Source organism: Nerophis lumbriciformis, linkage group LG18 (assembly GCF_033978685.3).
Source record: "Nerophis lumbriciformis linkage group LG18, RoL_Nlum_v2.1, whole genome shotgun sequence".
NCBI lineage: Eukaryota > Metazoa > Chordata > Actinopteri > Syngnathiformes > Syngnathidae > Nerophis > Nerophis lumbriciformis.
Window position 1 is genome coordinate 781,722 of NC_084565.2, and position 72,089 is coordinate 853,810.

A 72,089-nucleotide genomic window follows, 5' to 3' on the forward strand; every position below is an offset into this window, starting at 1 on the left:
CTGTAAGTATTGTACTTATTAAGCAGCAGAAGTTTAGTTGAAATGTGCATCTTAGTTGTTGTTTTCATCAACATATTTGGAGACGTTGAAATCGTTATGTAAAATGCTAATGCTAATGCTAATGCATGTCAAAAGCAAAGCATATTAGCATCAAGCTAGCACATTTTGGAAAAGCGGAGCCTTGCTTTACTTGCGTTACTTACGTTCTCTCATTTATGACATTTAGTTGCAATTGCAGTTGCAAGTCCACAAAGTTAGATGGCAGTAGTGTATAGTTTATGGTGGTTTTTGTTGCACCCTACAAAGTGTTAATACTGTAAGTACTGGACTGTTTGACTGTGACGTGCATCTTAGTTGTAGTTTTCATGAACACATTTGGAGGTGTTGAAATCCCTGTGTAAAATCGCTAATGCTAATCAGTAGCATGTCAATGTATATTAGCATCAAGCTAGCACATTTTTGTAAAATTGGAGCCTTGCTTTACTTACGTTACTTACGTTCTCTCATTTATGACATTTAGTTGCAATTGCAGTTGCAAGTCCACAAAGTTAGATGGCAGTAGTGTATAGTTTATGGTGGTTTTTGTTGCACCCTACAAAGTGTTAATACTATAAGTATTGGACTGTTTGACTGTGACGTGCATCTTAGTTGTAGTTTTCATGAACACATTTGGAGACGTTGAAATCGCCATGTAAAATCGCTAATGCTAATCGGTAGCATGTCAACAGCAAAGCCAATGTATATTAGCATCAAGCTATTTTGGTAAAGCGCAGCCTTGCTTTACTTACTTTTTTGAGTCAACATTTTTCTGTTGAAATTGAAAATGGCGACCTTACGCCAAGGTCGTTTGATGGAGTGATCGCCAAGTGCGGGAAAACCCCCCCCGGCTAAGTTAGCAACCGGGCGTGACGTCACGTGTAACTTAGGTCCGGAAACATGGCAATTGTTGGATTTACGTCAATTCAGATGCTGCCCAAAAAAAGTACAGGTATTCGGTACCATCTCTAAAAATGATACGTTATAGTTCTTACTCTGGCAAACCTTGTTGTGTTTTTGTTTTTCCAGTTTTTCCCCTTTTGAGTTGGAATGATTGTGAACAAATCAATGGATTCATCACGATTCCGAACATTTTCAAGAATCCATTTGTTCGTACGTCAGCAGCCAAGAGAAGCTTTAGTAACAAAGTTGTCCTAAAAAGTGTACACCAAATGATATATTGCCAGAATCCATCTTGGATGACATCATCACCACAAGAATGGGAATCAAATTCAAGCGTGACTTCTTGTCGGATGTCAGGTTCAAACACTGATGACATCTATTAAACAGACCAGAAGCAAGGAATCATGCAGAGACAGAGTTCAATTTAGCTCATGAGGAGACACGTGTTTTGGGCTGTATTCTAGTTACAGATCCAAACTACGTTGTAAAAGTCCAGCCCGCGTGCTTCCTCTATTTATTTGGAAGGTCCCTGTTACATCACTGAAGCTGTCGCTGAGGGAAGGAGGTCATCTCCACAACTCCAGTTAGACACAATATGTATTGACGCTGGTGATATCGCCTTGTCTCTGCTCTGTCTGCGTCACGGCGGTGTTCGGCCTTCCTGGACACAAACACTAATACCAGACTGGCTTGCAATCTTTTGGAAAGCCAGCTTTGCACAGACAAAGAAAAATACCACTTCAGCACAATTGACAATAACTATAGCAACGGCCCTTAAGCATAAAAGTTGTGTGCTAATATATACATCATTATTCTAACACAGGTTCAAGTCCCGCATGACAAAGTAGTTTGTTTTTGTCTATTTGCTATTTTAGCCAGACTTCCAACCTTGCAGGGATCCTGTCACAAGCTCCAGATCCAAGGCGACGTTCGGAGTCTAATTGGGATGTTTTGTTAAGTCCGATCTTTTTGCGTCGTCGTTCAGGTGACACACAAAATGAGGCACAAGTCTTTACACACGGGTCCACTTCTCCGTGAATTTGTGGCAATGTTCAGGGATTTTGTGCAAACTTCTTCACCAAACCGGAGAAGAATTTCCGCAGTTGTTACTTCGACGTGTTCCGAAGAAAGCAGTCGGCACTCGTCAGTCCTGAAATTCATTCTTTACGCCAGATTTTTGCTCCTCTTGTCCACTTTTTTTCCCGTAAAAGTCCATTTTGGCGGAGAATTATTTATTGATTATTTGTGGGCTCTTGACGAGGTTCTGAACTGTCCAGACTGCACACGCATCTGATTGATATCCACATACCACAGAGGTCTTGGTGGGATTGAAATAACAACAATTAAATCGGAATTCTTCTCTTCCGGTTAACGTGAAAAAATCAGATAAATGTCACACTTGGGCAAAACACATCAAATATCTTTTTGAAATCATATCACTACTTTACTAATTGCTCTTTTAAAACTGTCCTACTGTTTACTTGTGTTGAGTTGAGTTGAGTTGAGTTGAGTTGAGTTGAGTTGAGTTGAGTTGAGTTGAGTTGAGTTGTGTTGTGTTGTGTTGTGTTGTGTTGAGTTGAGTTGAGTTGAGTTGAGTTGAGTTGAGTTGAGTTGTGTTGTGTTGTGTTGTCTTGAGTTGAGTTGAGTTGAGTTGAGTTGTGTTGAGTTGAGTTGAGTTGTGTTGTCTTGAGTTGAGTTGTGTTGTGTTGTGTTGTGTTGTCTTGAGTTGAGTTGAGCTGAGTTGTGTTGTGTTGTGTTGAGTTGAGTTGAGTTGAGTTGAGTTGTGTTGTGTTGTGTTGTGTTGTGTTGTGTTGTGTTGTGTTGAGTTGTGTTTTGTTGTGTTGTCTTGAGTTGAGTTGAGTTGAGTTGTGTTGGGTTGAGTTGAGTTGTGTTGTGTTGTGTTGAGTTGAGTTGAGTTGTGTTGTGTTGTGTTGAGTTGAGTTGAGTTGTGTTGTGTTGTGTTGTCTTGAGTTGAGTTGAGTTGTATTGTGTTGTGTTGAGTTGTGTTGTGTTGTCTTGAGTTGAGTTGAATTGAGTTGTGTTGTCTTGAGTTGAATTGAGTTGAGTTGTGTTGTGTTGTGTTGTGTTGTCTTGAGTTGAGTTGAGTTGAGTTGAGTTGTGTTGTGTTGTGTTGAGTTGAGTTGAGTTGTGTTGTGTTGTGTTGAGTTGAGTTGTGTTGAGTTGAGTTGAGTTGTGCAGTGTTGTGTTGTGTTGAGTTGAGTTGAGTTGAGTTGTGTTGTCTTGAGTTGAGTTGAGTTGAGTTGAGTTGTGTTGTGTTGAGTTGAGTTGAGTTGTGTTGTGTTGAGTTGAGTTGTGCAGTGTTGTGTTGTGTTGTGTTGAGTTGAGTTGTGCAGTGTTGTGTTGTGTTGTGTTGAGTTGTGTTGTGTTGTGTTGAGTTGAGTTGTGTTGTGTTGTCTTGAGTTTAGTTGAGTTGAATTGAGTTGTGTTGTGTTGTCTTGAGTTGAATTGAGTTGAGTTGAGTTGTGTTGTCTTGAGTTGAGTTGAGTTGAGTTGAGTTGAGTTGTGCAGTGTTGTGTTGTGTTGAGTTGAGTTGAGTTGAGTTGAGTTGTGTTGTGTTGTGTTGAGTTGAGTTGAGTTGTGTTGTGTTGTCTTGAGTTGAGCTGAGTTGTGTTGTGTTGTGTTGTGTTGTGTTGTGTTGTCTTGAGTTGAGTTGAGTTGAATTGAGTTGTGTTGTGTTGTCTTGAGTTGAATTGAGTTGAGTTGTGTTGTGTTGTGTTGTCTCGAGTTGAGTTGAGTTGAGTTGAGTTGTGTTGTGTTGAGTTGAGTTGAGTTGAGTTGTGTTGTGTTGTGTTGTGTTGAGTTGAGTTGAGTTGAGTTGTGTTGAGTTGAGTTGAGTTGTGCAGTGTTGTGTTGTGTTGAGTTGAGTTGAGTTGAGTTGAGTTGAGTTGTGTTGTGTTGAGTTGAATTGTGCAGTGTTGTGTTGAATTGAGTTGAGTTGTGTTGTGTTGTGTTGTGTTGAGTTGAGTTGTGTTGCGTTGTCTTGAGTTGAGTTGAGTTGTGTTGTGTTGTGTTGAGTTGTGTTGTCTTGAGTTGAGTTGAGTTGAATTGAGTTGTGTTGTGTTGTCTTGAGTTGAATTGAGTTGTGTTGTGTTGTGTTGTCTTGAGTTGAGTTGAGTTGAGTTGAGTTGTGTTGTGTTGAGTTGAGTTGAGTTGAGTTGTGTTGTGTTGAGTTGAGTTGAGTTGAGTTGAGTTGTGTTGTGTTGAGTTGAGTTGAGTTGTGCAGTGTTGTGTTGTGTTGAGTTGAGTTGAGTTGTGTTGTGTTGTGTTGAGTTGAGTTGAGTTGAGTTGTGTTGAGTTGAGTTGAGTTGTGCAGTGTTGTGTTGAGTTGAGTTGAGTTGAGTTGAGTTGAGTTGAGTTGTGTTGTGTTGAGTTGAATTGTGCAGTGTTGTGTTGAGTTGAGTTGAGTTGTGTTGTGTTGTGTTGTGTTGTGTTGAGTTGAGTTGTGTTGCGTTGTCTTGAGTTGAGTTGAGTTGTGTTGTGTTGTGTTGAGTTGTGTTGTCTTGAGTTGAGTTGAGTTGAATTGAGTTGTGTTGTGTTGTCTTGAGTTGAATTGAGTTGAGTTGTGTTGTGTTGTGTTGTCTTGAGTTGAGTTGAGTTGAGTTGAGTTGTGTTGTGTTGAGTTGAGTTGAGTTGAGTTGTGTTGTGTTGTGTTGTGTTGAGTTGAGTTGAGTTGAGTTGTGTTGTGTTGTGTTGTGTTGAGTTGAGTTGTGCAGTGTTGAGTTGAGTTGTGTTGAGTTGAGTTGAGTTGTGCAGTGTTGTGTTGTGTTGAGTTGAGTTGAGTTGTGTTGTCTTGAGTTGAGTTGAGTTGAGTTGAGTTGAGTTGTGCAGTGTTGTGTTGTGTTGAGTTGAGTTGAGTTGTCTTGTGTTGTGTTGAGTTGAGTTGTGCAGTGTTGTGTTGTGTTGTGTTGTGTTGAGTTGAGTTTATTAAGGGTCTCCATTAGTACTGTAATTGTAAACATGAACTGATCAATTAAGATCCAAATACAAGGTGCTAAACAGTGTGTGCAAAATATGAAATGCTGTGTACTGTGGGCTGTGTTGACTGTGTGTACTAGTGTTGTTCCCATACCAATATTTTGGTACCGGTACCAAAATGTATTTCAATACTTTTTTCTGAATAAAAAGGGAACACAAAAAATGTGATTATTGTCTTTATTGTACAAACCCCATTTCCATATGAGTTGGGAAATTGTGTTAGATGTAAATATAAACGGAATACAATGATTTGCAAATCCTTTTCAAGCCATATTCAGTTGAATATGCTACAAAGACAACATATTTGATGCTCAAACTCATAAACTTTATTTTTTTGTTGCAAATAATCATTAACTTAGAATTTCCTGGCTGCAACACGTGCCAAAGTAGTTGGGAAAGGGCATGTTCACCACTGTGTTACATGGCCTTTCCTTTTAACAACACTCAGTAAAGGTTTGGGAACTGAGGAGACACATTTTTGAAGCTTCTCAGGTGGAATTCTTTCCCATTCTTGCTTGATGTACAGCTTAAGTTGTTCAACAGTCCGGGGGTCTCCCTTCTGCTATTTTAGGCTTCATAATGCGCCACACATTTTCAATGTCTGGACTACAGGCAGGCCAGTCTAGTACCCGCACTCTTTTACTATGAAACCACGTTGATGTAACACGTGGCTTGGCATTGTCTTGCTGAAATAAGCAGGGGCGTCCATGGTAACGTTGCTTGGATGGCAACATATGTTGCTCCAAAAGCTGTATGTACCTTTCAGCATTAATGGTGCCTTCACAGATGTGTAAGTTACCCATGTCTTGGGCACTAATACACCCCCATACCATCACACATGCTGCCTTTTACACTTTCACCCTAGAACAATCCGGATGGTTCTTTTCCTCTTTGGTCCGGAGGACACGACGTCCACAGTTTCCAAAAACAATTTGAAATGTGGACTCGTCAGACCACAGAACACTTTTCCACTTTGTATCAGTCCATCTTAGATGAGCTCAGGCCCAGCGAAGCCGACGGCGTTTCTGGGTGTTGTTGATAAACGGTTTTCGCCTTGCATAGGAGAGTTTTCACTTGCACTTACAGATGTAGCGACCAACTGTAGTTACTGACAGTGGGTTTCTGAAGTGTTCCTGAGCCCATGTGGTGATATCCTTTACACACTGATGTCGCTTGTTGATGCAGTACAGCCTGAGGGATGGAAGGTCACGGGCTTAGCTGCTTACGTGCAGTGATTTCTCCACATTCTCTGAACCCTTTGATGATATTACGGAGCGTAGATGGTGAAATCCCTAAATTCCTTGCAATAGCTGCTTGAGAAAGGTTTTCCTTAAACTGTTCAAGAATTTGGGCATTTGTTGACAAAGTGGTGACCCTCGCCCCATCCTTGTTTGTGAATGACTGAGCATTTCATGGAATCTACTTTTATACCCAATCATGGCACCCACCTGTTCCCAATTAGCCTGTTCACCTGTGGGATGTTCCAAATAAGTGTTTGATGAGCATTCCTCAACTTTATCAGTATTTATTGCCACCTTTCCCAACTTCTTTGTCACGTGTTGCTGGCATCAAATTCTAAAGTTAATGATTATTTGCAACAACAAAAAAATGTTAATCAGTTTGAACATCAAATATGTTGTCTTTGTAGCATATTCAACTGAATATGGCTTGAAAAGGATTTGCAAATCATTGTATTCCGTTTATATTGACATCTAACACAATTTCCCAACTCATATGGAAACGGGGTTTGTAACAACAAATGTTAGTGTACATGAAACATATGTTTATTATTGTCATTTAGTCCTTAAATAAAATAGACAACTTGTCTTTTAGTAGTAAGTAAACAAACAAAGACTCCTAATTAGTCGTATGCAGTAACATATTGTGTCATTCATACACCTATTATTTTGTACACATTATGACGGACAAACTGTAAAAAAACTGATTATTAAACCACTTGTTCATTTACTGTTAATATCTGCTTATTTTCTGTTTGAACATGTTCTATCTACACTTCTGTTCAAATGTAATAATCACTTATTCTTCTCTTTTTTGATACTTGACATTAGTTTTGGATGATACCACACATTTAGGTATGGATGTGATACCAAGTAGTTACAGGATCATACATTGGTCATATTCAAAGTCCTCATGTATCCAGGGACATATTTACTGACTTTATAAACGTAATGTTAACTTTAAAAAAAGGAAAAAAGATTTTGTGATGCTAAAAAATATCGATGTAATCGTCGTAGTATCGACTAGATACACTCTTGTACTTGGTATCATTACAGTGGATGTCAGGTGTAGATCCACTCATGGCATTTGTTTACATTGTGACGGTGGTGAGCTATTGTATCCTCCTACGCTGTGTAGTGAAGCATGTTTAGCTATTCCCTGTCCTCCACTGATAATGATACTTGTGAGAAACGTACTTTATTTGTCGCCATGGAGAACAGGATTAGCGATTTAGAAGTAGCTAAAACAATTCTCACTTACTAAAGTGTCCCATGTGTGACGTCTGTAGGAGTGTTTTCATGCATATTTGTACCTGCTATTGTAATGTAATCAAGCCAGCAATAGCTATTATGCTAACATGCTAGCAGGTTCACGAGTGTGTGTGTTAGTATTATTAACTTACATTATTTTTGTGTTGTTTCACTTTCACTAATTCCTCAGTAAATTCACCAAAACGTCAGCGTGGAGTTATTGAGTCTGTTTAGCTGATTGGAGAGCTAGCTTGAACAGCTAGTGGGTCCATGACCATGACTTCTCTTTTGTTTGATCAGCCATTTTACTGCCTTGTTACAGACACTGTTTGGCAACAATGAAGGTATGTAAATAAACATTATTATGTAAATAAGTCATTTCACAACATATATATATCTGTGACTTATAGTCCGGTGTGACTTAAATACAGAAAAATATTATATTTTTCAATGAAGAATCATTGATTTGGAATTGAAGAGTTGTGGGGTCAAAGATCACATACTATTGATGGCGGTGGCAAAGTCATCAGTGGCGAGGCAGGTATAAACCCAGAGTGGGTAACAGGAAGTTGGCGTCTTACTGCCTACCTTCCACTCGGACGTGGGGTAATGGGAGATGGCGTTTCCCCCCCCCCGGATTACCTTGGCGAAGCGTGAAGGGGCGTGGCACGTGAGGGTAATTATTTGTGCGCTGCCATCAGCACGGATCAATCAGTCAAGACCAGGCCGCTCGCAGCCATGTGCACCACCTCCTGCTGATTGACAGCTTTGGTAATTACACCATTGTACACCCCCCACCCCTCCCCTCCCGACACCAAGTCGCCAAATGTCCAGCGTCACTTCCTGCGCTCTCACGTTCCAGTGGCCCCTCCCCCGTGGGAAGAACAACATCCGTCCTGCCCAAAAGTCACATGACCGCATGGTGGCGACCGTTCGGTCCGAGGCAGGGGAACACACGGGAACACACTGGAATCTTTACAATTAAAAATCGCGATTCATTCAAAAAAAAAGTTTTAAAAATAATTATATATATATATATATATATATATATATATATATTTTTTTTTTTTTTTTTTTTTTTTTACAAAAATAATAATGAAATAATATATTTTAGAATATTTACAAGTAAAAATGGCAATTCATTCAAAAAAAATAAATAAAAAAATAACAAATAACAAATAAAATAAAAAATAAAATAAAAAATATATATATATATATATATATATATACAAACCCCGTTTCCATATGAGTTGGGAAATTGTGTTAGATGTAAATATAAACGGAATACAATGATTTGCAAATCATTGTCAACCCATATTCAGTTGAATATGCTACAAAGACAACATATTTGATGTTCAAACTCATAAACATTTTTTTTTTGTTGCAAATAATCATTAACTTTAGAATTTGATGGCAGCAACACGTGACAAAGAAGTTGGGAAAGGTGGCAATAAATACTGATAAAGTTGAGGAATGCTCATCAAACACTTATTTGGAACATCCCACAGGTGAGCAGGCTAATTGGGAACAGGTGGGTGCCATGATTGGGTATAAAAACAGCTTCCCAAAAAATGCTCAGTCTTTCACAAGAAAGGATGGGGCGAGGTACACCCCTTTGTCCACAACTGCATGAGCAAATAGTCAAACAGTTTAAGAACAACGTTTCTCAAAGTGCAATTGCAAGAAATTTTGGGATTTCAACATCTACGCTCCATAATATCATCAAAAGGTTCAGAGAATGTGGAGAAATCACTCCACGTAAGCGGCATGGTCGGAAACCAACATTGAATGACCGTGACCTTCCATCCCTCAGACGGCACTGTATCAACAAGCGACATCAATCTCTAAAGGATATCACCACATGGGCTCAGGAACACTTCAGAAAACCACTGTCAGTAACTACAGTTGGTCGCTACATCTGTAAGTGCAAGTTAAAGCTCTACTATGCAAAGTGAAAGCCATTTATCAACAACACCCAGAAACGCCGCCGGCTTCTCTGGGCCCGAGATCATCTAAGATGGACTCATGCAAAGTGGAAAAGTGTTCTGTGGTCTGACGAGTCCACATTTCAAATTGTTTTTGGAAATATTCGACATCGTGTCGTCTGGACCAAAGGGGAAGCAAACCATCCAGACTGTTATCGACGCAAAGTGTAAAAGGCAGCATGTGTGATGGTATGGGGGTGCATTAGTGCCCAAGACATGGGCAACTTACACATCTGTGAAGGCACCATTAAATGATAATAAATGATAAATGGGTTGTACTTGTATAGCGCTTTTCTACCTTCAAAGTACTCAAAGCGCTTTGACACTACTTCCACATTTACCCATTCACACACACATTCACACACTGATGGAGGGAGCTGCCATGCAAGGCGCTAACCAGCACCCATCAGGAGCAAGGGTGAAGTGTCTTGCTCAGGACACAACGGACATGACGAGGTTGGTACTAGGTGGGGATTGAACCAGGGACCCTCGGGTCGCGCACGGCCATTCTTCCACTGCGCCACGCCGTCCCAAATTAATGCTGAAAGGTACATACAGGTTTTGGAACAAGTGTGGCTTCGTAAAAAAAGAGTGTGGGTACTTTCCTGGTCCGCCTGCAGTCCAGACCTGTCTCCCATTGAAAATGTGTGGCGCATTATGTAGCGTAAAATTCAACAGCGGAGACCCCGTACTGATGAACGACTGAAGCTCTACATAAAACAAGAATGGGTAAGAATTTCGCTTTCAAAGCTTCAACAATTAGTTTCCTCAGTTCCTAAACGTTTACTGAGTGTTGTTAAAAGGAAAGGTGATGTAACACAGTGGTGAACATGCCCTTTCCCAACTTCTTTGTTGCAGCCATGAAATTCTAAGTTAATTATTATTTGCAAAAAAAATAAAGTTAATGAGTTTGAACATCAAATATGTTGTCTTTGTAGCATATTCAACTGAATATGGCTTGAAAAGGATTTGCAAATCATTGTATTCCGTTTATATTTACATCTAACACAATTTCCCAACTCATATGGAAACTGGGTTTGTATATATATATATATATATATATATGTATATATATATATATATATATATATTAAAACATTTTTTTAGAAAAATAATAATTAAATCATATATTTTAGAATCTTTACAAGTAAAAATGGCAATTCATTAAAAATTAAAAAAAAAATATATATATATATATATATATATATATATATATATATATATATATATATATATATATATATATATATATTTATTTAATTTTATTTTTTTATTTATCTATTTTTAAATAAATGTTCTATTTTTTGGAATAGATTAAGTTAAGTTAAGTTAAAGTACCAATGATTGTCTCACTCACACACTAGGTGTGGCAAAATTATTATCTGCATTTGACCCATCACCCTTGATCACTCCCTGGGAGGTGAGGGGAACAGTGAGCAGCAGCGGTGGCCGCGCCCGGGAATCATTTTTGGTGATTTAACCCCCAATTCCAACCCTTGATGCTGAGTGCCAAGAATCTTTACAAGTAAGGATCACATTCATTCCAAAATCTACTTAATTGCTTAAAAAGGTTTTAAATCGATTTAAAAATTTTCAGAACTGAATTGCCATTTTGTGTTTATTTTTTAAATCGATTTTTGATTTTTTTGGAATCGATCACGAATCTTTACAAGATTCCCGATTCATTCCAAAATGTATTTAAGGGTGTCAAATCTATTTACATTTTTTAAAATCTTTTTAAATCGATTTTGGATTTTTTTTTAATTGATTAAGAATCTTCACAAGCAAAAATCCCGGTTAATTCAAATATATATATATATATATATATATATATATATATATATATATATATATATATATATATATATATATATATATATATATATATATATATATATATTTTAAATACATTTTCTATTTTTTGGAATAGATTAAGAATCTTTAAAAGTAAGAATCGCATTCATTCCAAAATCTATTTAATTCCATCCATCCATTTTCTACCGCTTGTCCCTTTCGGGGTGGCTGGGGTGCTGGAGCCTATCTCAGCTGCATTCGGGTGGAAGGCGGCGTACACCCTGGACAAGTCGCTACCTCATCACAGGGCCAACACAGACAGACAACATTCACACACTAGGGACCATTTAATTGTTTTAAAAAAATGTCATCGATTTTAGATTTTTTGGAATTGATTAAGAATCTTTACAAGTAAAAATCGCAATTCATTGAAAAATCGATTGACATTTTATGTTTATTTTTTAAATCCATTTTAGATATTTTTGGAATCGTTTAAGATTATTTTCAAGAATCGCGATTCATTCCAAAATGTATTTAGGGATGTCATATCTATTTACATTTTTAAAAATGTTTTTAAATCGATTTTGGATTTTTTTGGTATTGATAAAAAATCTTTACAAGTAAAAATCCCGATTAAATAATTTAAAAAAAATATATATATATTTTTTTTATTATTATTTTTTAAAGTATTTAATATATATATATATATATATATATATATATATTTTTTTTTTTTTAATCTATTTTCCATTTTTTGGAATAGATTAAGAATTTTACAAGTAAAAATCCAGATTAATTAAAAAATATATATAAAAAAATGTTTTAAATACATTTTCTTTTTTTTTGGAATAGATTAAGAATCTTTACAAGTAAGAATAGCATTCATTCCAAAATCTATTTAATTGTTTAAACATTTTTTAAATCAATTTTAGATTTTTTAGAACTGATTAAGAATCTTTACAAGTAAAAATCGCAATTAATTCAAAAAACTATTTACATTTTATATTTATTTTTTAAATGGAATGAAATCGATTGACATTTTATGTTTATTTTTTAAATCCATTTTAGATATTTTTGGAATCGTTTAAGATTCTTTTCAAGAATCGCGATTCATTCCAAAATGTATTTAGGGATGTCATATCTATTTACATTTTTAAAAATGTTTTTAAATCGATTTTGGATTTTTTTGGTATTGATAAAAAATCTTTACAAGTAAAAATCCCGATTAAATAATAAAAAATAAAAAATATTTTTTTTTTTTTATTATTATTTAATATATATATATATATATATATATATATATATATATATATATATATATATATATATATATATATATATATATATATATATATATATATATATATATATATATTTATTTTCTTAAATCTATTTTCTATTTTTTGGAATAGATTAAGAATCTTACAAGTAAAAATCCAGATTAATTAAAAAATATATATAAAAAAATGTTTTAAATACATTTTCTTTTTTTGGAATAGATTAAGAATCTTTACAAGTAAGAATCGCATTCATTCCAAAATCTATTTAATTGTTTAAACATTTTTTAAATCAATTTTAGATTTTTTAGGACTGATTAAGAATCTTTACAAGTAAAAATCGCAATTAATTCAAAAAACTATTTACATTTTATATTTATTTTTTAAATGGATTTTTGATTTTTTGGAATCGATTAGGAATCTTTACAAGAATCGCGGTTCATTCGAAAATGCATTTAGGGGTGTCATATTTTTGGAATTGACAAAGAATCTTTACAAGTAAAAATCCTGATTAATGTAAATATATATATATATATATATATATATATATATATATATATATATGTTTAAGTACATTTTCATTTTTTGGAATATATTAAGAATCTTTCGCATCTGAGTGGTTCGCAGCTGAGTGTGAAGCTGAATCCATGGTTCTCGCCCGGAAAAGGGTGGAGTGCCATCTCCGGGTTGGGGAGGAGACCCTGCCCCAAGTGGAGGAGTTCAAGCGCCTCTGAGTCTTGTTCACGAGTGAGGGAAGAGTGGATGGTGAGATCGACAGGCGGATCGGTGTGGCGTCTTCAGTAATGCGGACGCTGTATCGATCCGTTGTGGTGAAGAAGGAGCTGAGCCGGAAGGCAAAGTTCTCGATTTACCGGTCGATCTACGTTCCCATCCTCACCTATGGTCATGAGCTTTGGGTTATGACCGAAAGTACAAGATCACGGGTACAAGCGGCCCAAATGAGTTTCCTCCGCCGGGTGGCGGGGCTCTCCCTTAGAGATAGGGTGAGAAGTTCTGTCATCCGGGGGGAGCTCAAAGTAAAGCCGCTGCTCCTCCACAGGAGGAGCCAGATGAGGTGGTTCGGGCATCTGGTCAGGATGCCACCCGAACGCCTCCCTAGGGAGGTGTTTAGGGCACGTCCGCCACGGGGAAGACCCAGGACACGTTGGGAAGACTATGTCTCCCGGCTGGCCTGGGAACGCCTCGGGATCCCCCGGGAGGAGCTGGACCAAGTGGCTGGGGAGAGGGAAGTCTGGGCTTCTTTGCTTAGGCTGCTGCCCCCGCGAATCGACCTCGGATAAGTGGAAGAAGATGGATGGATGGATGGATGGATGGATTAAGAATCTTTACAAGTAAGAATTGCATTCATTCTAAAATCAATTTAATTGTTTAAAAAATATATAATTATGTTTTAAATACATTTTTGACTTTTTGTGACTGATTAAGAATCTTTACAAGTAAATATTGCAATTTGTTCAAAAATAGATTTACATTTTTTTGTTTATTTTTTAAATTAATGTTTGATTTTTTTTTGGAATCGATTAAGAACCTTTACAAGAATCGCGATTCATTCGAAGAAATTTTTTTTTTTTTTTCAAATCGATTTTAGAGTTTTTTTAATCGATTACGAATCTTTACAAGTAACAATCGTGAGTCATTCAACAATCTATTTAATTAAATCATTTTTTTTTATTGTTTTAGATATTTTTAATCGTTTAAGAATCTTTACAAGAATTGCGATTCATTTAAAAATCGGGGTTTTTTCTTTTATTTGACACCCCTATTAATGACAGTGAATATTTATGGATGTTACTGGTCAAATGTGCACAGTACATATGTATGTACATGTATACATGTACATATGTATGTGCACAGTACATATGTATGTATACATGTACATGTGTATGTATACATACATATACATACATATGTACATGTATACATGTACATATATATGTATGTATGTATACATACATATGTACATGTATACATATGTATGTATACATGTACATATGTATGTATACATGTACATATGTACATGTATGGATGTACATGTGTATGTATGGATGTACATATGTACATGTATACATACATATGTATGTACATATGTATGTATAGATGTACACTAATCACAGTGCACTGACGTAAGTATTTAGTTTTAAATCCAGGAATGTGTTAAAAGTGCAGCAAACATTCACTCATTGGCGTGCTAACATCAACTTAGCATCAACACTTGACTTTATTTGAAAGCAGTCACGTATCCAAAAAGGAGTCGGGGGAAGCAGAGTTGATTCGGTGTCGTCTCATACCAAAACCACTTTTTGTTGACTCAGCAATAGTTGCTTCACTCACGCTGTTAAAATGTTATTTTTATTTTCAGGGTGAGGGGAAAACACAACATTTGATTTGTGTTTTTCTCTTTTTCTGTAAACTGTTGAATAAACACATTTAAAATAATAATAATAATAATAATAATAATAATAACAATACAGCAGGTCAATAAAATATACAAGATGTGTAATTGTTATGTTTATGTCCTTTTTTATGAATGAAAATGACAGTGAAAGGAAATTAATTTAAAAAATAAATAATATATAATAATTACTATTATATGATAATTTAATATTATTAATATATCCATCCATCCATTTTCTACCGCTTGTCCCTTGCAGGGTGGCAGGGGGTGCTGGAGCCTATCCCAGCTGCATTCGGGGGGAGGGCGGGGTACACCCTGGACAAGTCAAATTTATTATTATATAGAACTTGTAATAAAATGATAATAAAAACATGTAATACAGCAAGTTATTTACTGTGATTAATCAAGTGTGATTAATTTAATTAATTTTTTTTGACAGCATTACTTATGAACAAGATGTCATCACTTTACTATGTTCATCATCCAATGAAAACTAACTTCAATAACAATAACAATAACAATTGTTGGATCTGTTTATTATTGTGCTTTGCTGTTTTGAAAAAAAATAACTAAATGTTAAAATTCAATACAAATATTTTTCAAATGGACAATCCGTAAAAATAAAACATAAATAAAACAAACAGAAGTTTTTTTGTTGTTGTTGTTTTTGAGTTTGTATTGGACTTGATTCAATTGGAAATGAGAATAAATCGATATTAATTTCAATCAATAATGTGGTATTTCATGCTTTAGGTTGAAGGAAAATGAAATAAAATAAAAATGACTATGAAAGTTTTCTTATTTCTCTTCTTCCCCAGCAATAACCCAAGTGCATGCTGGGAGCACCTATCCCAGCATGCACTTGGGGTCACCACCTTCCCTTCTTGCACTAAAAAATGCATTCAAAGGCTTTTAAATAAAAAATTTTTTGTATCATCACGTGTGTTGTTTTCTTTCTTTTGTTTTATTTTAGTGATAAAAAAAAAAAAAAGCAGTTTTGGTTGAAAAGCTGGTTGACTTTTTTATTCTTTTCAATTCACTTCAATCGAATACTTCACGCATCAACTTTGTCCTCGGGAGTAATTATACTTTGGTAAAAATAACGTTATTAATTTGCGTGTCTTTTTTTCCTCTCCATGTTCTATTAAATATTGAACGTTTTTATTGTATTATTATTAACGCCGAAAATGAGCATTTGTGTTTCATCGGGCAATTAAAAAGTATTTCCGGAATGTCAATGGAGCAAATGATTAGGACTTGATTGACAGCCGAAATGACGCGACTGTGCGCGTGCACGTGGCCGAGGGTGCGAGGTGACACGCGTTTCCCGCCAAGAGAACAACGGAACGCAAGGATGCAAAATAAAGAAATACATCTAAAACTTAATTATTATTTTGAATTGTACAAAAATGTGTTGTTTAGAGTCTTATTTCAGGTTAAATATTTACTTTACATTTTTACAAAATAAAATGTTATTTCTTCCCTGCAATGAAATGGAGTATATTATATTATATTACATTCGCTCTGTCGCCCCCTTGTGGACAAGCCGAGCGTCGCCGCGGACTCTCCGCTAAATCTTGCTGTCACATTTGAAATGAAACATGAAGTCAATATAAAGTATTCACTTCTGTCATTTGACTACATTTCACCTTATATGACGTCACACTCGGGGTTATGTTTTGTGTGAGGAGCATTTAAATACTAAATAAGAACATATTTACAAACTGAGGGGGGAAAAACAAAAAACATTTATAAAGGAGATTTAACTTCAATCAACAATAATAAAAACAATTGTGAGAATGATAAGAAACGAGCAATTAGAGTATTTTGATGGACGTAAATGCATTTGATCAGCTCGGTGGTGAATTGAAGGCCTTCAGGAGGACGGGGAATAAAATAATGTGTCATGTTTACATTTCTAACATCAGAACATTCTTATGGAAATAATTTCACATCACATTGTTGATTATTTATATGATTGACATTGTTGAGTCCCTTCAGAGTGCACTTGACACCAAAACAGAAGAAAAGCAGGAAAGTGCACTTGGAAATATAAACTTTGAATAATGATCATGACTAACAGGTGACATGAACAATATAAAATAACAGTAATAGCAATATAAAAGAACAGTAACAATATCAAATAACAGTAATATTATAAAATAACAGTAATAACAATATAACAGAACAGTAATAATATAAAATAACAGTAATAACAATATAAAACAACAGTAATATTATAAAATAACAGTAAAAACAATATAACAGAACAGTAATAATATAAAATAACAGTAATAACAATATAAAAGAACAGTAATAATGTAAAAGAACAATAGTAACAATATACAAGAACAGTAACAACAATACACAAATAATAGTAATAACAATATACAATAACAGTAATAACAATACAAAAGAAGAGTAATAACAATATAACAGAACAGTAATAACAAAGAAGAACAGTAACAACGATGTAAAATAACAGTAATAATATACAAGAACAATAATAATAATAATACAAAATAACAGTATTAATAAAATAAAATAACAATACAAAATAACAGTATTAACAAAATAACATAACAGTAATAACACAAAAAACAATATTAACAAAATAAAATAAATAAATAATAATAACAGTAATAAAAATGCACAAGAACAGTAATAACAATATAACAGAACAGTACTAACAATAAAGAAGAACAATCATAACAATATAACAGAACAGTAATAATATAAAAGAACAGTAAGAAGAATGTAAAACAACAGTAATAATATAAAAGAACAGTAAGAATAATATAAAAGAATAATAATAACAATACAAAAGCAGAGTAAATATTAAAAAGGTTTCAGCAAATAAAGTGTGACAGTGAAGTGTTGTTGCAGCTGGACTAATTAGCAGGACGTTCGTCCCGCGTGGACCTGAAGAGAACATCATCAGTCTTTCAATCAGAACATTACAATCATTTCTTACCATCAAAGTTGTTGTTTTACTTCTACTCGTCCTTTAAAAGAAAAGAAAAACTCGTTCTGCCTTTTTTTTTTTTCCTTTCTTTCTTTCTTTTCTTTCTTTCTGCGGCGCGTGAAAGATCAATTATGTTCACGTCAACGTGCGGCCTGACTGCAGCTGGAAGACTTTTCTGCGGCCGACCTGCTCCACGCTGATTGGTTGACACCCCCCCCCCCCACCCCCCCCCCCCCACGCTCAGCCAATGGCGGGGGGAGCAGGTGGAGGGGGGGGGGTATGATGATGATGATGATGATGATGAAGAGGTACAAGGAGTGTTGGGCTGTTTATTACAAAAGGAGAAAATATTAATCCCCCCCCCCCCGCCCCGTGACGTCATCACAGGAAGTGATTGTAGCGCACTTAGCAGCAAAAAGAACGCAGAAGTCCGACGCGCGCGAGTCAGCCTCATGCGCGCCGCGTCGTGCGCAACAAACTTTGGCAGCGCCAAGTTGACGCCGAGCGCAGGAGAGGAAGAAGAAGAGGAGGAAGAAGAGGAAGAAGAAGGAGAAAAAGAAGAAGAGGAAGAAGAAGATGAGCTGAACGTCAACTCGGACTCGTGGATTTAAACTTCCTGCGTGGTTTTATTTGCTTCCTTTCTTCATTTCTCCTCTTTGGCGCGCGGCGCGGACGCGGAGCGCAGAGCGCAGGCGGCGCAATGACGTCCCGCTAACATGGAGGCAAGCAGCGGCTCCAGCTTCGGGATTGACACCATCTTGTCCGGCGCGCCGAGCGCCCTCATGAACGCCGCCGACTTCCGGCTGGCGGACTTCCGCCGGCAGGACACGCCGTCGCCGCCCTGCTCGGACATGGACGCGGCGGGCACCGCGCCCTCGTCGCCCGACGCGCTCTCGGAGCAGGCGGCGGCGGGCGAGGACGCGCAGGCGGCGGCGCGGGACGGCGGCCTCGCGCAACACGCGCAACACGCGCACCTCCTGCACCCGCACCACCGCCACCTGCACGCGCACCTGCACACGCTCCCCCTGGCCGCGGCGGCCGGCGGCGCCCCGCGGAGCGCCACCTCCTCCTTCCTCATCAAGGACATCCTGGGCGACGGCAAGCCGCTCGCCGCCTGCGCGCCTTACAGCACCAGCGTGCCGTCGCCCAAGCCCGAGAGCGCGGCGGCGGCGGCGGCCGACGGCTTCCGGCCCAAGCTGGAGCACGACGAGGCCCGCGGGAAGCTGGAGCGGCGGGACGACCTCCTGCACGGCGACGGCAAGTGCAACGGTAATGGAGCGATTCGGGAGACGATTTTGATACCACGCCTGGATTTATTCAACCCCCCTTTTTCTTCTTTCCTGCAGTCACCCGGACCGACGAAATACACCTAGAAATGTCCACTACAGAGGACATTTATAGCTCTACTTCTTTCATCTAATGTCCTCCGCAGTGGACATTTATAGGTCCACTACAGAGGACATTTAATGAAAGAATTATATAAATGTCCATTACAGAAGACATTTGATTAAAAAATAGACCTCTAAATGTCCACTACAGAGGACATTTAATGAAAGAATTATATAAATGTCCATTACAGAAGACATTTGATTAAGAAAATAGACCTCTAAATGTCCACTACAGAGGACATTTGATTAGAAAATAGACCTCTAAATGTCCACTGCAGTGGACATTTAGAGGTCTATTTTTATTTTTTATCAAATGTCTTCTGTGGTTAGAGTGTCCGCCCTGAGATCGGTAGGTTGTGGGTTCAAACCCCGGCCGAGTCATACCAAAGACTATAAAAATGGGACCCATTACCTCCCTGCTTGGCACTCAGTATCAAGGCTTGGAATTGGGGGTTAAATCACCAAAAAAAAATGATTCCCGGGCGCGGCCACCGCTGCTGCCCACTGCTCCCCTCACCTCCCAGGGGGTGATCAAGGGTGATGGGTCAAATGCAGAGAATAATTTCGCCACACCTAGTGTGTGTGTGACAATCATTGCTACTTTAACTTGAACTTTAATGGACATTTATATAATTCTTTCATCAAATGTCCTCTGTAATGGACATTCATAAGTGTATTTATTTCATTAAATGTCCTCTGTAGTGGACATTTAGAGGTCTATTTTTTAATCAAATGTCTTCTGTAATGGACATTTAAATAATAGACCTCTAAATGTCCACTGCAGAGAACATTTAAAAAAAGAAGTAGACCTAAAAATGTTACTTATAAATGTCCACTACAGAGGACATTTTATAAAATAAATATTCCTGTAAATGTCTACTACAGAGGACATTTGATGAAATAAATAGACCTATAAATGTCCACTACAGAGGACATTTGATGAAAGAAATACACTTATAAATGTCCATTACAGAGGACATTTGATGAAAGAAATATATGCACGTCCATTGCAGAGGACATTGATTAAAAAATAGACCTATAAATGTCCACTACAGAGGACATTTAATGAAAGAAGTAGACCTATAAATGTCCACTACAGAAGACATTTGATGAAATAAATAGTCCTCTAAATGTCCACTACAGAGGACATTTAATGAAAGAAGTAGACCTATAAATGTCCACTACAGAAGACATTTGATGAAATAAATAGTCCTCTAAATGTCCACTACAGAGGACATTTAATGAAAGAAGTAGACCTGTAAATGTCCACTGCAGAGGACATTTGATGAAATAAATAGTCCTCTAAATGTCCACTACAGAGGACATTTGCTAAAAGAAAAAGACATATAAATGTCCACTGCAGAGGACATTAAATGTCCACTGCTGCTTGCACGGCGACGTCAAGTGCAACGGTAATGGATCGATTCGGGAAATGATTGATACCACGCCTGGATTTATTCACCCCCTTTTTTTTTTTTTTTTTTTTTTTTTCCCCCGCCTGATGACTAATGTGGCCGCTCTATGATTGTAGGCAGCAAGGAGAAGGTATTAATAATAATAATAATAATAATGTGGCCGCCCTATGATTGTAGGCAGCAAGGAGGAGGTATTAATAATAATAATGTGGCCGCTCTATGATTGTAGGCAGCAAGGAGAAGGTATTAATAATAATAATAATAATGTGGCCGCTCTATGATTGTAGGCAGCAAGGAGGAGGTATTAATAATAATAATGTGGCCGCTCTATGATTGAAGCAGCAAGGAGGAGATATTAATAATAATAATGTGGCCGCTCTATGATTGTAGGCAGCAAGGAGGAGATATTAATAATAATAATGTGGCCGCTCTATGATTGAAGCAGCAAGGAGGAGATGTGAATGATAATAATAATGTGGCCGCGCTATGATTGTAGGCAGCAAGGAGGAGATATTAATATTAATGTGGCCGCTCTATGATTGTAGGCAGCAAGGAGGACGCGGAGCGGGAGATCTCCAGCAGCCGCGACAGTCCTCCGGTGCGCACCAAGAAGCCGCGCAAGGCGCGCACGGCCTTCACGGACCATCAACTCAACCAGCTGGAGCGAAGCTTCGAGAGACAAAAGTACCTGAGCGTGCAAGACCGCATGGACCTTGCAGCCGCGCTCAACCTCACCGACACGCAGGTCAAGACCTGGTACCAGAACCGACGGTACGGGACTCCCTTTATTTGTTTAGCTTTTCTGCGCCTTTTGTCCCGGCCATAACTCAATAAGTGCAAAGAATCGAATTCGTGCGGTTATGCTAATATATTCCAATCATTCGAATCATTCTTTGAATAAAATCGCATTTTAAAAGTCGCCGGAGGTGAAAATGTGAACGAAAATATCACGCCGTCCATTTTATTCTCGTGATTTAATGCTTAATAAAAACACCGTGATTGTTTAATACATGAGAATAATCAGGATTTTTATTTAATGTTTGACTTTATTTTCCACATTCGTCGTTTTACGTGACATGAATGAAAACGAAAAACTGCACAATAATGCAAGTATTACGTCTATGATGACGTCATTACACATTAATATGCAGCATGATTTCTGCACGTGCGGCTTTTTCAAAACTTTACAATAAAATGTTTTTTTTTTGTTATTTTTTATATTGTAACTTGCTTATGAAAACACATTTAGAGTGGCGGGAAAATAATAAATATATATCTTTAAAAAAGTTAGTAAATATATAAAACTATTAATTAACTGAAACTATTGAAAATGTATAAAATATTTATGGGGGAAAAAGTGAAATATGTCAAATGTTTTGTTCTTTTCTGTTGCTGCTGCATTTATTACATATATTATATGTATATACATGTATATTTATTACATGTATTGTATGTATATGCATGTATATTTATTACATGTATATACATGTATATTTATTACATGTATATACATGTATATTTATTACATGTATTATATGTATACATGTATACACATGTTTAAAATGTATATTTATTACTTGTATTAAACATGTTTTAAATGTAAGAAAAAGCATAAAACTACAAAACATTTCACATGTATTTATGGACAAAAACAGGCGTGTGTTCTTTCGCTGCTGCATGTTGTCATTTATTCAATATTTGCATGAAAAAAAATATATATATAAATATATATGTATGAAAGCATTTATTAAACATTCATTTATCGAAAAAAAAGATGATTTGTAGAAAAACATGTCTTTTTCCCATGGATGCTGCAGGGTGGAATTTATGAAACATTTATAAATATGTAAAACTTTGGGAGAAAAATAAATAAATGTATAAAATGTATAAAACATGTGTTTCTCGAAGAAAGATTAAATATACATAAATATGTTTTTGTACTGCCGCTGCAGGGTGGAATTAATTAAACTTTGGTTTTTAATACAGAGAACTTAGTGTAATGTATAAACATGTATTTCTTGAAAAAAGATCAAACATTTATATATTTTTCTATTGGAATTTATCAACCTTTTTTTTTTAATATATAAAAGTTAGTATATATATAAAATGTATAAACATGTATTTCTTGAAAAAAGATCAAACATTTATATATTTTTCTATTGGAATTTATCAACCTTTTTTTTTAATATATAAAAGTTAGTATATATATAAAATGTATAAACATGTATTTCTTGAAAAAAGATCAAACATTTATATATTTTTCTATTGGAATTTATCAACCTTTTTTTTTTAATATATAAAAGTTAGTATATATATAAAATGTATAAACATGTATTTCTTGAAAAAAGACTAAATATACAAACATGTTCTTTTCTGTTGCTGCTGCAGGGGGGAATTTATATTTTTTTTAAAAAGTAAAAACAATGAAAAAATCAAAATCAAGTGTATAAAATATTTATTTTTGAAAAAGGATGAAATATATATACATAAAAACCATTTTTTTTTCTAATTTGGCGATTTAAAAACGAAAAAAATGACAACATGATGAAGCAAATAATGCTAAAGTGTTTAAAAAGGTTTAAAAAGAATATCATCACTTCTCGGTGGACGTTGTGAGATGGAATGAATGAAGAAGAAAAGTGCGAGAGAAGATGATGACGTGAGCATGAGTTGTGAGGTGTCATTAAGGCGTGTGGTGTCCCGCATGCAGGACCAAGTGGAAGCGTCAGACGGCGGTGGGTCTGGAGCTGCTGGCCGAGGCCGGCAACTACTCGGCCCTGCAGAGAATGTTCCCGTCGCCCTACTTCTACCACCCCAACCTGCTGGGCTCCGTGGACGGCGGCTCGGCGGCGGCGGCGGCGGCGGCGGCGGCCATGTACAGCAGCATGTACCGGACTCCTTCCGCGCCGCACCCGGGCCTGCAGAGGCCGCTGGTGCCGCGGGTGCTCATCCACGGCCTGGGCCCCGGGGGCCAGCCGGCACTCAACCCCATGGCCGGGCCCCCGCGGTAAAGGAGACGCGCCCGGCCGGCCGACCGACCGACCGACCGACGTGAGTAACCGATGCCGGGACACGAGAACTATTTCCCCGCGGAGGAAGAACACACAAACTAAAGACTTTCCGGAAGTGAGAGGAGCTATTTAACACTTCCGGTGTATGATTGTCCGTTTGTTTGTCTTTTGTACAAATCCACTTATTAGCAAATAAACATGAAAGTTTATTATTAGATGGAGAAGAATGAATAAAGAAGTAATGATACGAATGAAAACTCTCTTTTTCTTATTAACATCAGCAAACTTTTACCATTTCTAACCGACATTTGTACAAATATTTCATTTTGTGTTGTCAACAATAATAATCATTATTATTATTATTACGCGCGCTTTTTTATCTGCTGCACGTGCAAATATTCTCAATAATGTCAGACTTTGATGAGATGTTGTTCATAAGAGTAACTACATCATTTAATGAAATATTGATATATATATATACATGTCCACTATAAATATATCCATGTCCACTACAGAGGACATTTGATGAAAGAAATAGAACTATAAATGTCCTCTACAGAGGACATTTGATGAAAGAAATGGACCTATAAATGTCCACTGCAGAGGACATTTGATTAAATGAATATATACATGTCCACTACAGAGGACGTTTGATTAAATGAATATATACATGTCCACTACAGAGAACATTTGATTAAATTAATATATGCATGTCCACTACAGAGGACATTTGTTGAAATAAATATATACATGTCCACTACAGAGGACATTGGATGAAATACATATAAATGTCCACTACAGAGGACATTTGATGAAAGAAATAGACCTGTAAATGTCCACTACAGAGGACATTTGATAAAATAAATATATACATGTCCACTACAGGGGACATTTGACGAAAGAAATAGACCTATAAATGTCCACTACAGAGGACATTTGATGAAATACATATATAAATGTCCACTACAGAGGACATTTGATGAAATAAATATATAAATGTCCACTACAGAGGACATTTAATGAAATACATATACACATGTCCACTACAGAGGACATTTGATTAAATATATATATATATATATATATATATATATGTATATATATATATATATATATATATATATATATATATATATATATATATATATATATATATATATATATACATATATATATATATATATATATACATGTCCACTACAGATGACATTTGATGAAAGAAATATATAAATGTCCACTACAGAGGACATTTGATGAAATAAATGTATAAATGTCCACTACAGAGGACATTTGATAAAATATACCTAGAAATGTCCACTACAGAGGACATTTCATTAAAAAATAGACCTATAAATGTCCACTACAGAGGACATTTGATGAAAGAGGTAGACTTATAAATGTCTTCTGCAGTGGACATTTGATGAACTAAATAGACCTATAAATGTCCACTACCGAGGACATTTGATAAAATAAATATATAAATGTCCACTACAGAGGACATTTGGTAAAATAAATATATAAATGTCCATTACAGGGGACATTTGATAAAAAAAATAGACCTATAAATGTCCACTACAGAGGACATTTGATGAAAAAATAGACCAAAAAAATTAATATATATTTATTCAAATTGTTGGCAATGTGCTTTTTTAGAATCGTCATTTTAAATGGGATACTTTTGGAAGGAGATTCTTCTTCAGATGAGTCAAAAAGTGTTCATCATTTATTTATTTCTTGCTCTCCGCGGGTGGAGTCACCCCCCCCCCCCCATCCGCCCCCCCTCCCGCGTGTCTGCGCGTGATTACCCGCCCGCGAGCCCGCAGAATTAATAGGAGCAGGAGACATATTTATTGATATTTCTACAACCTGCGACGTCAAGTGCGGGATTATTGTGATGAAATGATGGGACGTGCGCGCGCCAAGGAGGAAAAGTGGCAGTGATTTTAAAGTGGGTCACAGTTGAGTGGGAGTGGGAGTGACAGCGTGAGGCTGACTGGCATGTTGGGCTTTTCACACCAAACACTCCGCGCGTCCCCGATATCTGGCCATCATTCCACTTTTATTGCAAAAATAACAAAACACTCAATAATAATAATAATAATAATAATAATAATAATAACAACACTAATAATAATAATAATAATAATATAAACCATTTTATAAGACGTGCTGTTATTTCAAATGATTGTGCAAGCAAATCAGTTTGTGTTGTAAACTTTCATATTTAGACTTTTATAGTGTTGATGTTGCACTTATTTTAGCATTTTAATTGGCAATAAAATACATTAAATATTCACTCGTGTTCAAACGATTATTTTAGTCATCCATTGGTTTGTTCGATTAATCGGACAAAAGTATTGAAAGGAAAATAGGTGAAAAAAAGAAATATGTTTTAAATTTGTATTAAATTGCACTTTTAACATGCGTGCATTCATAAAATGAATACATAATTGTGCAGAAAATATGTCCACCTGTTTCCATGGTGACCTCTTCCATTGAACGATTAATCGAAGCAGCTCAGCAGACATTTAGGCTTTTGTTTTTATTTACCCTAATCGGATTAATCCAATTAATCGATGAAGCGTTGCAGCCGACTGGCTCGTGTGGACTTTTCCATTTCAATTATTCTCATCGTTTCAATTATTCTCATCATTCACATGAACGCTCCAGCGGTGGGAAAATAGTCACTTTCTAAATGTGGAAATTACACTTTTTGGCGGGGACCCCGACACGCAGGGCTGACCCAGAAGCACGTAAAATGTCGATTAATACAATTATATAAAATAATAACACAATCAAATGATACTATATATATATATATATATATATATATATATATATATATATATATATATATATATATATATATATATATATATATATATATATATATATATATATATAAAATAAGGAAAAATATAACAAAACAAAAAACAACATTTTATTACATTTTACTGCAAACATATTTCTAGCCCCCTGCTGCTCCGTCACCGACAAGACTACAATGGCAAATTTTAGGAGTCATTCTCAGCATTAGCGCTGGTCTTCTATATCAAACACACACTGGTCGGCCTTTTTCAGGGCACTTTTTTTTTAATTTACTTATTTATTTTTGAAAAGTTTTGCTTCGTTAAATGTTGTTTTGCACCAAAAACTATTAAAAAAAAATACAGTTTGTGTTATTCGTGTTAGTACAAAACATTCATCGAATTAAATTAAAGTTGAGTGGCTTCATGAATAAAACATATTTAACATATATTTCAATACATAAGGGGGGTTGGGCTCCAAGTAAAATTCTGCTGAGGGCCCCAAGTTAGCCGTTAGGGGCCCTGCCCGTGGGACAATTTAAAAAGTCTTGAAATAACTCAGAGAGAGTTAGTTTGTGTGCGTAAATGTGTTGTGGCGCGTCTTCTGCAATGGACAATTGTGTCACCCGGACCAAAGAAATATACCTATAAATGTCCACTACAGAGGACATTTGATGAAAGGGGTAGACTTATAAATGTCCTCTGCAGTGGACATTTGATGAAAGAAATACACTTATAAATGTCCACTGCAGAGGACATTTGATGAAAGAAATATACAAATGTCCATTACAGAGGACATTTGATGAAAGACATATATAAATGTCCACTACAGAGGACATTTGATGAAATAAATAAATACATGTCCACCACAGAGGACATTTGATTAAAAAATAGACCTAAAAATGTCCACTGCAGAGGACATTTAATGAAAGAAGTAGACCTATACATGTCCACTACAGAGGACATTTGATGAAATAAATATATAAATGTCCACTACAGAGGACATTTGATTAAAAAATAGACCTATAAATGTCGACTGCAGAGGACATTTGATGGCAAAAAATGTACTTATAAATGTCCACTGCAGAGGACATTTGATGACAAAAAATTGACTTATAAATGTCCACTACAGATGACATTTGATAAAAGAAATAGACCTATTAATGTCCACTCCAGAGGACATTTGATTAAATAAATATATAAATGTCCACTGCTGAGGACATTTGATGAAAGAAATATATCAATGTCCACTACAGAGGACATTTAACGAAATAAATATACCTCTAAATGTCCACTACAGAGGACATTTGATAAAATAAATAGAACTATAAATGTCCACTACAGAGGACATTTAATGAAAGAAGTAGACCTACACATGTCCACTACAGAGGATATTTGATGAAATAAATATATACATGTCCACTACAGAGGACATTTAATTAAAATTAGACCTATAAATGTCCACCGCTCGCCTGTGCATCGGCTGGGAACATCTCTACGCTGCTGACCCGTCTCCACTCGGGATGGTGTCCTGCTGGCCCCACTATGGACTGGACTCTTACTATTATGTTGGATCCACTATGGACTGGACTCTCACAATATTATGTCAGACCCACTCGACATCCATTGCTTTCGGTCTCCCCTAGAGGGGGGGGTTACCCACATATGCGGTCCTCTCCAAGGTTTCTCATAGTCATTCACATCGACGTCCCACTGGGGTGAGTTTTTCCTTGCCCGTATGTGGGCTTTGTACCGAGGATGTCGTTGTGGCTTGTGCAGCCCTTTGAGACACTTGTGATTTAGGGCTATATAAATAAAGATTGATTGATTGATTGATTGATTGACTACAGAGGACATTTGATGACAAAAAATTGACTTTTAAATGTCCACTACAGAGGACATTTGATGAAAGAAATAGACCCCTAAATGTCCACTACAGAGGACATTTGATGAAATAAATAGACCTATTAATGTCCACTCCAGAGGACATTTGATTAAATAAATATATAAATGTCCACTGCTGAGGACATTTGATGAAAGAAATATATCAATGTCCACTACAGAGGACATTTAACGAAATAAATATACCTCTAAATGTCCACTACAGAGGACATTTGATAAAATAAATAGAACTATAAATGTCCACTACAGAGGACATTTAATGAAAGAAGTAGACCTACACATGTCCACTACAGAGGACATTTGATGAAATAAATATATACATGTCCACTACAGAGGACATTTAATTAAAATTAGACCTATAAATGTCCACTACAGAGGACATTTGATGACAAAAAATTGACTTTTAAATGTCCACTACAGAGGACATTTGATGAAAGAAATAGACCCCTAAATGTCCACTACAGAGGACATTTGATGAAATAAATAGACCTATTAATGTCCACTCCAGAGGACATTTGATTAAATAAATATATAAATGTCCACTACAGAGGACATTTGATAAAAGAAATAGAACTATAAATGTCCACTGCAGAGGACATTTGATGAAAGAAATAGAACTATAAATGTCCACTACAGAGGACATTTGATGAAAGAAATAGAACTATAAATGTCCACTACAGAGGACATTTGATAAAAGAAATAGAACTATAAATGTCCACTACAGAGGACATTTGATGAAAGGAATGTATCAATGTCCACTACAGAGGACATTTGATAAAAGAAATAGAACTATAAATGTCCACTACAGAGGACATTTGATGAAAGAAATAGAACTATGAATGTCCACTACAGAGGACATTTGATTAAATAAATAGAACTATAAATGTCCACTACAGAGGACATTTGATGAAAGAAATAGAACTATAAATGTCCACTACAGAGGACATTTGATGAATTAAATGTATCAATGTCCACTACAGAGGACATTTGATGAAAGAAATAGAACTATAAATGTCCACTACAGAGGACATTTGATGAATTGAATGTATCAATGTCCATTACAGAGGACATTTGATGAAGTAAATGTATGAATGTCCACTAGAGAGGACTGTCAGGAGGCGACAAGCAGACAAGAGGATGTTGTGTGCAGAAAGATGAGGACAAGGCGGAGGATGGCGTGTAATTTGGGGGGCAGCAGACGGGAAGAAAGAGGATTAGGGTCTGCTGCATGTTCTTGACAACAGATGGCTTGGGAGGGTTCGCTCTGTGCCTGGAGGAACCTTGCGAGGCTCCTTTAATTGCCACTTTTCTCCACTGATGTAACGCCGGGATATCTTTTTCATTACAATAATGAGGTAACACTTGCTCTCCTTGGCCTCTCATTATCACGTCTCCTAAACACACTTGCAGCCCCGCCCGCCTCCCTCCTACCGCCTCGTTACTACCACTACACCGGGGCTCCTCACCCATAGGGCCGGGGTCGGCAGGAATACTCGGCCGTAATGCACTTTCCCACCACTTGTGGCAGTCACGACGAGATCAAAGAAACGGAGGACATTTTTCTCAAGTGCAAAAAATATGACTAAAGTGGTAAAAGCTAAATTTTCATTTGCACTTTAATTTAATTTAGTTTCTTTAAGACAAAATAATAATTATTCTTATAATTTATTATTCATTTAGTAAGAATGTATTTATTTTAACACTGCATACATTTTTGTAAATGTATTTGTCATTCTAAGAGCTTAATGTTGCAGTTTATTTGATTTATTTAAGTAATCAGTCTGACCTAATCCTTGATATTAATCTGTGTGATCAACACACAAAGAATGTAAACTGTAAGTAGGTTAGATATAATTATTCAATATCAATAAATTCAAGAGTAAAATTACTATTTCAGTGTTAATATTTGAGTGGGCCCCAAAGTCAAAACCGTTAAGAATCCCTAGACAGCTAACATTAGAAAAAATATATATAAAGTATACTTAAAAATGTGTCAAATATAAGCAAAATTGCAAAAAAATTAATATATATTTTTCCAAATTGTTGGCAATGTGGCATTTGTAGTATTGTCATTTTAAATCGGATACTTTTCGAGCGAGATTCTTCTTCAGATGAGTCAAAAAGTGTGTTTTCATTTTCAGCCAAAACTATTTTTATGTCTTTAAGAAAACAAAAAACAGAAAACATTATTGCATGAAAATGCAGATTAATCACACATTTTATTTGGATTTTTTTTTTATTGCGACGTCCATTTGACACATAAGAAAAATAGCAAGAAAAATAAAATAAAATGAAAGAAGAAATTGACAATATATAAAATACATTTAAATTTTTTTTAAATATAAGCATATTTACAAAAAAATACAAAAGAAAATGAACAATTTCTTAAGATTTTTTAAAGTCAATTTAAAACTATGCACTCTTGTAATTTACTGCATTTAAATACAAACGTGTTATTAATTTATGGTTTCTCACCCCCACTCTCCAGCGCGACCACAAATTGTATTGTTCATCAATAAAAGTGTAGTAAGTACACCTCTGCATTACATTGTACTCTTATTAAAATTAAATAATCACACACAAAAAGAAATAAATAGATCATTTTGCAACAAACAGTAACTTGTTATTCTAACAGAAATTATTTAGTGTGCATCAATTTTCCTGAAATAAAATTTTTAAAAAAAATCCTTGTTTAAAATATAAATTTTAACCAAGTTTTAAACCATTTGATACTGAAAAATAAAATTAAAAAAATTAAATTGATCAGCAACTTGAACTCAACTTCAACGATAAATGAGGAAGTCAGGATTAATGGCGACAAAGAGCACGGTTTGTTGCAAGGTTTGAAGCATGATACTGATAAAGCATATTCCCACGAGTCACATGACCCCCCCAGGGGCTGGATTAATCTGATTACAAAATAAATTAAAAAAAACTTTGGCAGTGCAATTGGAGATGGACTCAAACAGATGGTGAGCATTAGCATTAGCATACATCAGTCAGACCCGAGCAGTTGAGCACAGATGCAATGATCACATGACAAGACAGCGGCACACTAACTAACTAACTAACTAACTAACTAACTAACTAACTAACTAACTAACTATTTCCACCAGGGCTGAAAAGACCAATAATTGAAGAATTTGCACATTTTTACAAGGCTAAGTTGATTTCAATGTAAATATGTTAATGTATGAAACAACATGTGAAGAAAAATACACTTCTTGTTGTCAATAACAAAACTGTGATGTATTTTAAATAATGATGCCAAACCTCCATCCATCCATTTTCTACCTATCTCAGCCATTGAAAAAAAAAATCCGATTCATTACACTTGTGAATGTGGATTAATCGCGATTAATCACTGACTTGCATATGTTGAAGTAACGTAAAAAAAACCCTGACTCAAATATTTGGACGCGAATACAATTTTATAGTCAGACTGTCATACCAAAACATCCTTTAATTATTTGAGGTAATTAGGTAAATAGCCTGAATAATCTGCGTATGCACATGATGATTATTGGTGATTAATCACATGAAGCCCTAAATTTGACATGGATTTGGATCAAAAAGAATACAAAAATAAGTTGTTGTCATGGCGTTATTAAACAATATTGAGGAGTTAGACCCGAGCAGTCAAACCCAGATACCACCTTAGTTTATTTTTCACATCCAATACAGTTTGATACATTATTAGGATATTTGATATTTGATATTTGAAGAGAACATATTATTATTATTTCATGTGTCATACAGGGTGCCGTGGAAAAAATATCAATATGGCAATGTATCAATACTTTTTCAAACAATATGATTTCGATTTTTAAAGTCTCGGTATCAACTTTTTTTTACGTATTTTTAAACTTTTTGTAACATTTAAAAAAAAAAAAAAAAAAGGAATTTTTTTTAAACGTTTTTTTAAATTTGTTTTTTAAACATTTCTTTTTATCGTTTTAAAAAAAAAATTCAAACAGTGTTACTGATCAACTTACAGTAGCTAAAAACATGACATGTACTTGTTAAATAAAACCTCTGCCTTGTTTTTAATGAATACTTAGGCCTACTGGGTGTGTTAATGTTGTCATTGCATCCACATTATTAGGATATTTAAAGAGAACATATTGTTATTGGTGGAATATTTCATGTGTCATACAGGGTGCCGTAGGAAAAATATCAATATGGCAATGTATCAATACTTTTTCCAACAATATAATGTCAATTTTTAAAGTCTCGGTATCAATTTAAGAAATAGCGCATGGTGGCGGTGAACAAACAGCACGAGAAGTGGAGAGTTAGGATGCAAATAACTTTTAAAAAACTTTTTTTGTAACTTTTTTGTAACTTTTTTGTAACTTTAACGTTTTTAAATGTTTTTTTTTTAACGTTTTTTTTAACGTTTTTGTAATGTTTTTTTTTTGGCCTTTTTTAAGTTGTTTTTTTTTCAAACAGTGTTACTGTTTTTTTTCAAACACAGTGTTACAGTACGAGAAGTGGAGAGTTAGGATGCAAATAACCTTTTAAAAACTTTTAAAGTTTTTTATAACCTTTTTTTTAACCTTGTTTTTTTACTTTTTTTTAACGTTTTGTAAAATGTTTTTTTTAATGTTTTTTTAAACGTTTTTTTTGTACATTTTTTTTAAACTTTTTTTTAAAGTTTTGTAAACATTTTTTAAATGTTTTTTTAAACTTTTTTTGAAACATTTTTAAAACTTTTTTTTAAACATGTTTTTTTAACGTTTTTTTTAACTTTTTTAAAAATGTTTTTTTAATGTTTTGTTTTTTTAAACGCTGTTACTGATCAAACTTACAATAGCTAAAAACATAAGAAATTGTGATGGTGAACAAACAATACAAGAAGTGGCGAATTAAGATGCAAATAACTTTTTAAAAACTTTTAAACGTTTTTTTAACGTTTTTTTAATGTTTTTTTTAAATGTTTTTTAAACTTTTTTTAAACGTTTTTTGTAACGTTTTTTTAAACGTTTTGTAAACATTTTTTAAATTTTTTTTTAAACTTTTTTTTTTAAACATTTTTTAAATTTTTTCTAACATGTTTTTTTGACATTTTTTTTTAGAATGTTTTTTTAACGTTTTTTTTTTTTCAAACACTGTTATTGACCAAACTTACAGTAGCTAAAAACATAAGCAATAGCGCATGGTGACGGTGAACAAACAGTATGAGAAGTGGAGAGTTAGGATGCAAATAACTTTTTAAAAACTTTTTAAAAACTTTTTTTGTAACTTTTTTGTAACTTTTTTGTAACTTTAACGTTTTTAAATGTTTTTAAAAAAAAAATTTTTTTTAACGTTTTTGTAATGTTTTTTTTTTGGCCTTTTTTAAGTTGTTTTTTTTTCAAACAGTGTTACTGTTTTTTTTCCCAAACACAGTGTTACAGTATGAGAAGTGAAGAGTTAGGATGCAAATAACTTATTAAAAACTTTTTAAGGTTTTTTTTTAACCTTTTTTTGACTATTTTTTTTAACTTTTTTTGAACGTTTTGTAAGATGTTTTCTTTTTAATGTTTTTTTAAAGGTTTTTTTAAACTTTTTTAAAAACTTTTTTTTAACGTTTTTTAATGTTTTTTTAACGTTTTGTAAACATTTTTTAAATGTTTTTTTTAAACTTTTTTTTAAACATAAAAAAAAAAACAGGTTTTTTTAACGGTTTTTTTGAACTTTTTTAAAAATGTTTTTTTTAAGTTTTTTTTTTTTCAAACACTGTTACTGATCAAACTTACAGTAGCTAAAAACATAAGAAATGGTGATGTGAACAAACAGTACGAGAAGTGGAGAGTTAGGATGCAAAAAACTTTTTAACGTTTTTTAACGTTTTTTTAACGTTTTTTTGAATGTTTTTTTGAAATGTTTTTGTAATGTTTTTTTTAACTTTTTTTTTAAAGGTTTTTTTGTAACGTTTTTTTAAACATTTTGTAAACATTTTTTAAATGTTTTTTAAACCTTTTTTAAAAACCTTTTTTACATTTTTCCTAACATGTTTTCTTAACATTTTTTTTGACTTTTTTTTTTAGAATGTTTTTTTTTTTCAAACACTGTTACTGACCAAACTTACAGTAGCTAAAAACATAAGCAATAGCGCATGGTGACGGTGAACAAACAGTATGAGAAGTGGAGAGTTTCGATGCAAATAACTTTTTTTTTGAACGTTTTTTAAAATGTTTTTTTAATGTTTTTTTTTAACGTTTTGTAAAAAAAATTTAAATGTTTTTCTAAACTTTTTTTTAAACATTTTTAAAACTTTTTTTCAACATGTTTTTTAACGTTTTTTTTTTACCTTTTTTTAAAAATGTTTTTTTTTTACGTTTTTTAACCTTTTTTTTTTTCAAACAGTGTTACTGATCAAACTTACAGTATCTAAAAACATGACATGTACTTGTTAAATAAAACCTCTGCTGTGTTTTTAATGAATACTTAGGCCTACTGGGTGTGTTAATGTTGTCACTTGGAGGTGTTTTCTAAGTTGCTACTGATCCAGTGTTTATGTCGGGGGGGACTAAAAAAATCGAATCATATCCAAATTGCGATTCTTAGTCATTCCCAAATGGATTCATCATTTTCAAAAATCGATTAAAACATTTTTTTTTTAAAGAAAAAAAAAGACCTTCTCCTTGAAACCAGAAGAAGCTTTTCTAGCCGTATCATTATTCAACTAAATAACACATTGCAACAATCCATTCTGAATCGAATCGTCACAAATCCGAGTCGAGTCGTTCAGTACAGAATCCACACCCCCCAATATTCAAACATGCCACTCCTATTTCAACATGCATTTTTTATTTTTGGAATCTTGCAACATTTATCGTCATGTTGCAATACTGTATCGTTTATCGTCATGTTGCAATACCGTATGGTTTATCGTCACACGTATCGCATCGCCCTCCTAAGACCTGACGACTGATTCATTATTTCACTTTCTCAATACGCCAAAACGGCCGCCGTGACGGCGCTCTGAGGGGTCACAGGTCAAGTTGGGCCTTCGCAGATGATTAATGTGACTTTTTGAGAATGTTCTAGAAAAATGCCCACCAGGTGAAAAAAAGGAAAAAAGTGACCTTTAGGTGGAGGCGAGCGGCTGAGTGATGGCGGCCTAAACGACCTCATCATTTGGGCGAAAGGCAGCCAGTCTGTGTCATGTGACGGGACAGCTGATGGCGGCGAGGCGACGCTCGCTTTCAACTTTGGGCGGGTGGACGGCGGGCAGGACGGGGGCGGGCAGGGCGGGGGAGGGGAGGCTATATAAAAAATAAAAAAAACAAGTCTGTCAGCGGCGATGTCAAAAGCTTCATTTTTCCCTCCGACGGAGCAATTAGAGGTTTCATCACAGCGGCGCCGTGTCAGCCTTCATTAGGACTCAGCCGCCGCTAATTGCTGCCAGGTTAAAGTAACACATCTCCATTTTAAGTGACACTTTCTGCTGCCGTTTGGCGCAGCGCCTTTTGATGACACGCAGGAGGGGGAGTGGTCACTGGACGCGGCGGCCATCTTTGCTTTCCACGCCTTCATGACGTCACGGAGGACACGCCCACACTACCCAGCATGCTTCACCTGCTGGCTTAGGGGACAAACTCCTTCTTGGTGTGGGCCACGTCACAATTATGCGGCCCTCAGAGGGCCACTTTGAATGATGTGGCAGACCATGATCAATTACATAGATAGATCAATAAATAGTACTTTATTGATTCCCTCAGGAACATTACAGTTCCAGCAGCAGTGAGCAGAATTGTGGGCCAACTTAAATGAAATGGTGGGTCACAATGAACAATGTGGCAGCCCGCGTTGAATTATTTGGTGGGCCACAGAAATTATGTGGTTGGCCACATTAAATGATATGGCAAACCATGTTAAATGATATGGTGGGCAACATTAAATGATATGGCAAACCATTTTAAATGACATGACGGGCCACATCAAATGATGTGGTGGGCCACGAAATATGAGGTGACAGACTGCATTACATGATGTGGCAGACCATAATAAATTATATGGTGGGCCACGAAAAATTAAGTTGCAGACCATATTAAATGAAGTGGTGGGCCACTTAAATGATGTGGTGGGCCACGAAAAATGATGTGGTGGGCCACGAAAAATGAGGTGACAGACTGCATTAAATGATGTGGCAGACCATAATAAATTATATGGTGGGCCACATTAAATGATATGGCAAACCATATTAAATGACATGGCGGGCCACATCAAATGATGTGGTGGGCCACGAAAAATGAGGTGACAGACTGCATTAAATGTTGTGGCAGACCATATTAAATGATATAGTAGGCCACGAAAATGATGTGGCAGACCATATTAAATTATATGGTAGGCCACTTAAATGATGTGGTGGCTCACATTAAATGATATGGCAAACCATGTTAAATGATATGGCAGGCCACGAAAAATGATGTGACAGACTACATTAAATGATGTGGCAGACCATAATAAATGATATAGTAGGCCACGAAAATTATGTGGCAGACCATATTAAATGATGTGGTGGGCCACAAATGAGGTGGCAGACTACATTAAATGATATGGTAAACCATGTTAAATGTTATGGCGGGCCACGAAAAATGATGTGGCAGACTACATTAAATGAGGTGGCAGACCATATAAATTATATGGTGGGCCATGAAAAATGAAGTGGCAGACCATATTAAATGATGTGGTGGGCCACAAAAATGAGGTGACAGACTACATTAAATGTTGTGGCAGACCATAATAAATGATATAGTAGGCCACAAAAAATGATGTGGCAGACCATATTAAATGATGTGGTGGGCCACAAAAATGATATGGCAGTCTACATTAAATGATATGGTAAACAATGTTAAATGGCATGGCGGGCCACGAAAAATGATGTTGCAGACTACATTAATTGAGGTGGCAGACCATAATAAATTATATGGTGGGCCACTTAAATGAAGTGGCAGACCATATTAAATGATGTGGTGGGCCACGAAAAATAGGTGACAGACTACATTAAATGATGTGGCAGACCTTGATAAATTACATGGTGGGCCAAATTAAATGAAGTGGTGGGTCACTATGAATCATGTGGCAGCACATATTAAATGAAGTGGTGGGCCACAAAAATGATGTGGCAGACTACATTAAATGATATGGTAAACCATGTTAAATGACATGGCGCGCCATGAAAAATGAGGTGGCAGACTATATTAAATGATGTGGCAGACCATAAAAGACTATATGGTGGGCCAAATTAAATTAAGTGGCAGACCATAATATATTACATGGTGGGACAAATTAAATGAAGTGGTGGGCCACAATGAATCATGTGGCAGTACATATTAAATGATGTGGTGGGACATGATAAATTACATGGTGGGCCAGTTTTAAATGATGTCGTGGGCCACTAAAAAGATGTGGCAGACTACATTAAATGATATGGCAGACCATATTAAATGATGTGGCAGGCCACATTAAATGAGGTGATAGACTATATTAAATTATGTAGTGAGCCACAATAAATGAAGTGGCAGACCATTTAAACGATGTGGTGGGCCACATTTAATGACGTGGGATACCATTTTAAATGATGTGGTGGGCCACTTAAGTGATGTGCCACATTAAATGATGTGGCAGACTACATTAAATTGTATGACAGACCATATTAAATTATGTGGTGGGCCACATTAAATGATGCAGCAGACCATTTTAAAAGATGCAGTGAGCCACAATAAATGAAGTGACAGACCACTTAAATGATGTGGTGGGCCACATTTAATGATGTGGGAAACCATATTAAAAGATGTTGTGGGCCACTTAAATGATGTGGCAAACAACATGAAATGATGCGGTGGGCCAAATTAAACGACCTGGCAGACCACATTGAATGACGTGGCAGGCCACATTGAATAAAGTGGCGGACTACTGCGGTGGGCCTCATTAAATGACATAGACCACATTGAATAAATAATGTGAAGGGCCAAATAAAATGACTTGGCGGACCACTTTCAATGATGTGGCGGACCCCATTAAAAGATCTGTCGGGCCACATTAAATAACGTGGAAGACCACTTTCAATGACGTGGGGGGCCAATTTGAATGACATGGCAAGCCACATTAATTGACGAGGTTATTTCTTCATATAAGAGCATGATGTGGACAAACTCAGAGTCTGTCTGCGTAAAGTCAAATATTTGAGTGAATGATTGCATGTTGACAAGATTGACACTTTTCATCTTCTTCTATCTATGAAATATAAAAATACAGTTTATTTATGAAATATAAAAATCACAAATCCAAATTTAAATGCAATTTTGGAGAGAAAAATGCAAATTCTAGTCAGTCAAACTGGACGTTTTGGTCGGATCCCAGGTTGCAGAGGCTCGTAAAGTGGATTTCACTACCTGAAGAGCAACGATTATGTGAGATTGTCTCCTGACAAGAGGTAGCACTCGACATCAAATATGGTGGATTGAAGACAGCAGGAAATATGAAATGTACTGAGACCAATAGAACATTCTAGTACATCTGTAGCTTCGTTATGGATGGCTGGAAAGGATCTGACTGGGCCAGCGTGACAATCCATCACACATGTCATCCATCACACACAACAAAGATCTTATTAGCACACAAATCATTTCATTCTAACGCCAGCTCCGTTTTTGCAGGACTGATTTATTTGGCCTGTCTGACTTCCTGCAGATTGCAACTCACTTCCTGGCCGCCACACCTCCGCAGCTAGCTGCTAATTGCTAACAGTGTGGTGCCAGGCCGCTGTTGGCTGCCATCCACCAGGAAGACACACCATCTGTACCAGTGACGTGCAGTCAGGGGAGGCAGGTGATGCCCCCGCCTCACCTGCCATCATGGAAAGAAAAATAATGTAAAAAGAAAAAAAAAATGAATTAAATTGTTATATGTTTCCAGTGATTATACTATAAAGTTATTTTCCATTTAACTTCACCAGTGGAGCTTGATCACCCCCTGGGAGGTGAGGGGAGCAGTGGGCAGCAGCGGCGCAGCGCCCGGGAATAATTGTTGGTGATTTAACCCCCAATTCCAAGCCTTGATACTGAGTGCCAAGCAGGGAAGAATGCTGGTATGAGCTTTTAAACATAACCCGTTAACTGCTGCCAATCAAATGGTGAATAAGATACTCTTTAGGGTTCATATGTTTGTAAATGTGACTGTGATGAAGTCAGTGCCTCACCAGCCATCAACCTCACCGCACGTCACTGATCTGTACATACCCGTATATGTTTCATCCACCAAGAAGACACACCATCTGTGGGCCAGTGGAAGCAAAACCAGGAGATTCAAAGTGGCAAAAAGAATCAACCGGAGCCAAGAGTTGGTGCGACCGCTAGCATAGCATCAGACCACACCCATTTTAACATATACACCCTTCTAAGGCGGGCAGCCAAACAAATTCTGTTGCATTGGAAACATCGAGGTCAAGTTGGCATGGTATGGTATGGTATGGTCTTTATTGTCATTGGAAACATCGATGTCAAGTTGGTATGGTATGGTATGGTCTTTATTGTCATTGGAAACATTGACATCAAGTTGGTATGGTATGGTATGGTATGCTCTTTATTGTCATTGGAAACATTGATGTCAAGTTGGTATGGTATGGTATGCTCTTTGTTGTCCTTGGAAACATCGATGTCAAGTTGGTATGGTATGGTATGGTATGGTATGCTCTTTATTGCCATTGGAAACATTGATGTCAAGTTGGTATGGTATGGTATGGTATGATATAGTATGCTCTTTATTGTCATTGGAAATATCGATGTCAAGTTGGGATGGTATGGTATGGTATGCTCTTTATTGTCATTGGAAACATCTACGCCAAGTTGGTATGGCTTGGTATGGTATGATATAGTATGCTCTTTATTGTCATTGGAAATATCAATGTCAAGTTGGTATGATATGGTATGGTCTGGTATGCTCTTTAGTGTCATTGGAAACATCGATGTCAAGTTGGTATGGTATGGTATGGTATGCTCTTTGTTGTCATTGGAAACATCGACGTCATGTTGGTATGGTATGGTATGGTATGGTATCGTATGCTCTTTATTGTCATTGGAAACATTGATGTCAAGTTGGTATGGTATGGTATGGTATGCTCTTTATTGTCATTGGAAACATCGATGTCAAGTTGGTATGGTATGGTATGGTATGCTCTTTGATGTCATTGGAAACATCGATGTCATGTTGGTATGGTATGGTATGGTATGCTCTTTATTGTCATTGGAAACATTGATGTCAAGTTGGTATGGTATGGTATGGTATGCTCTTTATTGTCATTAGAAACATCGATGTCAAGTTGGTATGGTATGGTATGCTCTTTGTTGTCATTGGAAACATCTATGCCAAGTTGGTATGGTATGGTATGGTATGATATAGTATGCTCTTTATTGTCATTGGAAATATCGATGTCAAGTTGGTATGGTATGGATGGTATGGTATGCTCTTTATTGTCATTGGAAACATCTACACCAAGTTGGTATGGTATGGTATGGTATGATATAGTATGCTCTTTATTGTCATTGGAAATATCGATGTCAAGTTGGTATGGTATGGTATGGTATGATATAGTATGCTCTTTATTGTCCTTGGAAACATCGATGTCAAGTTGGTATGGTATGGTATGGTATGCTCTTTATTGTCATTGGAAACATCGACATCAAGTTGGTATGGTATGGTATGCTATGCTCTTTATTGTCATTGGAAATATCTACACCAAGTTGGTATGGTATGGTATGGTATAATATAGTATGCTCTTTATTGTCATTGGAAATATCGATGTCAAGTTGGTATGGTATGGTATGGTATGCTCTTTATTGTCATTGGAAACATCGATATCAAGTTGGTATGGTATGGTATGGTATGCTCTTTATTGTCATTGGAAACACCGATGTCAAGTTGGTATGGTATGGTATGGGACCCATTACCTCCCTGCTTGGCACTCAGCATCAAGGGTTGGAATTGGGGGTTAAATCACCAAAAATTATTCCCAGGCGCGGCACCGCTGCTGCCCACTGCTCCCCTCACCACCCACGGGGTGAACAAGGGGATGGGTCAAATGCAGAGGACAAATTTCACCACACCTAGTGTGTCTGTGACAATCATTGGTCCTTTATGGTATGCTCTTTATTGTCATTGGAAACATCGACGTCAAGTTGGTATGGTATGGTATGGTATGGTATGGTATGGTCTTTATTGTCATTGCACAAATGAGGCGAGTGCTGGCCTCACCATGGTCTGGACTCTCCCATTATGAACTGTATCCACTGGCGTCCAAGTGGACTCACTATATTTTACAGTAAAATTGTGGTGACTGAGTTGCTAGTTTTTTCACGTGCTACTGCTTTTCCAGTTTGTTGTAAAAAGAACAATTTTACAGTCAAGTTTTTGTGACTAAGCTGCCAGTTTTTATTGTAAATAAACAATAGTACTGTTTTACCATTTACTGTAAAATGTTGTAAAAATCCCTGTCAATTTGGCAGTAAAATGTTGGCGACTAAGATGGCAGTTTTTACTGTAAAAAACAGTAGTAAGGTTTATCCGTTTACCAACATTTTTTGTAAAAAAACATTTTGCATTTTACAGTAAAACTCTGGTGACTGAGTTGCTAGTTCTTTCGCGTAAAAACCCCAAAAAACAGTGCTTTTGTTTTTCCATTTACCGTAATATGTTTTAAAAACCATTATATTTTACAGTAAAATGTGGGTGACTGAGTTGCCAGTTTCTGCTGTTATTCCATTTACTGTAACAAAAAAAAACACTTTTACAGTAAAATTCTGGTTATTTCCAGTTTTTACTGTAAAAAAACCCCCAGTGGAACGGTTTTTCCATTTACAGTAAAATGTAAAAAAAACACTATATATTTTACAGTAAAACTCTGCTGACTGAGAAGCCGGTTTTTACTGTAAAAAATACAGTAAACTATATTTAATTTACCGTAAAATGTTGTACAAAAACACTTTATTTTACAGTAAAATTTGGGTGACTGTGTTGCTAGTTTGTGCTGTTAATCCATTTACTGTAACATGTTGTAAAAAGCACAATTTTACAGTCAAATTCTGGTGATCAAGTTGCCAGTTTTTAGTGTAAAAAAAAATGGAACTATTTTTCATTTACCGTGAAATGTTGTAAAAAAGCCATTATATTTTACAGTAAAATTCTGGTGACTGAGTTGCTAGTTTGTGCTGTTTTTCCAGGTACTGTAGTATGCTGTAAAACCCCCCACAAATTTACAGTAAAATTCAGGCGACCAAGTTGCATGCTTTTACTGTAAAAAAAAAAACAGTTTAACTGTTTTTCATTTACTGTAAAATAAAATAAAAACACTGTATATTTTACAGTAAAATTTGGGTGACTGAGTTTCCGGTTTGTGCTGTTTATCCATTTACTGTAACATGTTGTAAAAAACACTATGTTACAGTAAAATTCAGGCGACCAAGGTGCAAGTTTTTACTGTAAAAAAAAAACAGTTGAACTGTTTTACATTTACCATAAAATGAAAAAAAACCCACTGTATATTTTACAGTAACATTTTGGCTTTTGAACTATTTTTAATTTACTGTACAATGCTGTAAAAAGCACTATTTTACAGTATAATTCTGGTGCTCAAGCAGCCAGTTTTTACTGTAAAAAAAACAGTTGAACTGTTTTTCATTTATCGTAAAATGTTGAAAACCCCCACAATATTTTACAGTAAAATTCTGACGACTGAGTTGCTAGTTTGTGCTGTTTTTCCAGGTACTGAAGTATGCTGTAAAAAATTCAGGCGACCGAGTTGCATGTTTTTACTGTAAAAAAAAACAGTTGAACTGTTTTTCATTTACCATAAAATAAAATAAAACCACTATATATTTTACAGTAAAATGTGGGTGAATGAGTTGCCAGTTTGTGCTGTTAATCCATTTACTGTAACATGTTGTAAAAATAACTATTTTACAGTCAAATTCTGATGATCAAGTTGCCAGTTTTTACTGTAAAAAAAAAGTTGTACTATTTTTCATTTACTGTAAAATGTTGTAAAAAAAACCATTATATTTTACAGTAAAATTCTGGCGACTGAGTTGCCAGTTATTACTGTAAAAACAGTTGGAGAATTTCATTCATCGTAAAATGTTGTAAAAACCCCCCCACAATATTTTACAGTAAAATTCTGACGACAGAGTTGGCAGTTTGTGCTGTTTTTCCAGGTACTGTAGTATGCTGTAAAACCCCCCCCACAAATTTATAGTAAAATTCAGGCGACCAAGTTGCATGCTTTTACTGTAAAAAAAAACAGTTTAACTGTTTTTCATTTACTGTAAAATAAAAAAAGAACACTGAATATTTTACAGTAAAATTTGGGTGACTGAGTTGTCGGTTTGTGCTGTTAATCCATTTACTGTAACATGTTGTAAAAAACACTATTTTACAGTAAAATTCTGATGACTGAGCAGCCAGTTTTTACTGTAAAAAAAGAGTTGAACTATTTTTCATTTACCGTGAAATGTTGTAAAAAAAAACCACTATATTTTACAGTATAATTCTGGTGATCAAGCAGACAGTTTTTACTGAAAAAAAAAACAATTGAACTGTTTTTCATTTATCGTAAAATGTTGAAAACCACCACAATATTTTACAGTAAAATTCTGACGACTGAGTTGCTAGTTTGTGCTGTTTTCCAGGTACTGAAGTATGCTGTAAAAAAATTCAGGCGACCGAGTTGCATGTTTTTACTGTAAAAAAAACAGTTGAACTGTTTTTCATGTACCATAAAATAAAATAAAAACACTGTATATTTTACAGTAAAATTTGGGTGAATGAGTTGCCAGTTTGTGCTGTTAATCCATTTACTGTAACATGTTGTAAAAATAACTATTTTACAGTCAAATTCTGATGATCAAGTTGCCAGTTTTTACTGTAAAAAAAAAGTTGTACTATTTTTCATTTACCGTAAAATGTTGTAAAAAAAACATTATATTTTACAGTAAAATTCTTTTGACTGAGTTGCCAGTTATTACTGTAAAAACAGTTGGAGAATTTCATTCATCGTAAAATCTTGTAAAAAAACCCCCACAATATTTTACAGTAAAATTCTGACGACAGAGTTGGCAGTTTGTGCTGTTTTTCCAGGTACTGTAGTATGCTGTAAAAAACCCCCCACAAATTTATAGTAAAATTCAGGCGACCAAGTTGCATGCTTTAACTGTAAAAAACAAAACAGTTTAACTGTTTTTCATTTACTGTAAAATAAAAAAAGAACACTGTATATTTTACAGTAAAATTTGGGTGACTGAGTTGTCGGTTTGTGCTGTTAATCCATTTACTGTAACATGTTGTAAAAAACACTATTTTACAGTAAAATTCTGATGACTGAGCAGCCAGTTTTTACTGTAAAAAAAGAGTTGAACTATTTTTCATTTACCGTGAAATGTTGTAAAAAAAACCCACTATATTTTACAGTATAATTCTGGTGATCAAGCAGACAGTTTTTACTGAAAAAAAAAACAATTGAACTGTTTTTCATTTATCGTAAAATGTTGAAAACCACCACAACATTTTACAGTAAAATTCTGACGACTGAGTTGCTAGTTTGTGCTGTTTTCCAGGTACTGAAGTATGCTGTAAAAAATTCAGGCGACCGAGTTGCATGTTTTTACTGTAAAAAAAACAGTTGAACTGTTTTTCATTTACCATAAAATAAAATAAAAACACTGTATATTTTACAGTAAAATTTGGGTGAATGAGTTGCCAGTTTGTGCTGTTAATCCATTTACTGTAACATGTTGTAAAAATAACTATTTTACAGTCAAATTCTGATGATCAAGTTGCCAGTTTTTACTGTAAAAAAAAAGTTGTACTATTTTTCATTTACCGTAAAATGTTGTAAAAAAAACATTATATTTTACAGTAAAATTCTTTTGACTGAGTTGCCAGTTATTACTGTAAAAACAGTTGGAGAATTTCATTCATCGTAAAATCTTGTAAAAAAAACCCCCACAATATTTTACAGTAAAATTCTGACGACAGAGTTGGCAGTTTGTGCTGTTTTTCCAGGTACTGTAGTATGCTGTAAAAACCCCCCCACAAATTTATAGTAAAATTCAGGCGACCAAGTTGCATGCTTTAACTGTAAAAAAACAAACAGTTTAACTGTTTTTCATTTACTGTAAAATAAAAAAAGAACACTGTATATTTTACAGTAAAATTTGGGTGACTGAGTTGTCGGTTTGTGCTGTTAATCCATTTACTGTAACATGTTGTAAAAAACACTATTTTGCAGTAAAATTCTGATGACTGAGCAGCCAGTTTTTACTGTAAAAAAAGAGTTGAACTATTTTTCATTTACCGTGAAATGTTGTAAAAAAAACCCACTATATTTTACAGTATAATTCTGGTGATCAAGCAGACAGTTTTTACTGAAAAAAAAAACAATTGAACTGTTTTTCATTTATCGTAAAATGTTGAAAACCACCACAACATTTTACAGTAAAATTCTGACGACTGAGTTGCTAGTTTGTGCTGTTTTCCAGGTACTGAAGTATGCTGTAAAAAATTCAGGCGACCGAGTTGCATGTTTTTACTGTAAAAAAAACAGTTGAACTGTTTTTCATTTACCATAAAATAAAATAAAAACACTGTATATTTTACAGTAAAATTTGGGTGAATGAGTTGCCAGTTTGTGCTGTTAATCCATTTACTGTAACATGTTGTAAAAATAACTATTTTACAGTCAAATTCTGATGATCAAGTTGCCAGTTTTTACTGTAAAAAAAAAGTTGTACTATTTTTCATTTACCGTAAAATGTTGTAAAAAAAACATTATATTTTACAGTAAAATTCTTTTGACTGAGTTGCCAGTTATTACTGTAAAAACAGTTGGAGAATTTCATTCATCGTAAAATCTTGTAAAAAAAACCCCCACAATATTTTACAGTAAAATTCTGACGACAGAGTTGGCAGTTTGTGCTGTTTTTCCAGGTACTGTAGTATGCTGTAAAAACCCCCCCACAAATTTATAGTAAAATTCAGGCGACCAAGTTGCATGCTTTAACTGTAAAAAAACAAACAGTTTAACTGTTTTTCATTTACTGTAAAATAAAAAAAGAACACTGTATATTTTACAGTAAAATTTGGGTGACTGAGTTGTCGGTTTGTGCTGTTAATCCATTTACTGTAACATGTTGTAAAAAACACTATTTTACAGTAAAATTCTGATGACTGAGCAGCCAGTTTTTACTGTAAAAAAACAGTTGAACTATTTTAAATTTACTGTACAATTCTGTAAAAAGCACTATTTTACAGTATAATTCTAGTGATCAAGCAGCCAGTTTTTACTGTAAAAAAAGAGTTGAACTATTTTTCATTTACCGTGAAATGTTGTAAAAAACCCACTATATTTTACAGTATAATTCTGGTGATCAAGCAGACAGTTTTTACTGAAAAAAAAAACAATTGAACTGTTTTTCATTTATCGTAAAATGTTGAAAACCACCACAACATTTTACAGTAAAATTCTGACGACTGAGTTGCTAGTTTGTGCTGTTTTTCCAGGTACTGAAGTATGCTGTAAAAAATTCAGGCGACCGAGTTGCATGTTTTTACCATAAAACAAAATAAAAACACTGTATATTTTACAGTAAAATTTGGGTGAATGAGTTGCCAGTTTGTGCTGTTAATCCATTTACTGTAACATCCATCCATTTTCTACCGCTTATTCCCTTTGGGGTCGCGGGGGGCGCTGGAGCCTATCTCAGCTACAATCGGGCGGAAGGCGGGGTACACCCTGGACAAGTCGCCACCTCACCTTTACTGTAACATGTTGTAAAAAAAACAAAATTTTACAGTAAAATTCTGGCGACTAAGCCAGTTTTTACTGTAAAAAAACAGTTGAACTATTTTTAATTTACTGTAAAAAGTTGTAAAAATCACTATTTTACAGTAACATTTTGGTGACAGAGCTGCCAGTTTTGACTGTAAAATCCACATATTTATTACAGCCTTTGTAAAAAATATATATACTTTTTAAAAATATATTTTTCGCTGCCATGAGGAGTTTGACACACCTGCTTTAAAACATTTTCACTTCTGTCACCTAATTTCAAAGTGTCGGATAGGGACTCGAAATCGTGTGGGATCTAAGGTCAAACCATGGGATCAGGACTTCCCTAGACCATGGTAAAACCATGGGATCGGGACTGTTGATCAGGACTTCCCTAGACCATGGTAAAACCATGGGATCAGGACTGTTGATCAGGACTTCCCTAGAGCATGGTAAAACCATGGGATCAGGACTGTTGATCAGGATTTCCCTAGACCATGGTAAAACCATGGGATCAGGACTGTTGATCAGGACTTCCCTAGACCATGGTAAAACCATGGGATCAGGACTGTTGATCAGGATTTCCCTAGACCATGGTAAAACCATGGGATCAGGACTGTTGATCAGGACTTCCCTAGACCATGGTAAATCCATGGGATCAGGACTGTTGATCAGGACTTCCCTAGACCACGGTAAAACCATGGGATCAGGACTGTTGATCAGGATTTCCCTAGACCACGGTTAAACCATGGGATCAGGACTGTTGATCAGGACTTCCCTAGACCATGGTAAAACCATGGGATCAGGACTGTTGATCAGGACTTCCCTAGACCATGGTAAAACCATGGGATCAGGACTGTTGATCAGGACTTCCCTAGACCATGGTAAAACCATGGGATCAGGACTGTTGATCAGGACTTCCCTAGACCATGGTAAAACCATGGGATCAGGACTGTTGATCAGGACTTCCCTAGACCATGGTAAAACCATGGGATCAGGACTGTTGATCAGGACTTCCCTAGACCATGGTAAAACCATGGGATCAGGACTGTTGATCAGGATTTCCCTAGACCATGGTAAAACCATGGGATCAGGACTGTTGATCAGGACTTCCCTAGACCATGGTAAAACCATGGGATCAGGACTGTTGATCAGGACTTCCCTAGACCATGGTAAAACCATGGGATCAGGACTGTTGATCAGGATTTCCCTAGACCATGGTAAAACCATGGGATCAGGACTGTTGATCAGGACTTCCCTAGACCATGGTAAAACCATGGGATCAGGACTGTTGATCAGGACTTCCCTAGACCATGGTAAAACCATGGGATCAGGACTGTTGATCAGGATTTCCCTAGACCATGGTAAAACCATGGGATCAGGACTGTTGATCAGGACTTCCCTAGACCATGGTAAAACCATGGGATTAGATACTGAAGACTTCGTATTTCCGCAGTTCTAACCCGCCCCATTCTCTGGCCTTTAGACCTTCTCCTAACCCGACCACCCGACCAGGGAGAGAAAATGGCAGGCGAGTTAGCGTTAGCGTCGGCGAGAGATGAGCAGTTGTTTACCCTGGCCTTCTCCGAGTGGAACACCTGATCCTTTGCACTGATTGTTTGTTTAACCGCTGCTGGGAACGGAGAATCCCCCAGGTCTGAGTAAGTGTTGATCTAAGGTTGGACTGGAAATAGCCTAATGAGGAACTCTTTGGATAATTAGCCGCGGCTGCGGCGCTGGTGCATAATTTGACTTCTCCGCCAGCGAAGCCGAGGAGGAGGAGGGCGATGATGAAAGCGCCCAGAGATCAGGGTTAATGAAAATTAGCGTGTCAAGTTTGTCTCTACCTCCGTGTTTTTCCCTTTCTCGCCGCTTCTTTTGTTCTTCTGAAGATGCCGGCTTGTTGACGTAACGGAACAATTAGTGGCCTGGTTCATGGCAGGGATACGGTGCTGGCGGGCAGGACGCCGCCTGTAATTAGCGTCTGCTGACGACATCCAACAGGAAATAAAAGTAGGCGTTAGCGGGCCGGGGGGTGTTGGCTTCCGTTTGTTGTAAGAGACCGCCAACGAAAAAAGGGGAAAATCCTTGAAATTTTTTAGCGGTACAAAAGAACGCCATTGTTGGTTTTCACGCACAATTTGACCAACAGTTTGGGGTCATGCAGGTGAGGGTCAAATATTTTGAGAAGTGCAGTTTTTTTGGACTGGAAGATGAAAAAATGTCAATGGAGAATTGAAATTGAAATAAATACTGCAGGTAGACGCCAGATTTCTTCTTGTGCAAAAGGTGCTCCAGCAGGACTTCAAGGAAGAGCTTTCAAGAGTCCGAGGGCTCAGGGGCCGGACATTGGAATGGAAATGTTTCATCGATTCGTTAAATGCAAAGTAAACTTTCACGCTGCACTGTCAATAAGTTCATTATTCTGCCCTCGCTACTCCTTTTCAGCGTGTGCAGCTAGACAGATAGTTAACAGCATGAAGAAACAGAAGCTTTTTTTTGATTGATGTTCCTTCTTTTAAATTATTTCCCTACCTCAGTTTTATTTCTTGACACATCTTTCTTTATTTAGGGTTGTGAGACTTAACATATTAACAATACAAAAGTATAATGCCCAGTGTGTATGTTACATAAATCCTGTATATTGTATATTTTGCATAAATAAAATAGAAGGTTTCGTGTTAATACATCCATAAAATAAACTACATTTGTTTAGCATGTAGAAATGAAATATTTACATCTACATTGCTCACATGTGGCTCACGACAAGCTTTATCGCCCTCTACTGGTCAGATTCAGGACTACATGTATTAAACCAGATTTGATCGGAAGAGTTAAAGAGCTAAAAAAGCTGTTAAAAGTCAGATTGTTGCGATTTATTTAGATTTTTTTGGGTCAATAGTGTTCACAATTGAATCGATACGGTATTAATTCTGGGAATCGATAATTGTACTCAACGGTACCAATTTTCAACAGTTTTGAGTGAGTTAATAAATATTGTTTTCGATGATAAAATCTCATTTTTTTTGCAACATTTAAAAATGAGCTGATTATGATAACTGCTGTTCAGTTGTCATATATTGTTTGAATATTTTTTTTAGGGCTGTCAAACGATTAAAATATTTAATCGCAATAATCGCATTTTGTTCATAGTTAACTCAATAATGATTAATAACAGATATATAATTTGTCGTCATTAATAAGGGTACCCGAGACAGATCATTTTCAAGTTTTAACACCATGAACGGACAGTTAATTTGCTTTTTTAAACACAAAAAGAACAAACACTATTTAATGACAAAAAAAACAACAACCTTGCTGTGTGTTGGTGTCTGGCCAGATTCTGTAGAATTAGATATTTTGTATTCCTGCTGTAGGAGCACTTGCATACAGAGGAGGAGCTACACCATGTTTAGATACTAGTTCCACACATATATAACACAAAATGTTGATTGTTATGATCATGCTTTCATTGTCAAAGATGTTTTTGTAATATCCACCCATTCATTTTTTTACAGCTTGTCCCTTTTGAGGCAACGAGGGGGCTGGAGCCTATTCCCAGCTGTAATCTGTGATATTTCTACATGAATAAATGCTTGTGATATTCTGTACATGACATGTTGTACAAGCTAATGGTCTTCATTTTGCTGCATGGCAATGTTTTAACCTTCTTTATAAGTTATTAAAATGTAATATTCAGCCTGCTAATCGTTTTGTTATTGAGTAGTCAACCAGAACATGTTTATAAAATAATCTACACAATATTTCAGCCAGACAGATATTTGTTTTCTTCATAAGTATTGAACTACAAATGAAAGTGAAGCAACAACTTGACATTAACATTACAAAGTACAGTACGAGGAACTGAGCTGATTATGATAACTACTGACGCCCGGTAGTACCAGCTGGGTTTGGTTGGTGCCAAAAAAAAGTACCGGTGCCCACCCTTAGTGACAAAGCATGATCGTAATGTAAGACATTTTTATTTTGTAAATGTGGTTAAACCAGATGTATAGTGTGGCACTTTTATTTTGAAGCCTAAAAAGTGATTGTTTGAGAAAGTGCCTTGACATGTTTTGATGTCCGACCGACGGTTTGCAATAAATAAATAAAAAAATCTCCTTTCGACTTACTGCCGACCGTCTTTTATTTCTGTTGATCTTTTATGTCATCTTACTCAATAAATCAGTCACAGTAACAATCTGTTACTGTATGTTTAATTATGTTATCACTGCACCTTAACTGTAATTTGAACACGGAAGTGAATCACCACCCACCTCTAGAACGACACGCACAGCAGGCGTTTGCTGCAGGGATGTCCTTTCTTGTCGGGAGAACAACTTGTTATGCTTTGAACCTGATATTTCCATAATATAGACTTTCTTTTGTCCATTTCTGCTCACGTGTGGCTCATCAGTAGCAGGTCAACTGCAGCTAAATTCCCCCTGCTACGGCACGGCCCGAGGGTCAAAATGGACATAAATTAGCTTAAATTGGTCGGCAGCACTGACTATAACGAACCATGATTTTTAGATTTAAATATACAGAATTGTCCAAAGACCCCCCCAAAACACTAGGATAAAATGTTAGCATGTTAAGGTTCTCACAAGTAGGCTAGCGTACGTTAACTATTAGCATAACTTGGTCGGCAGCACAGATTATTAGAAACCATTATTTTCAGGTATAAACATACAAAATTCACAAAAAAAACCCCAAAAACTAGAATATAACATTAGCATTCTCACAAGTAGGCCAGTGTACGTTAACTATTAGCATAACTTGGTTGGCAGCACAGACTATCACAAACCATGATATGTAGGTTCAAACATACAAAACTAGCAAAAAAATAAGCTAGGATAAAACGTTAGCATGCTAACATTCTCACAAGTAGGCCAGTGTACGTTAACTATTAGCATAACTTGGTCGGCAGCACAGACTATCACAAACCATGATATGTAGGTTCAAACATACAAAATTAGCAAAAAAATAAGCTAGGATAAAACGTTAGCATGCTAACATTCTCACAAGTAGGCTAGTGCACGTTAACTATTAGCATAACTTGGTTGGCAGCACAGACTACAACAAACCATGATTTTCAGGTATAAACATACAAAATTACCAAAAAAAAGCTAGCAAAGAACGTTAGCGACGGGAATTGTAAGCACTAGTATTTATGAAAGCAGTTGGCTGCCATCTTGGTCAGGTCACTGTCTGTAAGGAGCTATTTATGAAAGCAGTTGGCTGCCATCTTGGTCAGGTCACTGTCTGTAAGGAGGTTCTGACCTCAGTCAGTGAATATGTGTTGGTGTGTGACGCTTGATTGGAGGTTGAAGGTGTGACTTTGATCAAAGGGAAAGATTAATAACAAGATGGAGGTGAGATGATTGCGAGTGAAAGAATAATAATGAGATAGTGAGGATGTTGCAAGAATAATAAGGTCCATGGAGCGGTGGATGGACGGGGCCAGGAGCAGATTGGCGTGCGAGCCCGGGCCTGCCCGACGCAACGTTGCCAAGTGGTTACGGACACAAAGGCGAACACCCCCCCCCCCCCCACCCTCCCTCTAATAGCGTCAAATAAAAACGCAGACAAAACTGCAGTTTTCTGCAGTTGTTGTGTGGGCGCACGCACAAAGCGAGCTGCAGCACACAATGCCTCAGCTTCACCAGCCGGGTCAGGTCAAGTTGACTCAGACAATGGAGACTTTTTTTAGCGTGGCCCCACAGCACAAACCTTTCATGGAGGCGGGGCCTGCGCTCCGTCAATGTCCCGTAACGCTGCCGTCATGCGCGTCTTCATGGCCGCCTGCTGGTGTGCAGCCCGGGAAAGCACAGAAAACACCTGGCAACCCACCCTAATAGCCAAGATGGAGTTGGTTGCCAGCTAATGTTTTAAAGGCTCCAATGACTTCACATTAAATATTACACTTTGAAATATTTTTTGGGGGAAATGTTGCAGGTTTTGTGTATTTGCCAAAAAATCCCTAACATTTTCTATGGCAAAAGCAACATCAAATTATCAACAACAAGAACAACAACAACAAATACTAAAAACATATAATCAATGAATGGATCTAAAGTTGATGTAGAAATGTAGGCGTTAAAAGTAAAACAAACACATTATGACTTTTTAAAAGACTTTTATGAGTGGGACCCTTTTGGATCCCTGGGAATTTTAGTGGAATTTTTTATTTAAACTGTCATTGCTCCAAAAAATAATAATGAATCAAAATCAATGTTGTTATGAATTATTGACCCGTTTAAGGCTCCAATGACTCCACATCAAATATTACACTTTGAAATATTTTTTGGGGAAAATTTTGCAGGTTTTTTATGTTTGCCAAAAAATCCTTAACGTTTTCTATGGCAAAAACGGCATCAAATTATCAACAACAACAACAACAACAAAAAATACTAAAAATGTATAATCAATGAATGTATCTAAAGATGATGTAGAAATGTAAGCGTTAAAAGTAAAACAAAACAATTTATGACTTTTTAAAAAGACTTTTATGAGTGGGACCCTTTTGGATCCCTGGGAATTTTAGTGGGATTTTTTATTTAAACTGTCATTGCTCCAAAAAATAATAATGGATCAAAATCAATGTTGTTATGAATTATTGACCCGTTTAAGGCTCCAATGACTCCACATCAAATATTACACTTTGAAATATTTTTTGGGGAAAATTTTGCAGGTTTTGTATGTTTGCCAAAAAATCCTCAATGTTTTCTATGGCAAAAACGGCATCAAATTATCAACAACAACAACAACAAATACTAAAAATGTATAATCAATGAATGTATCTAAAGATGATGTAGAAATGTAAGCGTTAAAAGTAAAACAAAACAATTTATGACGTTTTAAAAATACTTTTATGAGTGGGACCCTTTTGGATCTCTGGGGATTTTAGTGGGATTTTTTATTTAAACTGTCATTGCTCCAAAAAATAATAATGAATAAAAATCAATGTTGTTATGAATTATTGACCCGTTTAAGGCTCCAATGACTCCACATCAAATATTACACTTTGAAATATTTTTTGGGGAAAATTTTGCAGGTTTTGTATGTTTGCCAAAAAATCCTTAACGTTTTCTATGGCAAAAACGGCATCAAATGATCAACAACAACAACAACAACAACAAATACTAAAAATGTATAATCAATGAATGTATCTAAAGATGATGTAGAAATGTAAGCGTTAAAAGTAAAACAAAACAATTTATGACTTTTTTAAAAAGACTTTTATGAGTGGGACCCTTTTGGATCCCTGGGAATTTTAGTGGGATTTTTTATTTAAACTGTCATTGCTCCAAAAAATAATAATGAATCAAAATCAATGTTGTTATGAATTATTGACCCGTTTAAGGCTCCAATGACTCCACATCAAATATTACACTTTGAAATATTTTTTGGGGAAAATTTTGCAGGTTTTGTATGTTTGCCAAAAAATCCTCAATGTTTTCTATGGCAAAAACGGCATCAAATTATCAACAACAACAACAACAACAAATACTAAAAATGTATAATCAATGAATGTATCTAAAGATGATGTAGAAATGTAAGCGTTAAAAGTAAAACAAAACAATTTATGACTTTTTAAAAATACTTTTATGAGTGGGACCCTTTTGGATCTCTGGGGATTTTAGTGGGATTTTTTATTTAAACTGTCATTGCTCCAAAAAATAATAATGAATAAAAATCAATGTTGTTATGAATTATTGACCCGTTTAAGGCTCCAATGACTCCACATCAAATATTACACTTTGAAATATTTTTTGGGGAAAATTTTGCAGGTTTTGTATGTTTGCCAAAAAATCCTTAACGTTTTCTATGGCAAAAACGGCATCAAATTATCAACAACAACAACAACAACAAAAAATACTAAAAATGTATAATCAATGAATGTATCTAAAGATGATGTAGAAATGTAAGCGTTAAAAGTAAAACAAAACAATTTATGACTTTTTTAAAAAGACTTTTATGAGTGGGACCCTTTTGGATCCCTGGGAATTTTAGTGGGATTTTTTATTTAAACTGTCATTGCTCCAAAAAATAATAATGAATCAAAATCAATGTTGTTATGAATTATTGACCCGTTTAAGGCTCCAATGACTCCACATCAAATATTACACTTTGAAATATTTTTTGGGGAAAATTTTGCAGGTTTTGTATGTTTGCCAAAAAATCCTCAATGTTTTCTATGGCAAAAACGGCATCAAATTATCAACAACAACAACAACAACAAATGCTAAAAATGTATAATCAATGAATGTATCTAAAGATGATGTAGAAATGTAAGCGTTAAAAGTAAAACAAAACAATTTATGACTTTTTAAAAATACTTTTATGAGTGGGACCCTTTTGGATCTCTGGGGATTTTAGTGGGATTTTTTATTTAAACTGTCATTGCTCCAAAAAATAATAATGAATAAAAATCAATGTTGTTATGAATTATTGACCTGTTTAAGGCTCCAATGACTCCACATCAAATATTACACTTTGAAATATTTTTTGGGAAACATTTTGCAGGTTTTGTGTGTTTGCCAAAAAAATCCTCAACGTTTTCAATGGCAAAAACGGCATCAAATTATCAACAACAACAACAACAAATACTAAAAACGTATAATTAATTAATGTATCTAAAGATGATGTAGAAATGTAGGCGTTAAAAGTAAAACAAAACAATTTATGACTTTTTAAAAATACTTTTATGAGTGGGACCCTTTTGGATCCCTGGGAATTTTAGTGGGATTATTTAAATTGTTTTATGTCAGTGCTCTAAAAATAATAATGAATAAAATCAATGTTATGAATTATTGATCTATTTAAGGCTCCAATGACTTCACATCAAATATTACACTTTGAAATATTTTTTGGGCAACATTTTGCAGGTTTTGTGTGTTTGCCAAAAAATCCCCAACGTTTTTTATGGCAAAAACTGCATAAAAAAATAAAAATAAATAAAACAACAACGAAAAAATACAAAAAATAAAATCTTTTAATCAACTGATGGATCTAAAATTGATTTAGAGATTTAGGCATTAAAAACAAACAATTTATGACTTTTTAAAATACTTTTATGAGTGGGACCCTTTTGGATCCCTGGGAATTTTAGTGGGATTTTTTTTGTTTTAAATGTTTGTGGTCAAAAAATAGTAATGCATCAAAATCAATGTGGTTATGAATTATTTACCTAATTAAGCCTCCAATGACTCCACATGAACTATTACACTTTGAAATATTTTTGGGGGGACATTTTGCAGGTTTTGTGTGTTTGTGACAAAACAACCCCAACCTTTTCTATGGCAAAAACAGCATACAATTATCAACAACAACAACAACAACAACGGCGTGGCCGTGCGCAACCCGAGGGTCCCTGGTTCAATCCCCACCTAGTACCAAACTCGTCATGTCCGTTGTGTCCTGAGCAAGACACTTCACCCTTGCTCCTGATGGGTGCTGGTTAGCGCCTTGCATGGCAGCTCCCTCCATCAGTGTGTGAATGTGTGTGTGAATGGGTAAATGTGGAAGTAGTGTCAAAGCGCTTTGAGTACCTTGAAGGTAGAAAAGCGCTATACAAGTACAACCCATTTATCATTTATTTAACAACAAATACTAAAAACGTATAATCAATGAATGGATCTAAAGTTGATGTAGAAATGTAGGCGTTAAATGTAAAACAAACACATTATGACTTTTTAAAAGACTTTTATGAGTGGGACCCTTTTGGATCCCTGGGAATTTTAGTGGGATTTTTTATTTAAACTGTCATTGCTCCAAAAAATAATAATGAATCAAAATCAATGTTGTTATGAATTATTGACCCGTTTAAGGCTCCAATGACTCCACATCAAATATTACACTTTGAAATATTTTTGGGGGAAAATTTTGCAGGTTTTTTATGTTTGCCAAAAAATCCTCAACGTTTTCTATGGCAAAAACGGCATCAAATTATCAACAACAACAACAACAACAAATACTAAAAACGTATAATCAATGAATGTATCTAAAGTTGATGTAGAAATGTAGGCGTTAAAAGTAAAACAAACACATTATTACTTTTTAAAAGACTTTTATGAGTGGGACCCTTTTGGATCCCTGGGAATTTTAGTGGGATTTTTTATTTAAACTGTCATTGCTCCAAAAAATAATAATGAATCAAAATCAATGTTGTTATGAATTATTGACCCGTTTAAGGCTCCAATGACTCCACATCAAATATTACACTTTGAAATATTTTTGGGGGAAAATTTTGCAGGTTTTGTATGTTTGCCAAAAAATCCTTAACGTTTTCTATGGCAAAAACGGCATCAAATTATCAACAACAACAACAACAACAAAAAATACTAAAAATGTATAATCAATGAATGTATCTAAAGATGATGTAGAAATGTAAGCGTTAAAAGTAAAACAAAACAATTTATGACTTTTTAAAAAGACTTTTATGAGTGGGACCCTTTTGGATCCCTGGGAATTTTAGTGGGATTTTTTATTTAAACTGTCATTGCTCCAAAAAATAATAATGAATCAAAATCAATGTTGTTATGAATTATTGACCCGTTTAAGGCTCCAATGACTCCACATCAAATACTACACTTTGAAATATTTTTTGTGGAAAATTTTGCAGGTTTTGTGTGTTTGCCAAAAAATCCTCAACGTTTTCTATGGCAAAAACTGCATAAAAAAATAAAAATAAATAAAACAACAACGAAAAAATACAAAAAATAAAATCTTTTAATCAACTGATGGATCTAAAATTGATTTAGAGATTTAGGCATTAAAAGTAAACCAACAAAAAACAAACAATTTATGACTTTTTAAAATACTTTTATGAGTGGGACCCTTTTGGATCCCTGGGAATTTTAGTGGGATTTTTTTTTGTTTTAAATGTTTGTGCTCAAAAAATAGTAATGCATCAAAATCAATGTGGTTATGAATTATTTACCTAATTAAGCCTCCAATGACTCCACATGAACTATTACACTTTGAAATATTTTTGGGGGGACATTTTGCAGGTTTTGTGTGTTTGTGACAAAACAACCCCAACCTTTTCTATGGCAAAAACAGCATACAATTATCAACAACAACAACGGCGTGGCCGTGCGCAACCCGAGGGTCCCTGGTTCAATCCCCACCTAGTACCAACCTCGTCGTGTCCTGAGCAAGACACTTCACCCTTGCTCCAGATGGGTGCTGGTTAGCGCCTTGCATGGCAGCTCCCTCCATCAGTGTGTGAATGTGTGTGTGAATGGGTAAATGTGGAAGTAGTGTCAAAGCGCTTTGAGTACCTTGAAGGTAGAAAAGCGCTATACAAGTACAACCCATTTATCATTTATTTAACAACAAATACTAAAAACGTATAATCAATGAATGGATCTAAAGTTGATGTAGAAATGTAGGCGTTAAATGTAAAACAAACACATTATGACTTTTTAAAAGACTTTTATGAGTGGGACCCTTTTGGATCCCTGGAAATTTTAGTGGGATTTTTTGTAAAAACTGTCATTGCTCAAAAAATTATAATACATCAAAATCAATGTTGTTATGAATTATTGATCTATTTAAGGCTCCAATTACTTCACATCAAATATTACACTTTGAAATATTTTTTGGGGGACATTTTGCAGGTTTTGTGTGTTTATCAAAAAATCCCCAACTTTTTCTATGGCAAAAACGGCATAAAAAATAAATAAATTAAATAAAACAACAACAACAACAACAACAACAAAAACAATAAATCTTATAATCAATGAATGGATCTAAAGTTGATTTAGAGATTTAGGTGTTAAAAGTAAAAACAAAAAACAAAACAAAATAATTATGACTTTTAAAAGACTTTTATGAGTGGGACCATTTTGGATCCCTGAGAATTTTAGTGGGATTTTTAAATTTTTTTGTTAAAATGTCACTGCTCAAAAAAAAAATCAAAATCAAAATCAATGTTATAAATTATTGACCTGTTTAAGGCTCCAATTACTTCACATAAAATATTACACTTTGAAATATATTTCGGGGAAAATATTGCAGGTTTTATGTTTTTGCCAACAAAAACAAAAATCAAAATTGTTCTCGGCATTAAATTAACAAAAACAATAGCATTAAATTAACAAAAATAAAAAATAAAACTTAAAATCAACGGATGGATCTAAAGTTGATGTAGAGATTTAGGTGTTAAAAGTAAAACAACAAAAAACAAAAAATGTTTTGACTTTTTAAAATACTTTTATGAGTGGGACCCTTTTGGATCCCTTGGAATTATAGTGGGATTTTTTTATTTTTTTTTTAAATGTCATTGCTCAAAAAATAATAATAAATCAAAATCAATGTTATGAATTATTGACCTGTTTAAGGCTCCAATGACTTCACATCAAATATTAAATTTAGAAATAGTTTTTGGAGAAGATTTTGCAGGTTTTATGTGTTTGCCAGAAAAAAACAAAAAACAAAATTGTTCTCGGCATTAAATTAACAACAAAAAAAAAAAACATAAAACTTAATATCAAAAAATAGATTTAAAGTTGATGTAGAGATGTAGGCGTTAAAAGTAAAAACAAAAACAAAAAAAAACAATTTATGACTTTTTAAAATACTTTAATGAGTGGGACCCTTTTGGATCCCTGGGAATTTTAGTGGGATTTTTTAAACTGTTATTGCTCAAAAAATAATAATGAATCAAAATCAATGTTGTTATGAATTATTGACCTAAGTAAGGCTCCAATGACTTCACATCAAATATCAAGTCTCTATTCAAACAATTCCACATTTTTCAACTGATTTGAAAAATTCCAACACCAACAATTGTGCTATTATCAATATTTTTCAAAACTCCCGGTTTTCCCGAAATCCCCAAATTTCCAGGAAGTTCCCATTCAAATAAATTGACATATTCATAGTTTTACAATGCCCAACATTCCTCAATTTCGCTTTAACTGATTCTGACCTTTCAAGCATCCACACACACTATTCCTCCGATATCTCATAGGCAAAAACATGTTTTCCCTTTCGCAAAAATTCCTGGTTTTCCCGAGATTTCCAGGAATTTCCCCAATTGACTACAAATGGGAAATATACAAACCTCTCCATTTCCTTTACTATGTCAACATTTTTCAACTGATTCAAAAAATTCCAACACCGACAATTAAGCTAGTATTAATATTTTAAAACATTCTTGGTTTTCCTGAAATCCCCAAATTTCCAGGAAGCTCCTGTTCAAATAAATGGACAAATTCATAGTTGTACAATACCCAACATTCTCCTAATTTCGCAGCACTTTTTAACTGATTCGGACCTTTTAACCATCCACACACACTATTCTTCTGAGATATCATAGGCAAAAATATGTTTTCCCTTTCCTTGAATTTCCAGGAATATCTCCCCATTGAGGCAGCACGGTGGAAGAAGGGTTAGTGCGTCTGCCTCACAATACGAAGGTCCTGAGTAGTCGTGGGTTCAATCCCGGCCTCGGGATCTTTCTGTGTGGAGTTTGCATGTTCTCCCCGTGACTGCGTGGGTTCCCTCCGGGTACTCCGGCTTCCTCCCACCTCCAAAGACATGCACCTGGGGATAGGCCCCTCCCACCTCCAAAGACATGCACCTGGGGATAGGCCCCTCCCACCTCCAAAGACATGCACCTGGGGATAGGCCCCTCCCACCTCCAAAGACATGCACCTGGGGATAGGCCCCTCCCACCTCCAAAGACATGCACCTGGGGATAGGTTGATTGGCAACACTAAATTGGCCCTAGTGTGTGAATGTTGTCTGTCTATCTGTGTTGGCCCTGCGATGAGGTGGCGACTTGTCCAGGGTGTACCCCGCCTTCCGCCCGATTGTAGCTGAGATAGGCTCCAGCGCCCCCCGCGACCCCGAAGGGAATAAGCGGTAGAAAATGGATGGATGGATGGATCTCCCCATTGACAATAAATGGGCAATACACAAACCTCTCCATATCACACATTTCTCATCCGATTCAAACCACATGCTCCACTCACCTTGGACAATCAAACTGAACATTATCCAAGTTTGAAAAATTCCAGGAATTTCCAAAATTTCCAGTTTTCCAAAGCCCTATTTTCACCTCTTCCTGGAAAGTTTCCACAGTCCACATTTTACAACCAATTACAACCATTCCACCTTCAAAACATACTACTTAGTTGGGACAACAAATGTTCCTTTTATTTTTTTCGTACAAATTTTGGGTTTTCCCAAAATTCCAGGAATTTCTAAATACCAATTCTCAATTCAAACTGTTACTATGTCAACATTTTTCAACTGATTCCAAAAATTCCAACACCAACAATTGTGCAAGTATTAATAATTCAAAAAAATGTTTGGTTTTCCTGAAATCCCCAAATTTCCAGGAAGTTCCCGTTCTAATAAATGGACGTATTCATAGTTTTACGATGCCCAACATTCTCCTAATTTCGCGCCACTTTTTAGCTGATTCGGATTTTAACCATCCACACACACTATTCTTCTGAGATATCACAGACAAAAACATGTTTTCTCTTTCCCTGAATTTCCAGGAATATCTCCCCATTGACAATAAATGGGCAATATACAAACCTCTCCATATCCCACATTTCTCATCTGATTCAAACCACATGCTCCACTCACCTTGGACAATCAAACTGAACATTATCCAAGTTTGAAAAATTCCAGGAATTTCCAGTTTTCCAAAGCCCTATTTTCACCTCTTCCTGGAAAGTTTCCACAGTCCACATTTTAGAACCAATTACAACCATTCCACTTCAAAACATACTACTTAGTTGGGACAACAAATGTGCCTTTTATTTTTTGTACAAATTCTTAGTTTTCCCAAAATTCCAGGAATTTCTGAATACCAATTCTCAATTCAAACTGTTACTATGTCAACATTTTTCAACTGATTAAAAAAATGTCAACACCAACAATTGTGCTAGTATTAATATTTTAAAACATTCTTGGTTTTCCCGAAATCCCAAAATTTCCAGGAAGTTCCTGTTCAAATAAATGGACGTATTCATAGTTTTAATTTCGCGTCACTTTTTAACTGATTTGGACCTTTTAACCATCCACACACATTATTCTTCTGAGATCTCATAGGCAAAAACATGTTTTCCCTTTCCCTGAATTTCCAGGAATATCTCCCCATTGACAATAAATGGACAATATACAAACCTCTCCCTATCCCACATTTCTCACCCGATTTGAAGCATTCCAACATCCACACACTCCACCCACCCTGGACATTCAAGCATTTGGGTCAGGTTCACGATGACGTCACTTCCGGAAATTTGAAAGGTTAATATCTCGAAAACGAAAAGATTTTTGCTGTGCAAACGTAGCACAAATGAATGACACTAATTTGGGTTAAATTGGAGTAAATTTGGAGAACGAAGGGGCTGAGTTGATTTGATTGACCTATAAAATAATATTTAATGACTCAGAAATGAAAACAGCACAAACAAAGATGTAAACTAGTCAAACTTGCACAAAACCAGCACAAACGATTGGGACTGGTTTGGGGAGGTTTTGACATAGCTAAGGACTTGTTTATATGTAACAACAACTTCATTACATGTTAACACAAAAAAAACCCCAACATAAAACGTTAATTACTTAAAAACTATAATAGTTAGACCAAAGATTTTTGCTGCACAAACAAATGAGACAATTTCGGTTCAATTTGGAGAAAGTGGGGAGGCTGAGTGAACTTTGATTGACCTGTAAAATAATTTTGAATAACTCAGAAACGAAAGCAGCACAAAAAACTTTCGACTGCACAAACCTGCACAAACGATTGGGACTGGCTTAGAAAGGTTTTGGCATGTTAAGGACTTAACATGATTAATTATATAAAATCCATGAAGTGTTAATACATTAAAAACTATAATAGACCAACAATCTCTGCAGCACAAACACAGCACAATCACATTAGCATATTTTGGCTTAATTTGGACTTAATTTGGAGAACGAGGGGGCAGGACGAACTTTGATTGACCTATGAAATCATTTTTAATAACTCGGAAACAAAAGCAGCACAAATAACTTTCAACTGCACAAACCAGCACAAACCAGCACAAACCCGCACAAACCAGCACAAACCAGCACAAACCAGCACAAACCAGCACAAACCAGAACAAACCTGCACAAACCAGCACAAACCAGCACAAACCTGCACAAACCAGCACAAACCTGCACAAACCTGCACAAACCTGCACAAACCAGCACAAACCAGCACAAACCTGCACAAACCAGCACAAACCTGCACAAACCTGCACAAACCTGCACAAACCAGCACAAACCAGCACAAACCTGCACAAACCAGCACAAACCTGCACAAACCTGCACAAACCTGCACAAACCAGCACAAACCTGCACAAACCTGCACAAACCTGCACAAACCAGCACAAACCTGCACAAACCAGCACAAACCAGCACAAACCTGCACAAACCAGCACAAACCTGCACAAACCAGCACAAACCAGCACATTGTGGCAGTTTGTGCAGGCAGGGCATTCACACACACTGCAAGCCCTAGTTAATAATTGAAAACATTAGGGGTCAAATGGCGCCACTTACTGTACGAGCTCCATAATGGTAAGATGAGATAGTTTGTGCCATGAAGTGAATAAACCTGAAGGGTCTTTTTATGGAGGTCTTCACCGTCTGACCTAAAGAGAAAATGTCTCCGCTGAAAATGAACGAGGCCCAATTAAAGCAGAACATATGTGCACTAATTGGTTGATGAGTGCTGCGTTTTCCAGCCTCATCTCCGTGGTTACGAGACCCTGATGCTCGGCGAATAGGAGAGCACACGAGCGCGCACGCACGCCGGAGACGAAGATCCCATTTGTCACATTTGAAAGGCTAATGTTTAAACCAGGAGGAAGCGCTCACTCATCTGCATAAACACCACCTGTCCACCTCCTCCGCCACGCAAAGTTGAGCAAAACCGCCGCGCACGCCGCGGCGAACCAAGCCGGAGCGTTTTCAAGTGTCAGAAAGCGCCGGCGAGACCAATCCACCACTTTCCTTTCATGTCATTCGCCGGCGAGACCAATCGACGAAGCGCTCGCAAAAAGGGAAACAGGTGGCGCGATTGACATTCGGAAGGTAATTTAGTTACATGAAAAATGTGGACTTTGGCAATTTTCCAGGAAGAGGTGAAAATAGGGGTTTGGAAAACCAGAATTTCTGAAAATTCCTGGAATTTTTTTCAACTTGGACAACGTCCAAGGTGAGTGGAGTATGTGGGTCGAATCGGATGAGAAATGTGGGATGGGGAGAGGTTTGTATATTGCCCATTCATTGTCAATTGGGGGAATTCCTGGAAATTCAGGGAAAACTGGGAATTTGGGGAAAGGGAAAACATGTTTTTGCCTATTTAATCTCGGAAGAATAGTGTGTGTGGAGGGTTGAAAGCTTCAATCAGGTAAAAAGTGGCAGAAAATTTGGAGAATTTTGGGCATTGTAAAACTATGAATACAACTATTATTTAAATGGAAACTTCCTGGAAATTAGGCGATTTCAGGAAAACTAAAAATTTTTGAAAATATTAATACTAGCACAATTGTTAATGTTGGAATTTTTCTAATCAGTTTGAATTGAGGATTGGTATTCTTGGAATTTCGGGAAAAAACAGGAATTTGTACAAAAAAATAACAGGAACATTTGTTGTCCCAACTAAGTAGTAAGTTTTGAATGTGTAATGGTTGTAATTGGTTGGAAAAATGTGGACTGTGAAAACTTTCCAGGAAGAGGTGAAAATAGGGCTTCAAAAAAACAAGAATTCTGAAAATTGGAGTATGTGCATGTTGGAACGGTTCGAATCCGGTGAGAAATGTGGAATATGGAGAGGTTTGTATATTGCCCATTCATTGTCAATTGGGGGAAAATTTCTGGAAGTTCCAGGAAAACGGGGAATTTGGGGAAAGGGAAAACAAGTTTTTGCTTACTTGATCTCGGAGGAGTAGTGTGTGTGGATGGTTGAAAGCTCCGAATCAGGTAAAAAGTGGCGGAAAATTAGGAGAATTTTGGGCATTGTAAAACTATGAATACGTCCATTTATTTGAATGGGAACTTCTTGGAAATTTGGGGATTTCGGGAAAACCGAGAAGTTTTGAAAAAAATTGATACTAACACAATTGTTGGTGTTGGAATGTTTTGAATCAGTTCAAAAATGTGTACGTGGTAACAGTTTGAATTGAGGATTGGTATTTGGAATATCTTGGAGTTTCGGGAAAAACAAGAATTTATACAAAAAATAACAGGAACATTTGTTGTCCCAACTAAGAAGAAAGTTTTAAATATGTAATAGTTGTAATTGGTTGGAAAAATGTGGACTATGAAAACTTTCCAGGAAGAGGTGAAAATAGGGCTTCAAAAAAACAGGAATTCTGGAAATTCCTGGAAATGTTTTGGACTTGGCTAGTGGTAGTTTGATTGTCCAAGGTGAGTGGAGTGTGTGGATGTTGGAACCGTTTGAATCCGGTGAGAAATGTGGGATAGGGAGAGGTTTGTATATTGCCCATTCATTGCCAATTGGGGGAATTCCTGGAAATTCTGGGGGGAAAAAAGGGAATTTGGGGAAAGGGAAAACATGTTTTTGCCTATGAGATCTCGGAGGAGTGTGTGTGGAGGGTTGAAAGCTCATGTGCAATGGTTGTAATTGGTTGGAAAAATGTGGACTGTAAAAACTTTCCATAAAGAGGTGAACATAGGGCTTAAAAAAAAAACAGGAATTCTGGAAATTCCTGGAATTTTTTTCAACTTGAACAATGTTCAGTTTGATTGTCCAAGATGAGTGGAGTAAGTGGTTCGAATCGGATGAGAAATGTGGGATATGGAGAGGTTTATATATTGCCCATTTATTGTCTATTGGGGGAATTTCTGGAAATTCAGGGAAAACCGGGAATTAGGGAAAAGGAAAAACATGTTTTTGCCTAAGACATCTCGGAAGAATATTGTGTGCGGATGGTTGAAAGCTCCAATCAGGTAAACTGTGGCAGACAATTTGGAGAATTTTGGGCATTGTAAAACTATGAATACGACTATTATTTAAATGGGAACTTCCTGGAATTTTGGGGATTTCAAGAAAACCGAGAATTTTTGAAAATATTAATACTAGCACAATTGTTGGTGTTGGAATTTTTCGAATCAGTTTGAATTGAGGATTGGTATTCCTGGAATTTCGGGAAAAACAGGAATTTGTACAAAAAATAACAGGAATATTTGTTGTCCCAACTAAGTAGTAAGTTTTGAATGTGTAATGGTTGCAAAAATGTGGACTGTGAAAACTTTCCATGAAGAGGTGAAAATAGGGCTTCAAAAAAACAGGAATTCTGGAAATTCCTGGAAATTTCTTGGACTTGGCCAGTGGTAGTTTGATTGTCCAAGGTGAGTGGAGTATGTGGATGCTGGAAGGGCTCTAATCGGATGAGAAATGTGGGATAGGGAGAGGTTTGTATATTTCCCATTCATTGTCAATTGGGGGAATTCCAGGAAATTCAGGGAAAACCGGGAATTTGGGGAAAGGGAAAACATTTTTTTGTCCATCAGATCTTGGAGGAGTAGTGCGTGTAGATGGTTGAAAGATCCAATCAGGTAAAAAGTAGCGCAACAATTTGAGAATTTTGGACATTGTAAAACTATGAATAGGTCCATTTATTTGAATGGGAACTTCCTGGAAATTTGGGGATTTCGGGAAAACCAAGACATTTTGAAAATATTGACACTAGCACAATTGTTGGTGTTGGATTTTTTCCAATCAGTTGAAAAATGTTGATGTAGTAACAGTTTGAATTTGGATTGGTGTTTCGTAATTCCTGGAATTTTGGGAAAACCCGGTATTTGTACCAAATAAAATAAGGATACATTTTGTTGTCCCAACTAAGAAGAATGTTTTGAAGGTGGAACTTTTGTAATTGGTTGATAAATGTGGACTGTGAAAAAATTCCAGGAAAGGTGAAAATAGGGCTTCAAAAAAACATGAATTCTGGAAATTCCAGATTTTTTTTTTTAACTTGGCCATGTTAATTGGATTGTCCAAGGTGAGTGGAGTGTGTGGATGTTGGAAGGGTTCGAATCCGGGGAGAAATGTGGGATAGGGAGAGGTTTGTATATTGCCCATTCATTATCAATTGGGGAATTCCAGGAAATTCAGGGAAAACCGGGAATTTGGGGAAAGGGACAACATGTTTTTGCTTACAATATCTCGGAGGAGTAGTGTGTGTGGATGGTTGAAAGCTCCGAATCAGGCAAAAAGTGGCGGAAAATTAGGAGAATTGTGGGCATGGTAAAACTATGAATACGTCCATTTATTTGAATGGGAACTTCCTGGAAATTTGGGGATTTCGGGAAAACCAAGAATTTTTGAAAATATTGATACTAGCACAATTGTTGGTGTTGGAATTTTCCGAATCAGTTGAAAAATGTTGACGTAGTAACAGTTTGACTTTGAATAATTGTTTCGGAATTCCTGGAATTTTGGGAAAAAAACGGGTATTTGTACCAAATAAAATAAGATAACTGTTGTTGTCCCAACTAATAAGAATATTTTGAAGGTGTAATTGGTTGACAAATGTGGACTGTGAAAATTTCCCAGGAAGAGGTGAAAATAGGGCTTTAAAAAACAGGAATTCAAGAAATTCCTGGAATTATTTTTTTTAACTTGGACAGTGGTAGTTTGATTGTCCAAGATGAGTGAAGTGTGTGGATGTTGAAAGGGTTCGAATCCGGTGAGAAATGTGGGATATGGAAAGGTTTGTATATTACCCATTCATTGTCAATTTGGGAAATTCCCGGAAATTCTGGGAAAACAGGGAATTTGAGGAAAGGGAAAACATTTTTTTGCCCACCATATCTCGGAGGAGTAGTGTGTGTAGATGGTTGAAAGCTCCAGTTGAAACATGTTGACGTAGTAACAGTTTGAATTTGAAAAGGTGTTTCGGAATTCCTGGAATTTTGGGACAACCGGGTATTTGTACCAAATTAAAAAAAAGATAACTTTTGTTGTCCCAACTAAGAACAATGTTTTGAAAGTGCAATGGTTGTAATTGGTTGATAAATGTGGACTGTGAAAATTTTCCAGGAAGAGGTGAAAATAGGACTTCAAAAAAACACGAATTCTGGAAATTCCAGATTTTTTTTTTAACTTGGCCTACAAACTCCACTCACCTTGGATTGTCCAAGGTGAGTGGAGTGTGTGGATGTTGGAAGGGTTCGAATCCAGTGAGAAATGTGGGATAGGGAGAGGTTTGTATATTACCCATTCATTGTCAATTTGGGAAATTCCCGGAAATTCTGGGAAAACAGAGAATTTGGGGAAAAGGAAAACATTTTTTTGCCCACCATATCTCGGAGGAGTAGTGTGTGTGGATGGTTGAAAGCTCCAATCAGGTAAAAAGTGGTGCAAAATTTTGAGAATTTTGGGCATTGTAAAACTATGAATACATCCATTTATTTGAATGGGAACTTCCTGGAAATTTGGGGATTTCGGGAAAACCAATAATTTTTTAAAATATTGATATTAGCACAATTGTTGGTGTTGGAATTTTCCGAATCAGTTGAAAAATGTTGACGTAGTCACAGTTTGACTTTGAATAATTGTTTCGGAATTCCTGGAATTTTGGGAAAAAAACGGGTATTTGTACCAAATAAAATAAGATAACTGTTGTTGTCCCAACTAATAAGAATATTTTGAAGGTGTAATTGGTTGACAAATGTGGACTGTGAAAATTTCCCAGGAAGAGGTGAAAATAGGGCTTTAAAAAACAGGAATTCAAGAAATTCCTGGAATTATTTTTTTTAACTTGGACAGTGGTAGTTTGATTGTCCAAGATGAGTGAAGTGTGTGGATGTTGAAAGGGTTCGAATCCGGTGAGAAATGTGGGATATGGAGAGGTTTGTATATTACCCATTCATTGTCAATTTGGGAAATTCCCGGAAATTCTGGGAAAACAGGGAATTTGAGGAAAGGGAAAACATTTTTTTGCCCACCATATCTCGGAGGAGTAGTGTGTGTAGATGGTTGAAAGCTCCAATCAGGTAAAAAGTAGCGCAACATTTTGAGAATTTTGGGCATTGTAAAACTATGAATAGGTCCATTTATTTGAATGGGAACTTCCTGGAAATTTGGGGATTTGGGGAAAACCAAGAAATTTTGAAAATATTGACACTAGCACAATTGTTGGTGTTGGATTTTTTTCCAATCAGTTGAAAAATGTTGATGTAGTAACAGTTTGAATTTTAATAGGTGTTTCGGAATTCTTGGAATTTTGGGAAAAACGGGTATTTTTACCAAAAAATATAACATTTGTTGTCCAACTAAATAGTAAGTTTTGAAGGTGTAATTGGTTGAAAAATGTGGACTGTAAAAATTTTGCAGGAAGAGGTGAAAATAGGGCTTTAAAAAAACAGGAATTCAAGAAATTCCTGGATTTTTTTAAAAACTTGGACAGTGGTAGTTTGATTGTCCAAGGTGAGTGGAGTGCGTGGATTGTGAAACGGTTTGAATTGGTAGAGAAATGTGGGAATTGTGCAAGTTTGAAAAACGACCCATTCATTGTCATTTGGGGGAATTCCTGGAAATTCTGGGAAAACAGGGAGTTTGGGGAAAGGGAAAACATGTTTTTGCCGACGAGATCTCGGAGGAGTAGTGTGTGTGGATGGTTGAAAGCTCTGAATCAGGTAAAAACTGGCGGAAAATTTGGAGAATTTTGGACATCGTAAAACTATGAATACATCCATTTATTTAAATGGAAACTTCCTGGAAATTTGGGGATTTTGGGAAAACCAAGAATTTTTGAAAATATTGACACTAGCACAATTGTTGGTGTTGGAATGTGGACTGTGAAAAATTTCCAGGAAGAGGTGAAAATAGGGCTTAAAAAAAAAACAGGAATTCAAGAAATTCCTGCAAATTTTTAAAAACTTGGCCAGTGGTAGTTTGATTGTTCAAGGTGAGTGGAGTGTGTTGATGTTGGAACGGTTCGAATCCGGTGAGGAATGTGGGATATGGAGTGGTTTGTATATTGCCCATTCATTGTCAATTGGGGAAATTCCTAGAAATTCTGGGAAAACAGGGAATTTGGGGAAAGGGAAAACATATTTTTGTCCACCAGATCTTGGAGGAGTAGTGCATGTAGATGGTTGAAAGATCCAATCAGGTAAAAAGTAGCGCAACATTTTGAGAATTTTGGACATTGTAAAACTATGAATAGGTCCATTTATTTGAATGGGAACTACCTGGAAATTTGGGGATTTGGGGAAAACCAAGAAATTTTGAAAATATTGACACTAGCACAATTGTTGGTGTTGGATTTTTTTTTCAATCAGTTGAAAAATGTTGATGTAATAACAGTTTGAATTTGAATAAGTGTTTCGGAATTCCTGGAATTTTTGGAAAAACGTGTATTTTTACCAAATTAAAAAAATATAACATTTGTTTTCCCAACTAAATAGTAAGTTTTGAAGGTGTAATTGGTTGAAAAATGTGGACTGTAAAAGCTTCCCAGGAAGAGGTGAAAATAGGTCTTTAAAAAAACAGGAATTCAAGAAATTCATGGATTTAAAAAAAAACTTGGACAGTGGTAGTTTGATTGTCCAAGGTGAGTGGTGTGTGTGGATTGTAGAACGGTTCGAATTGGTCGAGAAATGTGGGAATTGTGCAAGTTTGAAAAACGACCCATTCATTGTCATTTGGGGGAATTCCTGGAAATTCTGGGAAAACAGGGAGTTTGGGGAAAGGGAAAACATGTTTTTGCCGACGAGATCTCGGAGGAGTATTGTGTGTGGATGGTTGAAAGCTCCGAATCAGGTAAAAACTGCCGGAAAATTTGGAGAATTTTGGACATCGTAAAACTATGAATACATCCATTTATTTAATTGAAAACTTCCTGGAAATTTGGGGATTTTGGGAAAACCAAGAATTTTGAAAATATTGACACTAGCACAATTGTTGGTGTTGGAATGTGGACTGTGAAAAATTTCCATGAAGAGGTGAAAATAGGGCTTTAAAAAAAAAACAGGAATTCAAGAAATTCCTGCAATTTTTTAAAACTTGTCCAGTGGTAGTTTGATTGTTCTAGATGAGTGGAGTGTGTGGATGTTGGAACGGTTCGAATCTGGTGAGGAATGTGGGATATGGAGTGGTTTGTATATTGCCCATTCATTGTCAATTGGGGAAATTCCTGGAAATTTTGGAAAAACAGGGAATTTGGGGAACGGGAAAACATTTTTTTGCCCACCAGATCTCGGAGGAGTAGTGTGTGTGGATGGTTGAAAGATCCAATCAGGTAAAAAGTAGCGCAACATTTTGAGAATTTTGGGCATTGTAAAACTATGAATAGGTCCATTTATTAGAATGGGAACTTCCTGGAAATTTGGGGATTAGGGGAAAACCAAGAAGTTTTGAAAATATTGACACTAGCACAATTGTTGGTGTTGGATTTTTTCCAATCAGTTGAAAAAATTTACATGTAGTAACAGTTTGAATTTGAATAGGTGTTTTGGAATTCCTGGAATTTTGGGAAAAAGGGGTATTTTTACCAAATTAAAAAAATATAACATTTGTTTTCCCAACTAAGTAGTACGTTTTGAAGGTGTAATTGGTTGACAAATGTGGACTGTGAAAATTTCCCAGGAAGAGGTGAAAATAGGGCTTTAAAAAAACAGGAATTCAAGAAATTCCTGGAATTATTTTTTTTAACTTGGACAGTGCTAGTTTGATTGTCCAAGATGAGTGAAGTGTGTGGATGTTGGAACGGTTCAAATCCGGTGAGAAATGTGGGATATGGAAAGGTTTGTATATTACCCATTCATTGTCAATTTGGGAAATTCCCGGAAATTCCGGGAAAACAGGGAATTTGGGGAAATGGAAAACATTTTTTTGCCCACCATATCTCGGAGGAGTAGTGT

General features: G+C 35.9%; 1 protein-coding gene across 1 annotated transcript; it reads left to right on the plus strand.

Annotated features, from left to right (window-relative positions):
* Positions 1–18,310: 18,310 nt before the first annotated feature.
* Positions 18,311–23,912, plus strand: barhl2 (BarH-like homeobox 2). The gene is made up of 3 exons (XM_061978516.2): positions 18,311–19,130; positions 21,210–21,435; positions 23,375–23,912. The coding sequence occupies exons 1-3, from the start codon at positions 18,578–18,580 to the stop codon at positions 23,673–23,675; spliced, it is 1,080 nt and encodes a 359-aa protein (XP_061834500.1). The 5' UTR covers positions 18,311–18,577; the 3' UTR covers positions 23,676–23,912.
* The last annotated feature ends 48,177 nt before the right edge of the window (positions 23,913–72,089 follow it).

Coding starts and splice junctions, on each gene's coding strand:
- barhl2 (XM_061978516.2), top strand. CDS start 18,578: ATGGAGGCAAGCAGCGGCTCCAGCTTCGGGATTGACACCATCTTGTCC. Junction 19,131..21,209: donor CGGCGACGGCAAGTGCAACG/GTAATGGAGCGA, acceptor CTATGATTGTAG/GCAGCAAGGAGGACGCGGAG. Junction 21,436..23,374: donor ACCTGGTACCAGAACCGACG/GTACGGGACTCC, acceptor TCCCGCATGCAG/GACCAAGTGGAAGCGTCAGA.